The sequence below is a fragment of the Amblyomma mixtum genome, chromosome 2 (genome assembly GCF_055824585.1).
Source record: "Amblyomma mixtum isolate Tamu chromosome 2, ASM5582458v1, whole genome shotgun sequence".
Taxonomy (NCBI): Eukaryota; Metazoa; Arthropoda; class Arachnida; order Ixodida; family Ixodidae; genus Amblyomma; species Amblyomma mixtum.
The window spans coordinates 206,924,124-206,996,212 of record NC_143013.1 but is presented as its reverse complement, the minus strand read 5'-3'; the positions used below and the strand labels follow the sequence as shown (position 1 = coordinate 206,996,212).

Below are 72,089 nucleotides of genomic sequence, written 5' to 3'. Positions count from 1 at the left end.
ATGTGTTCTTGGTCGGCTGACCTTAGCCATTTCTTGTATTTGGCTCCTGCTGATCTGTGCTGGGGACATTGAGACAAATCCTGGCCCTGACAAATGTGATCAAATTCTCGCTGCTATCAGAGAAATGACATTATCCAGTGAAAAGTTCCAAAAAGAAATTCTTGGAAAGGTCAAAGACTTGCAGTTGGGCGTCACAGAGATCAAACGGCGCCTATCTAAACTTGAAGATAACTCGGATGTAGTTAGCGACGTCTCTAAGGAAGACAACAACTTGGGCTCGATGATCAAAGAATCCCAAGACAGGCTGCAAAGCATAGAAACAGCACAAACGCGTCAGTCTAGCACAGTTGTTGACGACCTCAATAACAGAATGCGTAGAAATAACTTGATCTTCAAAGGTATTAAAGAGGAAACAACGGAAACATGGAAAGATACGGAAGAAGTTGTGACTAAGTTTGTAACCAAAAACTTAGGCATTTCAGTTGGCGAAATTGAACGTGCCCACAGAATAGGAGAGCAAAGGCAGGACAGCATCCGCCCAATAATTGTGAAGTTCTTAAATTTCAAAGACAAAACAAACATTCTCAAAAATGCATCCAAATTAAAAGATCTCGACTCCGCTTCCGTTTGGATAGAGGAAGATTTCTCGCCTAGGATGCAGTTTATTCGCAAACAGCTCAGAGACTTCGCCCGAAATACTAGAAATCCTGGGGAAAAGTATAAGCTCTTATTTGATAAGCTCCTTCTCAATAACACACTGTATTCATTTAACTCCGCCACTAAAGAAGTGATTGCCCTCCCCAAGCGCGACTCTAAAGATGTGGCTGCTGTCCCCAAAAGCGGCACTAGTGAAATGACCACTCCTGAACATGACGCAACCACTGAGGACCACTGACTACAAAATAAACCCATAAATTCAGCATTGTCGATTTTAGTGTCAAACTTCCGCAGCCTCCTTCCAAAACAAGATAATGTGTGTTCTTATGTTGAAGCATGCTCAGCCGACCTTGTGCTGGGCACAGAGACCTGGTTATCTCCCGATATTGCTGATTCTGAACTATCTTTGTCCAGCCATTTTTCATTATTTAGAAAAGATCGCATTACCTCGCGCGGTGGCGGGGTGTTGATCGCCGTAAGGAAAAGCCTGCAAGCCTGTGTTGTTGATACAGGATCGTGTCTGGAAATTTTATGGGTTGCATTGCGTCTATCACCATCAGTAACTTGTGCCGTTGGGGTCTGCTATCGCCCACCTGATTCGCACGAGGAATTCCCTGAAAACCTAAATGAATCTCTAACTTACGTGCAGAACAAATTTCCACGCTCGCCAATATTCCTGGCAGGTGATTTCAATTATCCGCATATTGATTGGCAGACATGCAGCCCCCTTCACGGCATAAGAAAGCGTGAATGCCAGAATTTTCTGGATGTGCTCTCACTTTTTGATCTGCATCAACTAGTTTCCATACCTACGCGTGGTGATTCACTTTTAGATCTTGTTCTGACAACGGAACCCGACAAGACAACTGTAAGCGTGCTCGATGGTGTCAGTGACCACAGTATTTTGCAGTGCGATTTCACAGTAGCCAGGAATAAACCAGAAAAGGCAAAGAAAGTTATATTTGACTATACCAGGGCAAATGTTGATATGCTGCTCAATGAACTATCATCATTTTCTGCCGATGTTTTTCATTCTTTCAGTTCACGGGATGCTAATGAGAACTGGTCTCTTATTCGTTATAAACTAACGTTGTTAAAAGATAAGTACGTGCCCAAAGTCACCATCACCACATCTACAGAAAGCACATGGTTCACAAGGGGCGTCAAAAGATGTATAAACAAAAAGAAAAGGTTGTTCTCGAAATATAAAGTGTCAGGATCTGCGCGCGATTGGAGTCAATACCGCACACATGCGCAACTGTGCAAAACTGAAATTGAAGACGCGAAAGACAAGTTTTATAACCATGACATTTCGCATCTGTTAAAAAACAATCCTAAAAAGTTTTGGCGAGTTGTTAATCCAAATTACAGTTCCAACTCCTCAGTGTCAATAACTAAAGAAGGCAAGCTCCTTACCTCCCCTGAGGTAGCAGAGGAATTTAACCAATTTTTTTGCTCAGTGTTCACAGATGAGAGCCCTTTACCTTCTGACCTGACATTTACAAAGCTGCATTCAACTATGCCCGACATAACTGTCACGCCAGAGGGCGTATCCTCTGCCATAGACCGTCTACCCGCAAACTCCGCACCCGGCCTCGATGGGATATGTCCCAAATTACTCAAAATAGCAAAACCTGCAATATGCCCCATCTTAGCTGCTATCTTTCAGCAATCCATTGACACAGGTTGTGTTCCAAAGGACTGGAAAATTGCACGTGTCATTCCCGTTTTTAAATCTGGCGATGCTTCTAACCCTTCAAATTACAGGCCCATTTCGTTAACTAACATCAGCTGCAAGTTGCTCGAGCACATACTCTCATCTGCCATCATGGGTTATCTGGTACAGCATAACTTCTTTTTTGTCAATCAGCACGGCTTCTTGCACGGTCGATCTTGCGAAACACAGCTGTTTGAACTGATCACTGACCTTCATCACGCTGTTCATGCTCACTCTATAATAGACGCCGTATTCGTAGATTTCGCCAAAGCATTCGATAAAGTCCCACACATACGTCTAATAAATAAACTTGAGAATCTGAACTTAAATCCTAAAATTATTTCTTGGATCAAGAGTTTTTTGGCCAGTCGGTATCAAACAGTCTTTGTTAATGGGCATTCATCGTCCCTCTCCCCCGTTAAATCTGGAGTACCGCAAGGGTCTGTACTCGGACCTATCTTGTTCTTAGTTTATATTAATGATATAAGTAATAACCTAAATTCCACGGTCAGATTATTTGCAGATGATTGCGTGATATACAGACAGATTACTGATCCTTCCGACTCTACTCGTCTACAATCAGACCTTAACAAAATTAATGACTGGTGCACACAATGGCAAATGGAGATTAACACCTCAAAAACAAAAGTTGTTAGATTTACCACAATATCTAGCGCCGAACCTTGTCGTTACACTTTGAACAATGTGCGAGTAGAATCGGCACCCATCATAAAATATTTAGGCTTGCATTTAGCAGCAGACCTCTCATGGAACAGGCACATCGATACAGTTATTAACAAAGCTTCCAAAACACTCGGCTTCCTCAGACGTAACCTGCGTTTAGCTAATCCAGGCACAAAGCTATTAGCATACACTACATTAGTTCGCTCGAAATTGGATTACGCCTCTTTGATCTGGAACCCCCATCAAGCATACCTAGTAACAAAATTGGAGTCCCTGCAAAATAAAGCCGCCCGGTTCATATCGAAGAACTACTCTCGATCAGCGAGTGTAACTGAAATAAAAAAAGCTCTAAATTTACCTCTTCTCGACAAACGGAGAATGGTTTCCATACTGTCATTTTTCTACAAATTATATCACAGTCATTCTTCCTTTGCTTCGTACCATATCAAGCCGGCTCATCGGATATTCCCACGCATTGATCACCAACTGAAAGTAGAACCCATTTTTGCTAGAACTAATCTCTTCTTTCATTCGCCTCTCCTCATCGCCATCCGTCAATGGAATCTACTCCCTGGCACCATTGCGTCTGCCAATGATTACGAAGCGTTTGTAACCGCTCTAAAACGTCACTTCGAGCTGTAATCTTCATATTTTTGCATTCTTGTTGAAGCACTGCTTTTGAAGGAAACCTGAGTGTTCTTTGTCATGTGCCTTTATATTTTGAGTGTTTGATGCTCTTCAACAATGTGTTCCCGGCCAACGAATTTTGTACTCATCGGAAATTTCTTCTGTTGTTCCCCCCTATGTAATGCCCGCTCGGGCCTTTAGGGTATTTGAATAAAAATGATAGGTGTAACGTTAAGAGATCCGAAGGGGGCGGAGTGGGTGAGAGAACAACCGCGCGTTAATGATATCCTAGTTGAAATCAAGAGGAAGAAGTGGGCTTGGGCAGGGCATGTAATGCGAAGGCAAGACAACCACTGATCCTTAAGGGTAACGGAGTGGATTCCAAGAGAAGGCAAACGTAGCAGGGGGCGGCAGAAAATTAGGCGGGCGGATGAGATTAAGAAATTTGCGGGAATATAATGGCCGCCGCTGGCGAAGGACAGGGTTAATTGGAGAGACATGGGAGAGACCATTGCCCTGCAGTGGGCGTAGTCAGGCTAATGATGATGATGATGATGCTGCGCGTTGGCAACACGTTTACGTAACAAATGTGTTTATTGGCACATGATTTAATTTATGCAGTAATGTAGCCCATTCTATACCCCTCTCAAACGAAAATTCCAGATCTTTTATCAACACAGATTTGCGAGAGAGGATGTGATCGGCGGACAGCCATTCGAGCATGATGAAAAAATAGGGCGGTTTTTTCTACAGCGTGTATGCGCCATCAACAGGTTGAAAGTGTTGATAGCGACGAAGAAGGTAGGTTTCTCGCCCACAAGATGAGCGCGTATCTGTGCCAACACCACTGTGCCGCTACAATAATCTCTAAAGAAAGGGCATAACTCCTACGGTGAAGGATAAGAACTGAATGCTGCCCATTGCCATTCATATGATTCAAAGGATTTTCAGGGAGGCTGCTAAGTATCTTTCGTCGCTGTTGATGGTGTAGTTATGTTTTTTTTTGTATGAATGCTCAAAAGCACATAAAATGAAAGCATCATGTGAATTTTGTATAAAATGAAGAGCCTTTATGAGAAGTACAGATCCCTAGGTATTCCGTTCCCGCCATGTTGCATGGCTCGTTATGCATGTCAGCCTTCCAAATCTTTTGCAGCTGAAAGAAATGTTGTTCCGCAAAATTCCAACAGCTCTTATTCATGCGAAAGCATTGCTTGGCTCATGCGTGCCGTCCATGAAAAAGGTCCACGCGAAGTGTCCAAACTTCCTGCCGACTCCGGTAACTCGGTTAAACGGTTTTAATTCGATGGTTCGGTTTCTGGTTTAAGGGGGTGTAACGCCCCAAAGCATATCAGGTTATGAGGGACGCCATAGTGCAGGGGTGCGGAAATTTCGACCATATGGGGTTCATTAACGTGCACTGACATCGCACAGTACATGGGCCTCTAGAATTTCGATGAAGGCGAAATTCTGTCACCGCGGCCGAGATCGAACCCGGGTCGTTTGAGTCAGCCGCCGAGCGCCATAGCCACTGAGCTACCGCGGGAGCTGCAGCGAATGGTAGGAAAGTCGGGTAAGTTCACAGGAGCGTCGCGCTAGCAACGCGTCAAGTTGCAGGGGGAGACCAACATGGGCCGCACAATCCCTACCGGTGGCTGTGACAAGAACAGCCACCTTCTAGTGTAGTGATGCATGTTCTAACTGCTGCGCCAGTTAGAACATGACCAGTAGTATGACTAGCCGCCAGCTATGAGTGCTAAATGGAAAATGAACAAATCCGCACATAATGGTACGAACCGATGGAGGTTTCGTATTCATAGCATGCAAGGGAGTTTAAGGAAGCTTAACCCGCCGCGGTGGCTCAGTGGTTACGGTGCTCGGCTGCTGACCCGAAAGAAGCGGGTTCGATCATGGCCGCGGTGGTCGAATTTCGATTGAGGCGAAATTCTAGAGGCCGGTGTACATAACGATGTCAGTGCGCGTTAAAGAACCCCAGGTGGTCGGAATTTCCGGAGCCCTTCACTACGGCGTCCCTTATAGCCTGAGTCGCTTTTGGACGTTAAACCCCATTAAACCCAACCAAACCAAAGCTTAAGTGCCCCTGGGTAGTATTTTTCCATGGTTGCGAGTGAAGCACAGTAGATGGCTTAGGAGTTAATGCCTAGGGTGGTTTACCTCTGACGAAGGTGTAATTTGAATTCAAGCTCTGTTCCGAATGCTTTGAGAGCAAGCCAGTGATGAACAGCTAGAATATTGGCTGGAGGGAGTTCATGGACTTACACAAAATGCAAGGCACGATGGAAACTGGTGCATTTAATAACACAATTTAGAAGGAAAAAACAAAAAGCGCCGCACTAAACGGCGGCAAAGCGAAAGTTCAACCAAAAACATTTGGTAACTCTACTACCAGTTGTGTTTTGTTTTTTAGCCTTTGTTGTCCTATCAACTATGACACATATATTTCGAAGTTTTTTCGGGGCTGAGAACAACACTTGAACACCATATCTGATGCTTACTTTCTTTAACCTATGGGACATCTGATGACCGTATAGGATAACCGCATGCCTTTTCTTACCGGACATCTCTGATGAATGGCAAGTCTTGCAAGAATTAACCTTCTTCAAGATTTTTGTGCACGGAAGCAAGAATACATCTTCCGGAAAAGCCCGCGATTTTATTCTGTCAAGCTGCTGACGCAAACTATTTTGCATTTCATGCCCACAGGATTTTGAAGGTGCTGACCTCAAACATGCTACGGCTATTCCACATTTAACTAATTTTGAAAGGGCTGAGTGATAACTAACCGAAGGCTTTTCCGAGCGCTGCTGGAAAGACAGCAGACCTCATCACGGCTCAAAACCAATCTTATGTCCACGAACGGAAGCTCTATGTTTTCTGGGACTTCAAAAAAAATTTTGAAACTTGCCCACAACTATCAAACGGGCAAAATATCCTTCACATGCCCCATCAAATCGGTAACCTCAACATCAACTATATAATCAGCAACGTGCCCAATGACTTGTTTGACGCATTCAACTATATTAGATTTTATCACCCTCTTTACACGATACAGAACGATATTACTTAGCGCCGATGCTACTTTCGATCCTATGAACCCCCTCCCCCCCCCCCTTTTTGAGCATAGTTTTCCTTCGCACACAACAAAACTTGATTGCAGGTAAAATGAAACACAACTGTTAATAGAGAATGGAAGTTAAATCACCACATCAAGTTCATGGCATTTGCTGAAAGGGTAGAGTACAGCACTGCATTCTTTCGGTAAGAGAGATGTAGGGCACAGCGGAAGTTGTGTAAACACCCGTCTATGCCAGCATAATGCGTCCTTAGAACGTTCCGCGTCGTCTAATCTTGCCTTACTTTACAGGGATTGCCCCTTGAAAAATATCACGGATTCCTCCGATAAGAGAGTGTGCTTGCAAGGGTGGAAGAGCGGGCTAGTTGGTAGTTCATCTTGAGGAAAAACACAGCGCACTCCTAAGACACGGACAAAGAAAGGCAAGACGATACAGCGCTGACTTCAATTGATTATTTTATTGTGGAGCAACATATATTCAAAGGCCGCGTGTCACTGAGTTTTATACTGCTGTCCAGCCAGGCAGGCACGGGCCCAGACGCGGGCGTCCTTGTAGATGCCGGGCCAGGCATAACGTTTTGTGCGAAGATGCTGCGTGGCGCGAATTCGGGGTTGGGACAGGCCGTGGAGGGCGTCGAAGACAAGACGACGAGAGGCACAGGAGACCAAAGTGCGCGGGGTGCCGGCCGAAGTGTCTCTTCATTTGAAATCCTCACTCTCTCTCTATCTCTCCCTTTCTTGGAACCTTCTGTTGGAATCTAGTCTGTTATCCTTTGGGACCAGCGGTTATCATGACTTCGCTGAAAAAAGCCATCATCTCAGTCAAGGGTACAACATGGCCTCCGGATGGATGCCTATGCGCGCTGTACAGCACTGGAGCGAGCCACTCACGATCGCCTGCCGCACCGCGCGGCGCAGGTCCGAGTTGCTCCACAGGGAAACCGCCAGCTCGCATGCCGGCAAAGGACCCCAGCCGCCTCCGCCGCCGCCCCTGCCGCTGCAGTTTCTGCTGCTGCTGCTGTCCGTCTGGTTGGCTGTTTTTAACAGTTCGCATTTTTTTGTCTTGTCTGGTTTTGTGTGACCAGAACGTTGTACCTCAGAGATGCCAAGGGAATTAAATAAGCTGTTAGGACTTATTGCAGGAAGAGCGTGATGTCCCTCATGACCATGAAGTCAGTCTTGTTCAGAATGAATTGTGCTTCAGGTCCTTCCAAGTTGAATGGAATGGCGACCCGGAAACTCAAAGTGAAAATGCACTGGAAGCAGCTAAAGAAACTTCCACAATCATTGGATTGCCTGTCGAGGACATTGACATCAAGGTTTGTTACCATATTCCAACCAGAGATAAAGACAGTTCACCAAACATTGTTATTCCGTTCGCACAAAGGGCAAAAGGTGACTGCTTCCTTGAACAAGCAAAGAAATATAACATACAGTCTGACGAACATGGGATTGAGGGGAACGCAACTGTTTACATAAAGGAACATCTGTGTCCCTCCATGAAGCACCTTTTTGGTAAATGCTAACAAGAAGCAATCTGGTTGGAGATACATTTGGGCAAGGAATGTAAAGATCTTGCTGCGTAAATCAGAAACAAAAAATGTCCTTCGCGTTACACACTCTGAAGACTTAGATAAAACAGTATAGACACACATGTTTGGTTTGCCTGCTAGGAACACGAAAGGAAAAACTAAACAATGGCCATAACCGATGTGACGCTAACAAACTAATTACAAAAAAGGCTAGTTTGTCGTTTTTTCATGGTAATGTTCGCTCCTACATTAACAAAGACAATAAGGCAACACTTCTTCAAACTATGATTGTCCCTTTTGATGTAATTATGCTCAAAGAAACGTGGTGCACACAATAATAACGCTTGTTCTCTGCCTCTGGCTATCTGTTATTTTTTCAGAAATCGGCATGACGAGCGAAGAAGTGGCGTTGCGCTTCTTATCAAAGGAAACGTCATTTGCTAGAGCACTGAAGAACTCACCACAGTGATATCTGATTATGACATTGTGACTTTGCGCAGTAAAGGATGTATTTTCTCTTTTGTGTATGTACCACTATCGGGAGACATGATGAAGTTGCATTCTTTCTTAAGTACATTTCTCTGCCAGATGACAGAGGCAGCTTTTGACCTAACCTTGTGTGCAGACATTGATGTAAATATGTTGGTGAAAACTTGCATCCAAAAAAGAAATTCAGTCAGTGATTACATCTTAAGGACTACCAATCTGATCACTAAACTGACATGTGTTACTCAAGAGACTTCTTTATCAATTGTATTCATAGCAAATTTCAAACTCGATCAGAGAACTGCAGATACAGTTTGCAGAGGCAAAAGTAATCATGTCAGCACATTCATATTGCTGGAAAAGCATGCAACAACTTTAGAAAGCCTCGGTGAGACAACTTTATTCATGTCATCAGTTTATCATATCTTTCCATAATGCAAACAGGCAACAAACCTTGGCCACAGTCTACAGCACTGCTGCGCAGAAACGGCCTATCACCGTTTCATCAGCAATTTTAATAACACGTATCACTTAGATTTTCCTTTCAAGAATATAAAGAGGCGCCGCGGTGTACGAAAACAGTGAGGGACATACGAGATACTAAAGATGATCCAGCAGAAAAATGGCTTCTACGCACAGGTAATAAAAACGAAGGATAAATTAATACTGACGCAGTTCAAATCATTTCAAAATAACCTAAGAACAATGTTTAAAAAAAATCTAGACATGTAGTACATCACTGTGTTCTGCAAAGACACTACGCGCAAATGTGATATAATACGGAAGAAGCGGAACACTCTTCTGCATCCTAATGAGCAAAAACATTCTCTAGTGTCATTGACCACGGAGGCGAAGACTTTTTGGATAACTTTAATAAACTTTTTTTTGCTAAAGCAACACTACGCGAGTCGCCGAGCCATTTCGCGGAGCTGATGAAAGGCCATACTGCGCAAGCGCGAGGAGCAGTGACGTCACATGGCGAACAACACGCGCGCCGCCGCCGTCGCTGCGCGGGTGACTCAGAGTGAGTGAGTGAGTGAAAAACATTTCATCATCATCATCAGCCTGACTACACCCACTGCAGGGCAAAGGCCTCTCCCATGTCTCTCCAATTAACCCTGTCCTTTGTCAGTTGCCGCCACTGTACCCCCTCCAACTTCTTAATCTCATCCACCCACCTAACTTTCTGCCGTCCCCTGCTACGTTTGCTTTCTCTTGGAATCCACTCCGTTACCCTTAAGGACCAGCGGTTATCTTGCCTTCGCATTACATGCCCTGCCCAAGCCCATTTCTTCCTCTTGATTTCAACTAAGATGTCATTAACCCGCGTTTGTTCCCTCACCCACTCCGCCCGCTTTCGATCTCTTAACGTTACACCTATCATTTTCCTTTCCATAGCTCGCTGCGTTGTTCTTAACTTAAGCTGAACCCTCTTTGTTAGCCTCCACGTTTCTGTCCCATAGGTGAGTACCGGTAGGATACAGCTGTTGTATACTTTTCTCTTCAGGGATATTGGTCAGCTACCATTCATGATCTGAGAGAACCTGCCATATGCGCTCCACCCCATTCTTATTCTTCTAGTTATTTCCCTCTCATGATCCGGATCTGCGGTCACTACCTGCCCTAAGTAGACATATTCTCTTACTACTTCCAGCACCTCCCTACCAATGGCGAACTGCTGTTCCCTTGATAGGCTGTTGAACATTACTTTGGTTTTCTGCATGTTAATTCTTAGCCCCACCGTTCTGCTCTGCCTGTCTAACTGATTGATCATGCTTTGCAGTTCTTGTCCTGAGTGGCTTAGCAAGGCAATGTCATCAGCGAATCGCAAATTCCCATTCCAGTCCCCGGAATACCTCCTGTAAGCAGGCAGTGAAGAGCATTGGCGAGATCGTGTCTCCCTGCCTGACACCTTTCCGTATTGGAGTTTTATTGCTGACTTTATGGAGAACTATAGTAGCTGTGAAATCGTTATAAATATCTTCCAATATTTTCACATAGCACTCTTCTACACCCTGATTCCGCAATGCCTCCATGACAGCTGAGGTTTCCACTGAGTCAAATGCTTTCTCGTAATCAATGAAGGCTATATATAGGGGTTGCTTATATTCTGCGCATTTCTCTATTACCTGATTGATAGTGTGAATGTGATCTATTGTCGAGTATCCTGTACGAAAGCCTGCCTGATCATTTGGTTGACTAAAGTCCAAGGTTGTCCTGACAGGATGTCCCATTGATGTGCTCGACTGCCTCCCTCAGTAACTTGATGATTAGATTCGCTACTGTATAGATTTTTGTAGAACTCTTCGGCTAATTCAACTATCTTATCCATATTGCTGATGACATTGCCCTGTTTGTACTTTAGCGCATACATCTGGTTTTTACCTATGCCTAGTTTTCTCCTCACTGATTTTAGGCTACCTCCGTTCCTTAGAGCATGCTCGATTTTCTTCATGTTACACTTTCTTATGTCGGCTACCTTGCGCTTATTTATTAACTTCGATAGCTCTGCTAGTTCTATCCTGTCTGTGGAGTTAGACTTCCTCATGCTTTGACGTTTCTTAATCAGATCTTTAGTCTCCTGAGATAGCTTGCTGGTATCCTGTCGAACAATCCTACCACCTACTTCTGCGGCGCACTCTGTAACGATAGCTGTAAGATTATCATTCATTGTTTCAACACTATTGTCGTCTTCTTCAGTTAAAGCGGAAAATCTGTTTTGCAGCGACATTCTGAATTCCTCTACCTTCCCTCTTAATGCTAACTCGTTAATAGCCTTTCTCTTCACCAGTTTCCTCCGTTCCCTTTTCAAATCTAAACTAACACGAGACCTCACCATTCTGTGGTCGCTACAACGGACCTTACCGAGGACCTCCACATCCTCTACGATGCCAGGGTGTGCACACAGTATGAAGTCTATTTCATTTTTAGTCTTTTTAGAAAAACATTTATTGCTCGAAAAGTCAGGTTTTAGCGGTGGGCCGATGTCTTCATGTCTTCGGCCTCTTCACAAGGTCGGCGCCCCTATTCCAGGGCACCGCTGAGTCTTGCTGTTTCGCAGGCGTGCTGCACCAGTGCCCTTTGGGTCGTGAGCTCGCTGCTGGTCAGCAGGCCTTCCCATTGTTCCGCACTCGGGTCATTTAGCTTGTGAAATGCCCTCAGAGATGTCCCCGCCACCCTCGCCGCTTGCGCATGCGCAGTAGCGGCGCGAATAGCTAGCGTGCCGGGGCCGCCGTCGCTGCCACGCGCTCTCCATCGCCTCTCTCTTTCTCGTCGTTGCTTTCGCAATCGTCCAGGTTTAACCAGAGCTAAACCACTGCCAATTTTTTCGTACCGCGGGGTATCGAATGTCTTGATCCAGCTACCACCTTAGCACCTGATGCGCAGGCATCTATGTCAAATAATACCAGTTTGAAGTCATTTTTTTTCAGCCCAAAAGACTGTGAAGTAGTATTTTCATCTATTGTTATTAAAAACGGCAAATTGAAAGATTTGAACAGATTTCACATAGCCCTTGTAAAAATGCAAAAAGCGCTGGATCCGTAGTTTAGCTTTCGGCTGATGATCCGAAAGACGCGGGTTTGATCCCGGGAAGAGCGGTCGAATTTTGTTGGAGATGACATTCCAGAGGCCCGCGTACTGTGCGATGCCAGTGCATGTTCAAAAACCCCCGTTGATCGAAATTTCAAGAGCCCCTCGCTACAGCGTCCCTCGTATACTGAGTCGCTTTGGGAAGATGAACCTCATAAACCAAACCAAACCATTGACAGGTTGTTGGAATGCTTCAAGTTCTCTGTTAAAACCAACGATAGCATCTTGGCGTAAATGCGCAGCTGGAAAAGCAAGAACCTTGTCTCGTCATGCTCACACGTGAAGTGTACCCACGCCACGAGTAAACTACTGCAAAGAATCATTATCATACTACTGCCCACTTTGTTAAATAGGTTGCAACAAGTGTCATTTCGTCCTTTTTTAATCCGAATTCCATTACTAAGTAATTTTCGTCATCATTACCTAAGTGAAGTGTGGGCTATGTTTTGGTCGTTCCCACACAACTTTTTGATGACTGTTTCTTCATGTCTACTGACATTCATTTTCGATACTTGCTGTGGCCTCCATAACTCCTCAAAAAGTTGGTAATAATTCTGCGTTCTATCTTTTTCTTTACCTATGAATCACTTGTGCCATAGCCGTATCTATAAGACGCCAATCTGCAAGGGGGCAGGACCCGTGTCATGCCGTTGTCGTGGCTTTATGGCCTCTCTCCTCCACTGAAAAAGTAATTACAACAAATGTATCAAATTGTTCATTTGGTTTTATTTCCTCCTCTTTTACACACCGGAATCTCAATACCCCTTCGTTATACATTGGCCACCAGCAACCGGCTCTCTGCTCTGAGCACCTGTACTGGCGCCAGTGACGAGCTCCATCATAAAAAAAAATAAAATCTGCATGGTCCACTGTACAAACACAAACAAGGCAAGTAATATTTTGGGTGACTCAATATGCGCTGAGACTGCGTTGCTTATTGTCACGGATTACTCCAAAACACATAACGACGCATCTAATATTCCCTCAAAATTTTCTCATTAATGTTCTGCAACAGTCATAAAACACAAACGCATAGAGTAGACAGGGTTTTACGCAGTTAAAAATGCGAAGAAAAACTAAATTCTACAATGAATTAAATGTGGCTAAACAGCACACAGGACTACCGAAGCGTACTTCAGGAGCAATGTAATGACGATTGGGATTGTCTTCAGTAACCGTAAGCGAGAGAGCAGCCACTTCACAAAAATACTGATAGCAAACTTAACGTTGGCCCGCCACTAGTAGTCCTTCTCGACAAGGAGCGGAACACACAAGAAGCGAATCAGAGCGAAAATGTTTAAACACAAAATCTTTGGTGGGTTTTGGTTCTAGCAGCCGACATGTTAGAAAATTCGTAGCAAGTCCACCTGAAATTGTTTCTTGATGAGAACTCAATACGCAAAGAAACAATACGGAACCACAATGTCCTGATGTTCAGTTCAAGCCAGCACCTCAAGCTGTATTGTGTTTTCGCGCCTTCTTACTCTTCGATGCGGCCTTTTGCGGAGCCCGCAAATCTTGCGAAGATGATGCAGACTTCTCCAGAGGTAATCGAACTTCCTGCGAAGGTTGCGCAAACTTCTCAAGGGGAGCTCCGGCATCTTCCGAAGTGGATGGAGCCTTTACCAGAGGTGGTCCAGTGTTCTGTGAACGTGATCCAGCTTTGAGCTGTGTAGAGCCTGCCGAACGACTAGCTTTTGAAGATGATTCGCCCTTTCTCAAAGGCAAAACAAGGTTTTCAGCAGCCGTTCCGGTCCCTTGCGGAGGGCATGTGGCTAACGCAGGGGACGGCGCCACAGATGTCGCTTCGCATTCCGCTGCAGGCGCAACAAGGCTTGCCGGCGCCTGCTTTGACTTCCGGAACCTATCCGGCTTGCCTGACTTTTCCGCTTTCTCAGATGCTCGAAATGGATCGAGGAAAGCCTTCAGGGCCTCCATGCGCTCCCGTGCGTCCAACGTGCCAGGATCCGTGTCTTTCTTTTGATGGTAGAATATCTCGGGAAGCCACTGAACTGCCACCGCGCTGAACAAACTCAGTACCGTCATCAGAATATTCAAAGCTAATACCCGCTGGTGTCCGCCGAAAGCGCCAATCAATGTGGCCAGAAGGACTCCCGCGCGGCCGACGGAATAGGATATGCAGAATCCAACGCTTCTAATAGCAGTGGGGAACACTTCGCCGGCATAGCTATAGTTGAGGCACATAGCCGCAGTAGTGGCGCTTAAGACCATTAATGAGGATAATGGCATCGCGATAGTCAACTTTAATTCGTAGGACACTGTCTGAAACACGCCAGAAAGAGAGAGCAGCGCCAGCACAACGGAGAGCGTGAATCTTTGGCCTCTTTTTTTAAGGCTATAGTAGGTAGCGATGAGGAGTAGAATTTTGAAGAGCTGTGACGATACTGCCCAGTGGGTTGTAAAACTCGTGCGGACCATGCGTGAACCATAGAAGGCAAAGTTCACTCCAAACCAGGACACAATTATAGACGCGGCACGTTGGCGAAAGGAAGCCGGAGGGAAGATGCTTTCCGATCCACCTGTCCCTGCTCCGGAGGATGTCTCCCGCTTCTCAAGCTGTCGCTTGAGCGCTGTGAAGGTGGCTCTGGCCTTGGCTATATCCACTCTGTTGCACTTGGCCGCATGCAGAACGGTGCTCTCAGCCTGGCGAACTCTCCACGTGGCGAGCTGCCAGACGGGGGACTCCTCGAGGGAGTAGCACCAGGCCAGCACAATGGCCGTGGACGCGACGAGGAGCGCGTGCGACAGCCTCCAGCTAGGACGGAGCAGCGACAGCAGGTGGTACAGTGCAGGCGGCACTGAGCTACCGACAATGGTGGCCAGAAGGATGTACAGTGTCCGGTGCTCGTTTCCTGTCACTTCGTAGAGAACGAGAAAGTTCAACACGGTGGTGGTGCTGGCCGTAGCGGAGACGACAATCCTGGCCAAGAGGAAGGCACCCAAGGCCTTAGTCGAACTGGCCGCCATGCTGGCCAGAAGCATGGTAGAGGCACTCCCCAGGATGACCGGCCTGCGCCCCACGCGGTCGGCCATTATACCGGCCACAGGCACGAGGAACAGCGCTCCCATCGTGTACATGGAGCTGGAGGTGGAGTACAGCCAGCTGTGATTGCAGACGAGGTCCCACTTGCTGACGACGCTGTCACTAACATCCGTTGTGTCGTAGTCCCATCGGTCGCAGGGAAGTTCGTGGCGCTCCTCTTGGTTATCGTCCTGAGAAACGAAAAAAGAAAAAGAAAACGAAGCCAGATTAAATTTTGAGGGCTGAGCGATGCCGTGTGATGATACAAGGTCATGTTTAAATAATAACTTAACATGAAGCTTGAGCAAAATTCACGACAAAACAAAAGAGTTTGAAAACATTGGCATAGAATGCGACAGTACAAATAAAGTTATTTGTGGCTGGTATTACAATCCAGGAGCAGTACTGCTGAATTTACGTAATTAGGCTGCTGGCAAAAGTGATATGTAGATATAGATAAAATCAGTTATAAAACCAAAGTTTTACTAAGTGCCATCCTTCTGCTTTAAGCTGGAGGAAGAGAGAAAATACTCGGGGCAGGGACAAAAAGCTACAGGCATAGTAGCTTGGCAGGGCTTCTGCCCTTTTCTTGCCTTAGGTGGCGAACAGACCTGCATGAAACTCAATATTCCCAAAAGGTAACAGGCACACATCTAATATAGGCTGTACAATTTCGACCACATCTACTTATGCAAAGAACACAAAAGTAACAAATGTCGAGAGTACACACACATACACACATTCTGCCCTTTCGCTTAACAAAAACACAAGTAAATTTTAAACATGGAATATAACCATATTTACAAAGCTGTTTCGAAGCATACGCTCACGGGATGCAATTTCTACGTTGGCTCACAAGTCCACATATTAACGATATCAAGCAAACGAAATAAAAAAAAACGAGTACAGAGGATTACAGCGCACTTTTTTTTCTTGACAAATTTTATTGATTACGAAATTCATAATTAAAATCACGGATGTGTTTTCTGCACTAAGGTACTCTGCAGTTTTTGTTGGACATGTTATCTGTGCTGTTATTTCGGTTCCTTAGAAATTTAAGTGGTTCGACATGTGGTGCTGCAACCTGTGTAAGCCTTGATAGGTGCGGGAGAACGGGATTGACCACAGTTCTCTTTTGCTGACAGAATATGGTGTCTCCAAAGTTTTCCTGTCAATACACAGCTTCACAAAAGTGTTGTACCTCAGAGTTTGTTTATATTGTCACCATCAGAGGAGCCGTGAAGGTAGGTGTTGGGAAGAAACCAAAAGTGGGAGACTTGTTTTAATTAGCAAGCCAGGTCTTAGAACACAGAACAGAGCCCATGCTTCTCGACAGCCCACCACCGCTTGGTAGTCGTTTTTCGACTCAGCGCGGAGGCCACGCGCAGCGCTAGGCGCGTGGCATTATTCTTCCCCCCCCCCACCCCGCTCCACGAAAGCAAACATCGTCTCGATGTGGAATGGGATATGTAAAGGGAGAGAAGGAGGAGACGAAAAAAGAATAGGGGTTAGGTGAACTAAACAATTCGCGCTAGTTGAGATGCGGGGAGTGTCAAGTTTGCGCGTGGGGTAAGGGGATAAAGGTACGAAACATAGCGTGAACACAATGCTCAGTCACGCTAAAAGTACGCCTTTAAGCGCACTACATGCACGACTTCGGGCCGTTGTCGCTGAGGGCCGACGACCACAGTTCCATCGGGGACAACTTCGTAGTTGACGCTGTTCAGGCGGTGCACGACTCTGTACGGGCCAAAATACCTATTTATGACCTTTCGCACAACCCCTTGTGCCACACAGGTGTCCACAACCACACGTGGTCACCCGAGCGTAGTGCATGTTCCAGTGTCGAAGGTTATAGTGTCGGGCATCGGCGGATTGCTGGTCCTTGATGTGCAAGCGGGCCAGCTTACGGGACTGCACTGCTTGCTCCACGAAGTGGCCTCCTTCAGGGGGAGCTCGGCGTTGCCGTACGGGAGCATCGCACTGACATCATGCGGACCTGCCTGCCATACACGAGGGGGAACGGGGTAAACTAGGTGGTTTCCTCCGTTACGGTATTATATGAGAAGGTGACGTACGCCAAGGCATTATCCCAGGTTTTGTGTCCACGTACATCGAGATCATGTCCGCCAAAGTTTTGTTCAGCCGTTCCTTTAGACCATTCGTTTGGGGATGATAGGCTGTTGTTGGTAGATGCGAAGTATGGCTAAGTGTTAATATGTCACGCACGAGCAGGGCTGTGAACGCCTTGCCTCGGTCAGTAATGATGGCCGATGTGGCGCCGCGTCTAAGCACGATGTCGTGGATAAAAAAGTGAAGAACTTCGGAGGCAGTACCTCGAGCAAGGGCATTCGCTTATGCGTAACGGGTCAAGTAGTCTGTGGCGACCACGACCCACTTGTGGCCGGTCGACGAGACAGAGAAACGGCCCCAGAAGGTCCGTGCCGACTTTATCAAATGGTATTTGTGGCGGCTCGATGCACTGAAGAAGTCCGGGAGGCTTGAACGCGGGTTTTTTCCGCCGCTGGCATTGCCGGCATGTCCGGACATAATGCTCGGCACTTGAAGGGAGGAGGGGCCAGTAATAGTCCTGCCGGATGCGGGATAAGGTGCGTGTAACACAAAGGTGGCCCGAAGTCGGTTTATCATGGCACGCAAGGAGGACTTCTTCCCGTAGATCAGACGGCATGACGAGCACGCAAGTTGTCGGACTGGAAGCAGAGTTCTTTTTATAAAGCACCCCTCTCCGCAAGCAGACCGATGATAGTCCGCAAGGTGCCGTCGTATTTCAGGGCGCCCACCTTCGAGATGTTCGATGAGCAGACACAGCTCGGCGTCGGCACGCTGTCTGGAAACGAGCTGAGACGTGCTGACCGCTCCCAGGAATCTATCATCGTCGGTGGTGTCTTCTGGAGGAGTTTCGTCGAGAGCGCGTGACAAGCTATCAGCGTCGGTGTTTCCGGCGTGACTTACAGGTGACGGTGAAAACAAATTCCTGCAGGAGTAATGCCCAACATGCTAGGCGGCCGAGAGGGTCCTTTAAATTTTCCAGCCAGCACAGCGAGTGGTGGCCGGTGACGATACAAAACGGTCGGCCATACAGGTATGGGCGGAACTTAGCGGCCTCCCGTACGACCGCCAAATATTCTTTTTCGGTGGTAGAGTAGTTCAACGCAGCGCGTGACAGTGAGCGGCTGGCGTAGGCAATTACTTTGTCGGCACCGTTTTACCGCTGAAATAGAACGGCACCAAGACCGACGTTGCTCCCATCCGTGTGTACCTCCGTGTCGGCAATGACAAGGCTATATTTGAGGAAGTGCCGCACAAGAAGTACATTAAAGAAGGCAAAACATTCCTTTGAATGCACGTTGTAGCTTGTATTTGCTATATGCCGAATAGCTTTTTTCTGTATAAGGTGTAATTTATTGATGTTTCTCTGAGATGTGTATGCCGATATAAGGCTGCTGTAACTAATACGTGGGAGTAATACTGTATTAAAGAGCATAAGCATAAATTTTACAGGAAGCACTTGCATAAACCTACTCAGCAGACCAAAAGCTCTTGATAGCTTTCCTGCTACATGGTCTACAGTTATCCCCTAGGTTTTCGCTTCTTTAACAAGTTTTAGTTGTTCTGTCCCGACATTTATCCTAAAATCTCGAGGAATAATTTTTCGTACAGGTGCAAATAATGGCTTTGGTATTTAGGTATTCATTTCTAAACCAGTTATATCAGTCCACTGTAGCCGTTTGCTTAGCGCAATATTATCGAAATGTATGAGATCGCAAATGTTACTTGACTGGAAGAAAAGACTAGTATCATCTGCATAAATAATGTAACAATGCTTACTAGTATTCATGATGTATTTATACAGATATTGAATAGCACTTGTCCGAATACACTACCCTGTGGTACTCCCGAAACAATATCTAATACAGCAGAACGGCATTCATTATTTACTACACAATACTTGCGATGAACAAAATAAAATTTGAGGAGCTTCCCAGGAATTCCACGGAAACCATAATGTTTAATTTTGTAAATACGATTTCATACCCACTTGATAGCAGGAGCTGGCGGGCGACTGTTGTGTTTAGTTTTCTTTTTTTGGTTTTTGACCAACGATTTTATCGCACTTTCTTCCTTTATAATTCTACGTGTTTTCGAATAAACTTCCAGTTGTTAGTCAGCGCTCGTGTCGTCTACTCTTTCTGTCCGTGTTTTTCGCGCTAAAATTTTGCAAGATGTATGTTAACCAACTAGCCCAATCTGCAGTATTGTTATCGTATCTCATGTTCGTCAAAGAATGAAGTACTCTTTTGCCTATAACTTCTTCTAATCTCTAGAGAAAACAGGTAACACAACAATCGGGCGATAATTTGAAAAATTGTTTTTATCACCAGATTTATGTTCAGGTCACAATCTAGCACACAACATGTTTTCTTGAAAAGCTCCAGTCTGCAAGACAGGGTTAAAGATGAAACAAAGGGGTGATGCCAAAAGCTCGAGACCATGTTTTATGGGTTTAATTTCTAAGTCATCAATATCTCGGGCCATGCTATTTGTCACCCCAACTTCGCGCACTCTTAGCGTTAGTTCCCAGACATCCCTAAGCGTGGGGAGGTGGCGGGATCGGATTCAAAGGAGATGCCTTCGACTCAGCGCGGCAAGCTCAGCGGAGACCAGCTACCAAGTGACAAGAGGTTTTTGGTCGTTTGGTGCCGAGCTTTCGCCGGTCGTAATCAAGAGAATGGGCCGCAGCCAAATGTTCACGCCAGAAAATGGGTCGCAGCCAAAGGTTTGCAAACAAAACAAAGTTTATGCAGCAACAAGATTATAGAGAGGATTTCACAATCACTAGTACAAACGCAAACAAAATGATTAGCAAAACAATGCAACTCGTGCAAAGTTGAACTCGAGAAAGACTACAATAAAAAAGAGATATTATACCTCAAGTGCACTAACACAAGAGAGAGGCAAACAAACAAAACACAGTTTGTTCACCAGGCTCTGCCAGAGGCCGACGACCCGAGGTTCAAGACGATGCCGTCCCGCAGACTGGCGCGCGCTGCCTCGTTGGTCCGTGGCGGGGGCGAGTGGCGTTGTCCCGGGAGTCGAGCGGGCGCGCTTCGATGAAGCTTAAGCGGCGTCTCGGGCTAACCTACGTCAGTGAATGATTTGAAGAGGAAAGAGGGATGGCACTAGCCAATCTACTGGTCGCTAACCAAGACGCCCATTGCTGACGTGCCGATAGGTGTAGAGGGGGGAGGGGGAGAAAGGCTAACCGACGGCGGTCAACGCCCTTCTTATATGGTTTTGCTCACGGCTGTCTGTTCTTCTCGCCAATGGAGGCGCGCGCATACACATAGTATCGGCCGTGCAGTCTCCTTCTCTTTGCCGCGCTGGGCGCGCTTCCCTGATTGGTCAAAAGCCGGGAGTGGCTTCCAGGATCATCTGGAAATTTCTGTCGTGACGCCGCCGCCAACGTACGAATGAAGAGGAGGAGAACATATCTTAGCACACGCAAGACTAAACCCTCTCTGACGGCTTTGAGTAGAAGCAGCTCCGACATTCTACAAAAATCGACGTCATGGCTGACTCATTCTCTTCCCGCGCGTCGTGTCGGCGAGCGGTGGTGGAGGGGGCAGCCACTCACACAAGGCTAGTCGCTCACCGCGGTTGTCTTCTCCCCCGTTTTACGACCCGCGCTGGCGAGATGTGTCCGCGCGGCGCTGTTTGTTTCTTTTCAAAATTCCGCCGAATTTTGTGACTCGACCTCTTCCTTTAAGAATCATGTGCAACAGTATTCACAAATTACAAAATTCGCGCGCACATGCATGGGCTAACAAACTCTTAATGGCATGTGAGAAGATATATAGGTCAATACATTGATGTTTCCACATAAAGAACACAGTGCAGTAGACAGGATGCACTTCAAACATGCCCTAGTTCGGCAGCACATTGACACAAAATTATAAATAGGCAGCACACAAGTACGAGGCATACTTTCGTCTATACTTCCAAGTTTGGCCTATACAGAGGGTTCGGAACAGGAATGTTTCGCTCAAGCTTCCAGTCGCCCTCTCAATTCTCTTTCTTACGCGACTCTGTTTTCTTCCTATCGCCCGTTCTAGTCTTCTTCCGCCTCATTCTGAGGATTCTCTTCCGAACGCTTTTCGGGCCCAGTTTCCTACTCGTAGTGCTGTGTGGTTTTGCGCCCAGACTTCAAGCCCTTCCACTATTCGTGTGGCTACCGCGTCGGTTACGAAGGAATTTAATCCCAGTTCGCACATGATGGCTACACTTCTCGTGTTCTCCTTCCTTTCGGGGTGCACTCTTCTTTAAGCGCTTCCTTCTCCAGACGGAGTCCTTTCTGTATGGCGGGCTCGTTCGTCTCAGCTTCTTCCTCATTTTACTGCGATGCTCCTGCAGCTGGCTTGGACTCGACTCAGCTGTCTTCAGCTTAGTTCTCTTTCTGTCCATTCTCTTCCTGAATTTTCTCCGGGATTTTTGCAGTTCCATTCCACCTGTATCGGCAGTGCTCGATTCGCTTATACTCCTCTTTACTTCCTTCCACATTCTCCTTCGGGTCAAGCCCCGTTCACCGTCAATTGCGTCATCCGAGCTCTTCTCTCGCGATGAAGCCACTGGTCCGGCTTTTTTTTGTTCTTCGAGGGCTGCGCTTTCACCTCCAAGTCCTTTTTTTTTTCTTCTTTCTGACTACTCTTCGAGCGCAATGCTCAGAGCTTGGCTAAGGAGTCTTTGGAGAATCTTTCTCCCCACTTATGAATTCTTCTTTGCCAATTCCTTGCTTCAGTTGGTCACTTTCAGTGCAGTCGCAAAAAGGCTTTCCTTCTACTGCACCTACTCCTTCCTCAGAGGCAAAAGTTTCTTCGCCTTCGTCATGGGCACCAATTTCCTCGCCTTCCTCTTAGGAAAAGCCCTCCTCGCTGCCCGAGAGTTCACGCGAAACAGACTCCTGCGTTTCACATGAAGTGCTCTCCGCATCTACAGCGAGGTCGGAGTTTTCGCACTCTTTGAAATTGGACCGCTCTTCCTCAATGTTCCTGCTGCAACTCTCAGGCATGCAGCAGTGTGATTTCTCGCTGGAGCTCCAACTTTTTTCCTCATTTTCAGGCCACTGCCCTAAGGTGCCCTCTGACGGAAGCGTCAGGCTGGCCTTCTCCTCATTGCCTACTACCTCGGTAGTAGCTGCACTTTCACGGCTCACCAGGGTTTCCTTCTCCCCCGTTTCACGACCCGCGCAGGCGATGTGCGTCCGCGCGGCGCTGTTTGTTCCTATTTTAAAAATTGTGCCAAATATTGTGACACTATTTTTCAGCGACATAAAAACAGAGTAGAATTCTACGCAAGCTGTTGGTTCAAAAAGATTGTTTTAGAATTACGTGCGCCTGTGTATTGTTCAAATTCACCCTTATCGACTGGGGATGCTCCGGTGTTGAGAGTCACATAGTGTTCATTAAGCTTCTCTGCTAATTCCTTTTCATCGAGTGTTTTTCCACGTACTGTTACATAAAGTTCCTCTTTGTGGAGAGTGCTATTTTTCGCTAATTTGTTATGTTCGCGCCAGTGAAATATGTATTTTTGCGGAAAGTTTGTACACGGTTTCTCTATTTTCTAAAAGCAGGAAGGCCACAGATATTCTTTGTTTGGATAAACTTAGCGTACAACTGTCCCTTGCTCTTAATAATCCTAAGCTATTCATTTGTCATAAATGGTTTGCGTTGCTTTTTCGATTTCCGTGTCCCTTTTAGTTTAAAACAGTCATAATAATTTTCCTATACTGGGTGTTTCAACGAGCACTTATATATATTCCTAAAATTTGGGGAGTTCGATTTGAAATCCAATCTTTTCAGGAAGAAGATGGCTTCTTTGGTGGACGCTAGTTGCTCTAGATTTAATCTTAATTAGGTAATAAGCCACTAAACATTACTAATTACCTTTCAAACTACTCATTGTGAGGCTTAGTGCCAATTTGTCAGATTTTACAAAAGTCAATACCTACAGAACATAAGAAGCGAGAGGTCAACGACTTGAAACATTAAAGACCCATGAGCTTACTGACCGTTACCTACAAGATATTTACTAAAGTAATCCCAAACAGAAGCAGGAAAACCTTACACTTCAGTCAGCCAAATGACTAGGCAGGCTTTCGTAAAGGATACTAGGCAAGAGACTCTATTCACACTATCAATCAGTTGGTACAGAAATGCGCAGAATATATTGCGTTTGTCAACTACGAGAAAGCATTTGACTCAGTGCAAACCTCAGCAGTCATACAGGCACTGCAGAAGTCAGGGTGTAGAAGAGTCTTATGTGAAAATACTGGAAGATATCTACAACGACTGTGCAGCTCCCATAGTCCTCCATAAAGTGAACAATAAAATTCCCATAAAGAAAGTATCAGGCAGGGATGCTTTATATCGCCAATGCTATTCACGAGAGGTTCACAGAAGGTCTTCTGATGCCTGGATTGGGAATATTTGGTGATAAGAGTTAATGCAGACTACCTAAATAATTTGCAATTCACTGATGACATTCCTTGCTATGTCACCCCTTAGATGAGCTACAAAGCATGATCAGAGAGCTACACAAGCGGAGCAGAACGGTGGTTCTAAAAATCAACATCTAGGAAACCGAAGTAATTCTGAAAAGTCTAGCAAGGGAACAGCAGTTGCCAATAGGTAGTAAGGTGCTGGAAGTAGAAAGAAAATATACCTACTTAGAGCAGGTAGTGACCGCGGATCTGGATCATGAGAGAGAAATAACTGGAAGAATAGGAATTATGTGGAGCTCATAAGGTAGGTTCTCTCAGATGATGAATAGATTTTTACCAATATCTCTCAATGAAAAAGCATACAAAAGCTGTATCTTAACGGTACTCACCTATGGGGCACAAACCTGGAGGCTAACAAGGGCAACGCTGTCAGCAATGAAAAGAAAAATGATAGGTGCAACGTGAAGAGACTAGAAGCGGGCAGAGTGGGTGAGGGAACAAACGCATATTAATGACATCCTAGTCGCCCTCAAAAGAAAAAAAAATGGCCTTGGGCAGGGAATGTATTCCGAAGGCACGATAACCGCTGGTCCTTAAGGGAAACGGAGTGGACTCCACGAGAAGGCAAGCGTAGCAAGGGGCGCAAGAAAGTTTGGGTGGCTCATGACATTAAGAAGTTTGCGGGGGTACGGTGGCCGCAGTTGGCAAAAAACAGCATTAATTGGGGAGACATGGAAGCGGCCTTTGTCCTCCAGTGGGCGTAGTCAGGCTGATGGTGACAGAGCCTATATTGAACTACCTGTGCATTCTTACCGCATCGTGCAGTTTCTATCCATTATCCGGCTGCCGAAAGGAAACGGAAGTCATGTCTAACTGAGTACTGCGACATCTGCTGTTGGCGGTTAGCCAAAGGATTTTGTGCACAACTTGCCGTCATAATTACGTGTAATGACGCGAGCCCAGCGAGGTAATATATATATTCGCGAATTTTTCATCTATCAAATACTCTGACTGCTGAGCCAAATGTGAAGCGCTTTAGTGTTTCACATACAGACAACACCTACGCCATGTAGATGCTCACCTATAGGGTAGGAATGTTGAGGCTTACGAAACGCGTTCAGCTTAAGATAAAGACGACGCGCAACAAAAGGACGAGGACGAAGATCAGAAAAGACACAGAGAAGTGCTTGAGTGTATTTGAGTCTACCCTCGTCTTCGTCCTCGTCATTTTGTGGGCGCTGTCAAGAAAAAATCGGCTTGGGCGCGACATGTAATGCACAGACAAGATAACCGCCGGTCCTTAAAGGTAACGTAGTGTATTGCTAGAGAGGGCTAACGTAGCACGGGTCGGAAGAACGAGAGCTGGCTTGATAAGAATAATAAGTCTGCGGGGATAGAACTGCCGCAGATATCAACGGACAGGGTTATTTAAAGAGGCATGGGAGAGGCCTTTGCTCTGCTGTGCGCATAGTGTCTGACGATGATGATCACACATACGCTGTAAAAATTAAACCTGCACGTAGATGTTACCGTGAGTAAGATGCTAACATTTCGGAGGTGCCCGCAAGAGAGGCAGAGAGAACAAAATGCAGTCACAGGATAGTTGCTGTGCGACAAAAGTACCTTGACAGACAGGCTTAAAAAGCGGCAAAGGAGGAAACCTCGCTCGCACAACTAACATATAGCTGGTAGAAATATTGAGAGAAATAGAATAATCCATCTGGCTTACCGGAACTGGCGGGCTGTATACTGTGCACTTGCTGAAGCTTCCGTCGGCCAGCACAGGAATCGCCACGTTCTTCCACTGCCGGACTGGCCAGTCGCGGAACTCCGAAGGCGGCTGGCACCAGTGGTCCACGGGGCGGCCGATGAGGCGGTAGGCGAACGCGTGCATCAGGACCACGATTACGGAGAGGGTGGTGCACAGCAACACCGACTGCTGGAACCATCCGTGGCCCAAGATGACGTACACATTTTCCTGAATCAGGGCTCGCGAATCAGTGCCCACGAAGCCCTCGAGGAGGCAAGCAGTTGGTAATTTGGGGCCCACGTCCGAACTCGCATCCTCTTTTGGGGGCATTGTCTTATCGGGATGGACGTCGATTCCCTGCAAGTAGATGAAATCCTACCTGTTATGCCTCTGGGGACAAGCACCGGCACAGTTTGCGTGTCAGCCCTCGCCGAAGCTCCCACTAGTGAGGATACAATACCTAGAGACCGTACTGACCTGTGGAACACCGAAGTGGACGACCACGAACGTGGAGGATAACGATTACAGTTGCGCCTATGGCTTGGGTTCAGGAGAGACTCTGCTGTAACCTCCAGCCGCTGAAGAGCTGCTAAGCGGGAGATTTTTTCTACGTCGTCTGCGTCTTCTTTGGTGGTTTGGTTGTTTCGCATGGGACGTGGGACGCATGCGTTGAAGGTCGGAAAAATTTTTTTTATTTGTCGGCGTTCATGACAATTGTATGTTGATGGCAGGTGTTTCAGTATGCATTCTTATATAAATTTAGCAGAAAATCTGTTTTAAGTGGACACGTAATTTTTCAAACAATTAGATGCAATGTAACAACCGCAGCGCGCCGCCACCATTTGCTGGCTGCTTTGTAAATAACCTTTTCCTAGGCCGTCCGTGTGCATAAACGCGTGCAACAAATTCGATGTCACAAAAAAAAATTGGTGCCTACTGGTTTGGGCATCCGCCTCCAATGCGGGAGGTGAGGGTATTGATTACCGCCCGGTCATACAGTAGGCATAGGCTCCTTCTGTCCAGGGCGGCGGAGTAAAGGAGGCCGAGGCCCAGTGGGGACGTGAACTTCATCAGAAAACCAGGTGTTGGCATTGTGAGCGAAAAATTACGGAAAGGATCTTGCAGGGTGTCCCCAGAGGACAACCTGGGATGCAAGTGGGACACGTAGGTCACCTGACCCTTTGGCATCATCGCAGCCTGCCACCGCACAACTGTTAACCTTGGTAGGGGGCAGTTAAATTAATGATTGATCACTCGGGAAAAGCAACCTGGGCCGCGCAAGCCCCACCGCTGGGAGCTCCTGCTGTCGCAGGAAAGTGGTGTAGCGCTTAACCGCTGGACCACTGCGCCACACAGCTATGAGGGCTGCCAGGGATCTATGTATATAGTGAACGAGAGTCTCGATATACGATCGCTATCGCGTCATATCCTTATGATAGAGCGTAAGTGTCCCCTCAATTTTTTTCAAGGACCATAGTATACGTAGATTGATTTTCAGTGAATTAGCAGTTGTAACCGGCATTCCCCGCATTTCTCCGTTATGTCTGTTATTTGGTCTCACTGAAGCCTGTTTTGTTTTAAGCTGATCAACAGAATGCGGGATGGAGCCGGTTGTGTGTGCGTGTGTGTGTACTGCTTACTCTGAAACTGCCCACCTCCACAGGTGGTCGTTCAGTTAGTGATGACAGCACCAGCCATTGCAGCGCAGTGGCCCGTCGCTCAGCCACTGCGCCAGGGCGCCAGGTGCGGTATGAGGACTCCCAGGCAACTATGATTGCGACGCAGAGAATGATCACATCCGCATATATCGACATTCACTTATTATGGACATTCAAAGAATATCCATTCATGACCAAAGGATCGGAAAGCCAGAACGCCGCGTATCTCTCATATTTTAAGGCGGAAGCCTTTAATGCCTCATCGTTGTAAGCCCAAGTTGTCGACAGAAATGTCACGCTTTTCAATTGGTCGAATTGGTCGTGACGTCACAGTGGCCGAATTTCAAACGGGACCAATTGTACTTTGGCGAGTACCAAGCAACCAATTAAAGGGATCTTATAGTGATGTTCCAAGTTGGAATGAGTTTAGTTAATTGCTTAATTAACAAATTAGCCTAATTAACCTTCCTAGTCAGACCAGATAAATAAATAAAACCGAGTAGGACATTGGTCGTGTTGGGGAATTGAACCAGGGTCTCTGCAGTGCGAGGCGAGCACGCTAACCCCTCCATCATGCCAGCGCGATGGTTTCGAATGAACGAAGGCACGTCTAGTGAATGGATGGATGGAAACAACTTTATTACAAAAAAAGATCTTCCAGGGTGGTCTCCTACTGGTCCAGGAGTCCATGGGCTTGCGCTTCACGTAAAGCCCGATCCACCAGCCATTTCTGGCCGACGGGCTGAGCGGTCCGTAAAGCAGCCTCCCAGGAAGAATGAGTGGGATTGGGGATGGGGGGTATTGCCTTTGGGAACGGACATACCCAAAGGTAGTGGAAAAGTGTAGATCTTGGCACGCCACAGGTGGTACTATCAGGAGGAAAGGTGGGGTAAAAGCATGAGAGACGGTGGGGGGGAATAAAACAGCCTGTCTGTAATTGTCGCCATGTGGCGCTGGATGAGGGCGACAAGGTACTGTGCGGTGGTGGCAGTGTCATGCGGCTGAGTTTGTAGTGTTGTAATTTGATGATATGTATACAGGACCGATGTAGCCTCTTTCGCAGGGTTGGGTGCCTGATCATCCGGGGTCCGGGAGGAGAGTTCTCGGGCCAGCGCATGAACGCGCTCATTACCGGGGATCGAGGCATGCCCAGGGACCCACGACAGAGTAACCGTTTGGTCGAGAAAGGTGACTGTGGAAAGAATACGATGTGTTGCCGGCGTCGCCACGCCCTTTAGGTAGTGGCGGTACGCGGCCTGGGAATCTGCAAATTTCGGCTACGTTTTTGTCAATGTCGGAGTGGGCCAGAGAAAGTGCAATGGCGGCTCCTTCCGCTTCTGCGGGCGAATTAGTCCGGATAGTGGCGGCGGCCCCCAAGGCTGCGACTGCCGTGAAATATCCTGGTTTCGAATTTTGTACCGCGTCGACATGAAGGATATCGGAGCGGTTGCTGTATGTTTTCGTGTAATAGCTCGCTCGTGCCTGCCGCCTATCATGATGGAGACTAGCGCTCATATTGCGCGGTAGGGGCTTCTGATATATGTGATCCTGAGTGCGCAGAGAGATCATGTAAGGTGTAGGACTTGTTGGGGTGGGAATGGGTGGATTGAGACGTAGCTGTCGCAGTAGGCGTTGTCCTGTTTCTGTCTGACTCAGGCGGACTAATTGGTTGGTGCGTTGAGCCTCTATTAATTCGGTCACTGTATTGTGGGTACCAGTGGCCAGGAGAGACGTTTCGCGCTAACCGTCCGTGGAAGACGTAGGGCGGAGGTGACAGCCGTGCGTATTACACTCCATTTCATACATCATGTGCAACGCTGTGAAGGGTACGGAAGTAGTCCGCAGAAAAAAATAAAGAGAGGTGTATCACTCCGCGCTGTTTTGTGGCCGTGCGGTCTAACGCGTCGCTCCGGAGAGTCGACATGCAGTGGGGGTGCGTGGGTTCAAATCCCGGATGGTGAAACTTTTTTTTGCGCACATTTTTTTTCATCGCAAGTTGAATTTCGCCTGACTTTAATGAGAAAACACTTTTTGTTCAGAATCGCTTGAATATTATGGCGTGTTCTGAAAAGAACTGCATGCATCTGTTCATTCGATGCGGTGAGCTCTCCGACATTCGTTGTCAATGAGCTCGCACCGGCTTTTGGTCACCAGTAGCGGTTTTCTTCCCGATTCTGCAGCATTGTGACTATAGTTTTTAGATGCAAGCGAGAGGTTTGTGCGAAAGATGACGTTCATTCGTCGGGTTTAATTAACACAGAGGTGAGTGCTCCGGCGTGGCCTGATTAACAAGTGGCCGTCTGCAACTTTCGGGTCAAATTATTTTTACACACACCACCTCGATATGGCCTGTTTTCCCGTGTTAAGTGTTAAATTTAGAGCATAGTGTTGATTCACACAGCGAGAGAAAATAGTACTGCCTCAAGAGTTAGATTTGTTATCGTGCGCAAATGTATATAAAGGCAATACAGAGGCAAGTCAGCTTATTTCGATTTCCCTGCTCTCCTAGAAGAGCAGAAGCTCCTCAGGCAGGATTTTCATGCAGCCAGGTAAAAAGAGTTCCGAGCTGTCGGAGCGTCAAGTAAGAATGCAGAAAAAGTTGTACAACGCTAGGCAAAAATATTTCAAAAGAGCTAACAATAAACGAGACAGGACAATAAAAAATGCTGACCCCGCAGTGTGTGAGAAATGGTTTATTCTGGAAACAGCCAGTGGTGCTTTTTCAAGAGCCACACTATGATATGGAGCGTTGTCCATGACGACAATGCTATTGGCCGGAATGTTTGCGAAAAACTTGTCGGTGAAGCACTTCTCAAAGTAGTTGCCATCCATCTCAGAGTGGTACTCAGCGTGGTTTCCCTTTTTTGCTCTGAAGAAGTCAGCAGTGTCTTCCACGAATCCTGTTGCACTGCTCCCACCATGTACAAGGATCAAAAGGGCCCATTTGCCCGAAGGCGCAGCCATTCTCGTTTTTAAACCTTTCAGGAAAGCCTCCTGAGATTACTTTACAGTCTTGTCCTGCCAGACGTATTCTTTTGTGTGCCGTGCGTTGACCCAGGTTTCATCTAGGTAGACGATGCACCTGTAAATGCAAAACAACCGAGTACACGAGTCAATGCTTGCAAGTAAACAAACACGCTACAGCATGTAAGTAGGCAATGCACTGCAACAAACGCACTGCTCACCCCTGTCTCACAAACAGCCGCTCAAAGACACTCGAGCAAAAGAATTATCTCAGCTTCATTGTTCCCTTGTTCGGGCTTATATTTCACGCCCAGGCGGCATTTGGTAGCCAGTTTATATTCACTGTATGTTTGCATGGAGTATTTGACTAATTCGGCAACGTTTGAAATCTCTTCACTCGCGGCGACTGCGAACAAAAATTGCGAACGTTCGCAGTAGTACCGCCAGTAACTCGCACCACCGGAGCAACGGGTAGTGTACAGTGGGTGTCCATTCGTTCCTAACGGTGACGACGAGATGGCACTACCCATTGCAGTGCTACATTTTTGGCAGTTTTGCTGTTTTTGCTTGCCGCACCAATTGGGATTTAGCGATTTAATCTGACCCATGCAGACACGTGCCCCACCGAAACGTAGCGCAAAACTGGTCGTGAAACATCACCACTACGCAAAAAGTCGCAACAGCAACGTTGTTAAGACGATATCTTCTAAATGTGTTATCCTGAAGCAACGCTCACTGTTCCGACTACGAGATTGCAAAGCTAACATAAAGCTCTATGTGAAGCCAGTCTAAACGTGCTGCGTAAGAAAAATAAGCAAGGAACGACCCGTACCTGCCCTGTCCTCGGAATTCCTTGATCGCCAGGCACCTGCGACGCCAGGCAATGATGCCACTTCGCTCGATCAGTGCGATATTCCATTTTCTTTTATGAAAGGTGAATCCGATGTCCTTCATCAAGCTCCACAATGTGGTTTTCTTGAAGTTCGGCAGGTCGTCGCCTCATTGTCAGCCTTTAGCACACTGTTCAGTGTTGTGACTTCCCCCTTCGCGTACATACTGTGCACTTTCAGACGGATAGCATGGACTCTAAAGCTGTCATTCTTGACTATTCGCGAGCTTGAAATCTTCACGTCGCGAGGTGTTTTCTTCGGAGACGCCACAGGCCCGCACAGACGCTCCGCCTTGATTTTGGCAACGCTACGGGAAGATACTCCGGTGTCCTCGCTCACAGCACTCAGTACTTCCCGAACAGACTTCTCCGGAAAACGGATCCTGGTGTGGCAGAACACATTCGCAATTACTTGCTTGGCGTGCACGAACCTTCGGGAAAATACGTACAGGAGAGCTGGCCGCGGCCGCTGAGCTGGACGCCATTTTCTCAAAAGTAAAAGGGAGGCGGACGGAAAGAGTAAACAAGGCGGCCAGCGGGGACAGCGAAAACGTGAAATGGAAAAAGACGACAAACACAAAATACAAAATCACAGATCTCGACCTATTCGCTCGCAATAACATCGACTTTGTCACGCTGATGACAAATGTATTACCCACGAAGCCTGTCGGCAAAGCATTTGTTATTTTAGAGCGCAGCTCTTTGGCGTCCGTTCCTGGGTTTCACGTCGTCGTCGGCGTCGGCGTTGTCGTCGGCCTCGTAACCAGCTCCGCCCCCCTTTCATCCCCCCAGCGCTATCGGCGTCAGCGGCATCAGTCAGTCGCTGCTATCTCTTCCCTCCTCCCTTTATCGTGTTGTCCGCTTGCTGCGCGCGCTTCTGCCCCCATCGTTTGCCGCTGGGTGTACACGCCACCCCCCTCCCCCCTCTTCCTGCGAGTCTCCGGTTGTCAAAGCGCCGGCTCGAACTTAATTCCTTTCTTCGCTTCTCCTCCAATGCAACCCCTGTGCGGTGGCAATCAGAGAGCCAGATCGGTGGCGGCGGATCTGTATATGTGCACCGCCCGAGCCGAAATTGCGAATACGTGTGAAAAATAAAAAAAAAATCTGTGATAGCGCATACATGTGTTGCTCGATTTCTTTGCCTCAATCTATCGAAAAGGTGAAACAGCTTATTTGCTGCGCTCAAATTTCGCATTAGGAAGTAACGTAATCGTCGGTAATTTTTTCGCTCACCACAAGCAACGCACTATTTTCGGCCACGGATGCAGGCTGCGCAAAAAAGAGCGCTAGTTTTGACAGCGTTGCACCTGGTGTATGAAACGGAGTATGGGAAAACGGTGTCCTCGTAAACTCCCATCTTCCTTCCTTCCCGTTACACCGAGTTTCAGGTGTCCACCGAGATATGCGAGACATGCATTTCCTTTCCTCAAAAACCAAGTTATCGACGAGCAAGGCGTAGGGCCGCACGGGCGATGGCGTTCTGTGGACAACTTGGCAGCGTTTCAAGACGCTGTCGCGTTGGATGAATCAGGTATGCTATCTACGCGGATGATATCACAATCTGGGTGACAAGGGGATCCTTAGGAGAAAAACAAGAGCTTCATCAGCGAGCAGCAGACACGGTCAACGCATACGCCCAACACTGTAGACTTGCATGCTACCCTGAAAAATCCGAGGTGCTCAGAGTCTACAGAAAAGGGTATGATCTGCGAAACTCCATAGATATCTACACAAGGGAAACGAAGGTTCCGGAAGTATCGAAAGTTAGGATCCTCGGCATGTGGATCCAAAGCAACCGTCGCATTGATCACACGATCAGAGAGCTAGCAAATACCAGAGCACAGATCACCAGGATGATTGCAAGAATTTCCAACAGAAGAATAGGTATGAAGGAGGAAGACACACGTACAGGCTCTCGTGGTCAGTAGGATCTTATACGGTGTCCCCTACCAAACACCGCTAGAGCAAGAAAAGGAGCAGTTAGAGGCAATTCTTAGAAAAGCATACAAATGCGCTCTCGGACTGCCGGTCAACACATCGACGGAGAAATTCCTTAAACTTGGCATAACCAACACAGTACGAGAACATATCGAGGCCCACCTTCTCTCGAAGAAAACAAGACTGATGCTATTCGAAACAGGCAGAAACACGCTGCGGTTGCTGGGCATGAGGGACGCTTTGAAAGAAATCAATAACACAGCGAGCGTTCCAAATGAAATCTGGAGAATCATTCCAGATATACATAAGGCGAGAAGAAAGGAAAGATCCGAATTCCATGAAAGAAGCTTCGCCGGGGTAAAAGACGTATTATACGTTGGCGCAACAACATACAGACAGCTACACGGCTCGGTAGCCAGCGTGGTGGATCACCAGCTCAGGGAAATCAACTGCGCTTCGATAAAAACCAACAACATCCTCGAGGCTGAGGAAGCAGCAGTTGCACTCGCCATCACCCAGCAGAGTGACGAGCCCCATGCACACATCATTACAAACTCGCAAGAGGCGTGCAGAAGGTACAGCAGTGGACGCATATCCACTGCAGCCATTCACATACTCAAGGCGAGGACAATCACCTTTACGAGATGCTTCATCACGTGGACACCAGGCCATGAGGCTGTCAAAGGGAAACAATGTCCGGACGCCAACGCCCGAGCATACGCCAACCAGGAGGCGCGCACAGAAGGGGAACTGGACGCAGTCATTAGACGGTATGGAGCCATCTTTGTACACCAACGAGGCCACCGGAGGACCTACCCTCCTGCCCACAAAGACCTTAGTAGAGAGCAGTCGGTTGCCTGGAGACAACTTCAGACTAATACATGGTCTGTTCTGAAAGTAGTAGGACTCATTTTTTAAACAAAATTTATCCAGGAGAATAGTACAAACGATTACAATTTTTCAAGGTAGCAAGCACCCTTCCGCACCTACACGCTGCTGCCAATGAGTTTTACAGTTTTCGTACGCCTCCAGGAACGCCTGGACCGAAATGCTGTTTAGCTCCCTCGTCACGGCCGGTTGAACCACCTCTACCGATCTGTGATGTTTCCCTTCGAGCGTCGATTTTATTCTCGGGAATAGAAAAAAGTCTGGCGGGGCCAAGTCGAGGCTGTAGGGGGCCTCAGGCAGCGCTGCCGCCTTCTACTGGGCAAAAAATCGGGGTCCTCATTCACATGATGAAGAAGATCCTACCGGATGGCCATTTCCTCCTCTGACAACACTCCCGGCACCAACTTCGCGCACGCTTTCCTCATGGATAAGTTTTCTGTCATGATCTCAAAAACTTGGGTTTGAGGAATGCTCAAGTCATCAGCAATCATTCTGATACTCATTGTACGATCAATGTTAAGTAAATGTTTCCCTCGCTACACATTTTCGTTGGTCTTGCTGGTCGAAGGGCGTCTGAAGTGTTCATCTTCCTCCACATTTTCCTTACCTTCTTGGAAAAGCTTGTGCCGCTCAAAAAACACCTGATCTACCCATGGAAACGTCACCGTAGGCCTCCTTAATCATGCTGTGAGTACCTTTGCCCGTTTTACCAAGATTTACTCAAAATTTGATCGCGTATCGCTGATCCAGTAAACGCTAGACTATTCTGCGTGACGAGACGTTTCGACAGGGGTTCACAGTACAAGCGACCTCCTCTCTTCAACGGCCGAGAGCCGACTGCCGATTTTCCCCAGCATTCCCAATATCCCCCTTCAACGACCCTGCACGCGCAGACCACCTCTCGTCCGGCCGTTCGCCCAGGAAAAAAACCAGTCCTACTACTTTCAGAACAGACCCTGTACATACCCCAATCTCAGTTTACTCAGCAAAATCTATCCTTCCACATATGACAACAAATGCGCGCTATGCGGTGAACACCCGACGCTTTACCACGTTACATTGGCCTGTCCGAAAATGCAGGCAGCGCCGATAAAAAACACGCCAACCAGAGCAGTGGGAGGATGCGCTGTCCAGCTCGAAGCCTGAAGAGCAGCTCAAGCTGTTCGACAAGGCTCGCAAGACAGCAAAGGCCGCTGGGGTCCTGGACTGAGGGCTCCACCTACGCTGCGAGAAAGAACCCTTGTAGTACAATAAAGTTTTTCATTCATTCATTCATTCATTCATTCATTCATTCATTCATTCATTCATTCATTCATTCATTCATTCATTCATTCATTCATTCATTCATTCATTCATTCATACTCCTCTTAGAGGCGAAGCTTAACATCTTAACCACACATCAGTGACACAAGCAGCAACACCGCGCTAAAGGCTTTCGCCTTACTGCAATTTAGGTCAACAAAGTGCCCCCTGAATTCTTAAAAATTATGAGAGATTCGCCGACGCGGTACATTAAGATGGATTGTGCAGCAGTACGGAGGTTTTGTGCCGGAAGTAGGTTAACAGTTAGACGAATAATTTAGGTTGTCTAAAACCACATTTTATATTTGATTTCGTGGTTCGGGGTTAGATTCCCAAATTCATGGCCGTACAACGAAGGTCAGCCTGGTTTCTAAATTTTCGTAATTGGCAATGCGTTTTGAAGAAGACCTCGCTGAGTAGGCTTTTCGCATTGTTTTTTTTTGTAAAATTTCGTCCCTCTCATCTCTTAGGTATCAAAAACAGGCGAGGTTCCTGATTTTTATGATGTCGAAGAATTTAAGATGATTTGGACGATGATTCCACAAGTGACGCCATTTTTTACGTATATAATGCGGATTTTATATACGTTTTATATAGTGAGTTTTCTGGCCCCTTACGCTTCCCCAGGGGGTTGTTCGTGTCGTCATCTTTGGATAAATCCAAAGAAAACTGATTCCGGTACATTTGTCGTACGGAAAACGCACTTCCGAGCCGCTTATTATACGCCCAAGCACAAATACATTGGAAATAGTCGATTCTGCAAAGGTGCTTGGTCTCGTCTTTTCAATGCCCTGAACATGGACTAAGCACATAAAACATGTCTGTTATAATGTAGCCTCGCAGTAGAGGTCTTATGAAGATTAAAAGTCATACTTCTCGAAAATTTTAAAATCATGCTCCACAGTTCCCTGGTTCTTTCTTTACTCCAATATGCAAACCTCATATCGGGCACAAATGGTGCCACAAACTTGAGTGATTGCAATAACTAAAAAAAAACCCTTAAAATGTGTACTAAATATTCCTTACGTTATCCTTTCGATGATCTCTTTTTGCGATATGATATTGCTACCATTTTCTGAATGCATAATTGCAGATTGCTGATACCGCGGCGGTGGCTGAGCAGTTATCGCTTTCGGCTGCTGATCCGAAAGAGGCAGGTTCCATCCCGGGCACAGCGGTCGAATTTTTAGGGATGTGACATTCGAGAGGCCCGCGTACTGTGCGATGCCAGTGCATGTTCAGGAACCCGAGGTGATCAAAATTTCCGGAGCCCTTCCGTGCAGCTTCTCTCATAGCCTGTGTCGCTTTCGGATGTTAAAATTTATAATCCAAACCAGACCAGTCACAGGTAGTTTGTATGTTTCATGTTTTCCGTTAAAACCATCAATAACGTCTTAGGAGAAATCGCGCTTCTAGAAAAGCAGGTCCATATGTATCAGCAGGGCGAACACCACACAGGAAGAAGGAGAAGAAGGTAAAGAGCGCTCTTTACCTTCTTCTCCTTCTTCTTCCTGTGTGGTGTTCGCGCTGCTGATACATATGGATCGCAACCAACTAGCCCGACAGATGGTGTTAGAAAAGCAGGAATCTTGTCTCTGTCCTCATGTTGAAACGTGGAATGTGCCCAAGCCAACTCATCTTCATCATCATCAGCCTGACTACGCCCACTGCAGGGCAAAGGCCTCTCCAAGTCCCTCTAATTAATCGTGTCCATCGCCAGTTGTGGCCAGCGTATTCCCGCAAATTTCTTAATCTCATCCACCCGTCTAACTTTCTAACGCCCCCTGCTATGCTTGCTGTCTCTTGGAATCCAAACATGTACTTTTAAGGACCAGCGGTTACCTTGCCTTCGCATTACAAGCCCACTTCTTCCTCTTGATTTCAACTAGGATTTCATTAAACAGCGTTTGTTCACTAACCCACTCTGCCCGCATCCGATCTCTTAACTTTACGCTTATCATTTTCCTTTCCATAGCTCGCTGCGTTGTTCTTAACTCAAGCTGAACCCTCTTTGTTAGCCTCCACGTTTCTGCCCCATAGGTGAGTACCGGTAAGATGCAGATGTTGTATATTTCTCCCGTGAAGGAAATTGGTAAACTGCCATTCACGATCTGAGACAACCTGCCATATGCGCTCCACCCCACTCTTATTCTTCTAGTCACTTCCCTCTCATGACCCGGATCAACTGTCACTACCTGCCCTAAATAGAAATATTCTCTTACTACTTCCAGTACCGCGCCGTCAATTGCAAACTAATGCAAGGAATACTTATCATACACACTCTCCTCTTTGTTAAATCGGTTTCAGCAACTGCCGTTTGGTCGTTTTTGTAACCCGAATTCCATTACGAAGTCATTTTCGTTGTCTTAACCTAAGTGAAAGGGGTGGCATGTTTTACTTGTTCCCATATAATTTGTTTTCGAAGACGCCTGTTTATTCATGTCTACTAGCATTCATTTTCGATACTTGCTGTGTCCCCAATAACTCCTTAAAATGTTGATAATACTTATGCGTTTTAACTTTTTTCTTTACCTGTGAATAACTTGCGCCATAGCCATATCTAAAAGAATGCCAATTTGTAAGGTGGCAGGACTCGCGTTATGCTGTTGTCACGAATTCTGTCTTGTCTCCTCCTCTAAAATAGTAAATAAAAGAAATGAAATGAATTTTTCATTAGCCTTTATCTCCACTTTTTTAAATGCCGGAATCTGAACGCCCCCTTGTAACACATTGGCCAGCAGCGGTGGGCTCTCTGCTCTGAACATCTATACTGACGCCAATGACCAGCTCCATAAAAAAACAAATTACTATCTGTATGGGCCACATTAGTCACACAAACAATGCAATTAATATTTTGGGCGATTAAATATGCGCAGAGACGCCGTTGCTTTTTGTTACATAAAACACCAAAACACATATTTTGCTACAGAAAACACCAAAACACATAAAGACGCAACTAAAATATTCCCTCGAATTTTGTCATGCCCGTTCTGCCACTCTCATAAAACACTAACGCATACAGTAAGAAAGGCATTTATGCAGTTCCAAATGCGAAGAAAAACGAAATCCTCCAATGAATTACATACGGCGAAACTCCGTACAGGACTAGCCCAGCGTACATTAAGAGCAACGAAATCATGCGCATATAGTCTTCAGCAATCATAAGCGCAAGAGCAGCCAGCTTCACATAAATACTGACAGCAAACTCTAAACGCGGGTCCACCATTGGTACTCCTTCCCGCCCCGCGACGAGGGCGACACATTCATGGAGCGAATCATAGCGAAGATATCGTGACAAAAAATCGTTGATAATTTTTGTTCCAGTAGCCGACAGATGAAAAAATTTATAGCAAGTCTCCCTGAAATTGTTCCGTGATGAGAACACAATAAACGAACAAGAAAGAATACGAAAGCACATTGCGCCGATGTTCAGTTCAAGCCACCTCCAGCGGTGTTGTGTTTTCGCGCTTTCTTACTCTTCGAAGCGGCCTTTTGCGGGGACCGCAAATCATCTTGCGAAGGGGATGCAGCCTTCTCCAAAGGTGATCGAACATCCTGCGAAGATGGCGAAACCTTGTTAAGTGGAGATCCAACATCTTGCGAAAGGGATGTAGCCTTCACCCCAGGTAGTCCAATGTTCTGTGAAGGCGATGCAATTTTGTGCTGTGCAGAGCCTGGCGAACTAGATTTTGAAGGTGATACGCTTTTTCTCATAAGCGAAACAAAGTTTTCAACAGCTGATCCAGTCTCTTGCGGCGGGGAAGGGGCTAACGCAGGGGACGCCGCCCCAGATGTCACTGCGCTTTCCGCTGCTGACGCAGCACGGCTTGCAGGCGTTCGCTTTGACTTCCGCTGCCTAACTGGCTTGCTTGACTGTGCCGTCTTCGCAGATGCTCGAAATGGATCGAGGAAAGCCTTCAGGGCCTCCATGCGCTGCCGTGCGTCCATCGTTCCTGGATCAGTGTATTTCTTTTGATGGGAGAATATCTCAGGAAGCCATTGAACCGCCATCGCGCTGAGCAAACTCAGTACCGTCATGAGAATATTCATAGCTAATAGCCGCTGGTGTCCGCCCAACGTGCCAATCAATGTGGCCACAAGGACTCCCCCGCGGCCGATGGAATAGGATATGCAGAATCCAACGCTTCTTATTGCAGTAGGGAACACTTCGCCTGCATAACAATAGTTGACGCACATAGCCGCAGTAGTGGCGCTTAAGACCATTAATGAGGATAATGGCATCGCGATACTCAGCTTCAGTTCGTAGGACACTGTCTTAAACACGGCAGAAAGAGACAGCAGCGCCAGCACAACGGAGAGCGTGAATCTTTGGCCTCTTTTTTTAAGGCTGTAGTGGAGTGCGATGAGGAGTAGAATTTTGAACAGGTGTGCCGATAGTTCCCAGTGGGTTTCCAAACTGGTGTGGCCTATGCGTGAAGCATAGTAGGCAAAGTTCACACCAAACCAGGACAAAATTATAGACACGGCTCGACGGCGAAAGGAAGCCGCAAGGAAGATGCTTTCCGATCCACCTGTCCCAACTCCGGAGGATGTCTACCGCTTCTCAAGCTGTCGCCTGAGTGCTCTGAAGGAGGCTCTGGCCTTGGCTATATCTACTCCGTTGCACTTGGCCGCATGCACCACGGTGTTCTCAGCATGGTGAACTCTCCACGTGGCGAGCTACCAGACGGGGGACTCCTCGAGGGAGTAGCACCAGGCCAGCACAATGGCCGTGGCAGCGACGAGGAGCGCGTGCGACAGCCTCCAGCTTAGACGGAGCGGCGACAGCAAGGAATAGAGCGCAGGCGGCACTGAGGTACCGACAATGTTGGCGAGAAGGATGTACAGCGCCCGGTGCTCGTTTCCCGTCACTTCGTAGAGGACGATAAAGTTCAACACGTTGGTCGAGCTGGCGGTAGCGGAGACGACAATCCTGGCCAACAGGAAGGCACCCAGGGAATTTGTCGAACTGGCCGCCATGCTGGCCAACAGCATGGTGGCGGCACTCTCCAGGATGACCGGCCTGCGCCCCACGCGGTCTGCCATTATACCTGCAACAGGCACGAGGGACAGCGGACCCATGAAGTACACGAAGGTGGAGATGGAGTACAGGCAGCTGTGTTCGCAAACGAGGTCCCACATGCTGACGACGCTGTCACTAACTTCCTTTGTGTCGTAGTCCCATCGGTCGCAGACAACTTCGTGGCGCTCCTCTTGGCTGTCGTCCTTAATAAAAAAGAAAAAAAGAATTGAGTCACAATAAATGGTAAGGGCAGAGCGGTACTGAGGGAGAATATAAAGTTATATTTAAATGATCACTTAACCTTAAACGTGAGCCACGATTGCGGTAAATCGAAAAGAAAGAGTTTGAAAATATAAGTATAGAATGTGACAGTACATTAAAAATATTTCTGGATGACATTAGAAGCGTGGAGCAGTACTGCGGAATTCAAGTATTTAGGTAACTAGTAAAAATGATATGTCGATGTAAATAATATCAGTCATTTACCCGATATACCAGACGTTTTAATGAGCACTTTCAAAATTCCTAAAACTGACGGAGTTCGGATTTGAAATGCTTTCTTTTCAGGAAGGAGATGTCAGCATGAGTGGACTTCCGATTGTGTATAACTTATACTAATTAGGTAATTAAGCCACTATGCATTAATAATCAGATTTAAGCTATTCCCTCTGCTAATTAGTGCCAATTTTGTGTGTTTAAAAAGTTAAATATCACAGGGCCTAACCAAGGAGGCTTCAAGGAGTGTAGAAATTATAGACGGATCAGCTTTCTCTCCTTTCCCTACAGGATATTTACTAAGGTAGTCGCGACGAGAATAAGGATAACCATAGACCTCAATACAGCAAATGATCAGGCAGGCTTTTGTAAAGGATGCTCGAGAAGAGACCATAATCACAATCAATTAGGCGACTGAGAAATGCACAGAATGTTACGAACCCCTACATATAGCGTTCACTGAGCACAAGAAAGCCTTTGACTCAGTGGAAACCTCAGAAGGCATTGCGGAATCAGAGTATAGAATAGTCATGTGAAAATACGGGAAGATCTGTATAGGTACTGCACAGCTATCGTAGTCTTTCATACAGTCAGTAATATAATTCCAATAAGGAAGGGTGTCAGGCAGTGTGGAGCGATCTCGCCAATGCTATTCACCACCTGTTTACAGATTGAGTTCCGAGGCCTGGATTGGAAGCAGCTGGGGATAGGAATTTTACGGAGAGTGGTTCATAGTTCATGGGGGTTTAACGTCCGAAAGCAACTTTGGCTACGAGGGACGCCGTAGTGAAAGGCTCCGGAAATTTCGACCACCTGGGGTCCTTCAACGTGCACTGACATCGCAGAGTACACGGGCCTCTGGAAATCCGCCTCCATCTAAAATCAGCCGCTGCGGCCGTGATCGAAGCCGCGTCCTTCGAGCCAGCAGCCATGCTCCGTAATCACTGAGCCATCGCGGCGGGTTACTTAATGGAGAATACGTAAGTAAATTACGAATCGCTTATGACGTTGCTTTCCTAAGTCAGTCAAGAGATGAGATACAAAGCATGATAATGAGTTACACAGGCAAAGCAAAACGGTCCGTACTAAAATTTACATGCAGACTACCAAAGTAATGTTCAACAGTCTCGCAAGGGAACACCAGTTCACAATTGGTAGCGAGGTGCTGGAAGTGGTAAGTGGTAAGTGGTAAGAGAACTGATGGAAAGGGGAGCATTTATAGAGGAAAGGGAATACTAATAGGGTATAGGCTGACAGACTGAACGACGCAACGACAGGGGATCTGTTAGCTGGGTGATCGAAGACGGAACGTTGGCTTTTTGTGCAAATTCGAATGCAATGCATGTAATGGTTCAATTTTGCACTGATTGAAAGACAGCGAAAAAATAATGAAATAAATTTTTGAAAGTCAAGAAAATAAAAATGAATAGAAATAATAATAATCATATTAAAGAAATTATCATGGGAGTCGCTGCATTTCTAGAAGAAAATTTTCAACCCCACACCGCACACTCCTGTTGCTTCGCCCAAGCGATGAAGCGCCAAAGGAAAGAACAACCGCAGTGGACACAGGCAGACCCAGGTGGTGAAACAGAATTTCTAATTGACGGATTGACTGTGCCGTTCTCTGGCTTGCTCCATTCTGCCGAGCCCTGCCCCACAAGCCCATTGTTGGCTTGGGCAGGCTCGTGTTTGTACAATGTCATTTTTCAAATAAATAATAATAATAATTATTATTATTATTAGGCACCTCCTCAAAGAAGAGAAGCGGCGGCAGAACAGCAGGTAGTGATCCATTGTCTCAGGCTCGGCACAAAATGGGCACAGTCGAGAAACCGCCAGAGCAGATCTGGGAAGGTAGAAATTTAGCAGAGGTACTCGGCATCGAAAACGCGTGAAAGAGACATCCAGTCTTCGCAAGCGCCAGTCTTTGTTACTCCAAGGATGCAGAAGATGCTGATATTCGGGAGATGAAGCAAGTGCCGAGCTTGAAAATTCCTGAAATAATGTGTAACTGCGGAAGCTCACGGCAGCTGTATATGCGCAGGTTGGCAGGATCGCAATTACTGGGCCGCAGAGAGCAGCCCTTGTTCAGGAATCGGCAACCTCACCGCGTCTTGATCATGCCTTTAAAATTAAAGATATCAGGTGTAAAACGAACTTCTTCAAGATGTCCTCCTTCCCCCAAACAATTCGAGAATGGAATAATCTCCCCCATGATATTGCTACCATTACCTCCACTGATGTTTTTTTTTCCTCACTGCGAAATATGCATTATAATTAAGCCCTTGTTTCTTCAATGATTGTAAAATTGTTACCTGTCTGCTTGTTTGATTGTAAATTCAGTTGCTTGCCTAGCTTCTTTTTATCTGCATTTCCTGCTTTTTCGACTGTGCTTGAGTCGTCTTCCCCCCCACTGTAATGCATCACGGCGCTGTGGGTACTGTAATAAATAATAAATAAATAAATAAACTGAATGCACATGTGCCCCTGTACCGAAAGCAACCCCACCGAAGTTAGATGGAGCGGGATCAGCTGCTTAAGGCGCAATACCCGAGACTCAGTGGGCGATGATAATGTACAGCAAATAGATAGAGAGTCCGGCAATACCACTACTTTTGAAACGGTTGGGTTTAATTTTCGTTAGGCTCAAATTACTGCTAATAATTCGGCCAGATTTATTGGAGTGAAGTCAGCAAGACGGAGAAAAAAGGCCCATCCCAATGTAGGTGAAAAAATGCCCACACCTGCCTTTTCACGATCCAGAGAGGCATCAATGAGAATATGAGAAGGAAAGGACCTTAGGTGGTCCTGCAACAAACCGTGGAGGAAAGGAAAGGGCTGCAGCTTTGCATTCGATGGGAAAATGTCATCAAATGCAATCTTGACTGAAGGACAGTAGTTATACATTGGATGGAGATCTGTCAAATGAATGTTTAAGGGATCAAGGATAGACTGCACGTAACATATCTACGGAGTATGCAGACTGGACCAGGTGGCACATGGCACCTCCTTTCGTTTTCTAAAAGCACGATTTGTTGTGAAGAAAAAACTGGCTTCAGCACGGCATGTCACGTGAAGGCAATTTAACCGCTGGTGCTTAAATGCAACAGAAAGGATTCCAAGAGAAGGCAAGCGTAGTAGGGGGCGGCAGAAAATAGTTGGCCGGATACTACACCTAATATTTACCCAATCTTTAGACACCGGAATCATTCCTGACGATTGGAAGATAGCCCAAATTGTTCCCATTTTCAAAACAGGTGATCGCGCATGCCCAGCTAACTATCGTCCAATATCCCTTACTAGCATATCTTCAAAACTTCTAGAGCACATTATATCATCAAGCTTAATGTCCCACCTTGATTCAATTAATTTCTTTTATCCCTATCAGCATGGCTTCAGGAAATCATTTTCATGTGCAACCCAGCTGGCAGAGTTCACCCAAGACATCCTTAAGGCCATAAACGATAACCTCCAAATAGATGCAATCTTCTTAGACTTCTCGCGTACCTCACAACCATCTGCTTGCGAAACTTTCGTTCCTGGGAATTCCTGCTAATCTGATATGCTGGCTCGAACATTTTCTAAAAGGACGCTCGCAGTTCACATCCGCCAATAACATCCAGTCACCCTTAACAGATGTAACATGTGGTGTCCCCCAAGGGGCCGGGTTATCACCATTACTCTTCTTAATATACATCAATGACCTGCCCTCTAATATTCAATGCAAATTGCGACTCTTTGCGGATGATTGTGTCATCTATAATGCATTAAGTAGCCCAACCGATAACCTCACTTTGCAACAGGACCTTGACATTATTGCATCATGGTGTGAAAAATGGCAGATGCCTTTAAATCTTACTAAGTGCAAATCGTTGTCCTTCACTCACAAACACACCTTGACGAATCACACTTACAGCATTTCATCAGTTCCTATAACCGTTGCAAAATCTTATAAATATCTAGGTGTAAATCTCACATCAACACTTTCTTGGGTCACCCACATTAGAACCATTTGCTCCGACACTTCACGCACACTTGGCTACCTGAGAAGAAATCTGAAATCTGCATCACCTAACATAAAACAACTCGCGTATGAAACATTTGTGCGGTCAAAATTAGAGTATGCATCATCGATCTGGCACCCATGGCAATCGTATCTCACCATCGAATTGGAATCAATCCAAAATCGTGCAGCTCGGTTCATAACTTCATGTTACTCAAGAGAACCCAGTGTCACCGCCCTCAAGCAGTCCCTCCGTCTCTCAACACTAGAATCACGCCGCGTCGTTTCCCGCCTATGCTTACTTCATACATTTTATCATAACACAAGATCACGGCACGCTCTATTAACCGCCCCACTACGAACGTCCTCCCGGCTTAGTCACGGTAACCCGATAGCACGCATCAGTGGCCACACGTCTGCTTACAACAACTCATTTTTCCCCAACGCAATAGCACTATGGAATTCACTGCCTAACGACATCGCTGCATGCACTGATCACAAAACATTCCGCGAGAAAATAAAAATTCACCTCACATAGATCTTGATCACTTCTGCGCTCTTTGTAGCGAGTATTGCTTGACATATCTTTAATAAATGATGTATAACCTGCTGGGAAACCCTGATATGACTACAACCCCTTTTATGTTTGTTTGTATGTTTGTTCTTTTATTGTTATGCATGTTTCCATCATCGCCGTTGTAAACAAATATGCCCCCCCCCCCTTATGTAATGCCTTCGGGCCTTTAAGGGATCAATAAGTGAAATGAAATAAGGTCAAGAACTTTGCGGGGCTACTATTGCTGCAGCTGGCAAAGGAGAGGGGTATTGAAGATACATGGGAGAGGCGTTTGGCGTGCAGCGCACATACTTAGGCTGATGATGATGATGATACATACGGCTCTAAAAATGAAAACTGCACGTAGATATTACGTGCCATAGGAGATAAGTTTCTAACAATTCGGTGTGCACAAGGAGGGGTGGGGGGGGCAGAAGGCAAAAATACAGTGCCAGGACGGTTCCTCTGCGAAGGAAGTATCGAGCCAGACAGTAAGTACGGGCAAAGGAGGAAACCTCACTCACACAACTGATGTAGAGGAGGTAGAAATATTGAGACAAATGAAATGATCCATTCGGCTCACCGGGACTGGCGGGCTGTATACTGTGCACTTGCTGAAACTTCCGTCGGCCAGCACAGGAATCGCCACGTTTTTCCCCTGTTGGATGGGCCAGTCGCTGAACTCCAACGGCGGCTGGCACCAGTGGTCCACGGGGCGGCCGATGAGCCGGTAGGCGAACGCGTGCATCAGAAGCACGATAACGGTGAGGGTGGTGCACAGCAACACTGACTGCTGAAACCATCCGTGTCCCAAGATGACGTAGACGTTCTACTGAATGAGGGCTCGTGAATCATAGCCGACGAAGCCCTCGAGAAGGCTAGAAGTTGGTAATTTGGGGCCCACGTCCGAACTTGCATCCTCTTTTGGGGGCATTGTCTTCTCTGGATGGATGCAGATGCCTTGGAAGTAGAAAAAGGCCTACCGATTCTGCCTCCGGGGTCAAGCTCCAGCGCAGCTTGCGTGTTATCACGAGCAGAAGCTTCCAGTAGCGAGGATTCAATACTTTGAAACCGCACTGACCAGTGGAACACCGCAGTGGACGACAACGAACGTCGAGGACTGTCAGCAGTGTGGCGCCTATGATTGCGTTCAGAGACTCTGCTAGAAAACCCAGCCGCTCAAGAGCTGCGAAGGGGCCGAGCGTATCAATGTTATCATCTTCTTCTACGGTGGTTTGGCTGTTTCGAATTTCCGCATGCATTGAAGGTCGGATAACGCTTTTATTTCTCGGCATTCATGACAAGTGTATGTTGATGGCAGATGTATCAGCATACTTCATATCAGAAATTTAGACAGCAAATCTCTGTTGTAAGTGGAAACGTATTTTTCATAGGATTAGAGGCAGTATAAGAACCGCAGCACACCGCACCCAGTAGCTGGCTGCTTTGTAAGTAATCTGTACATAGCTCGTTCTTCTACGTAAGAGCGTGTAACGAATTTAATGTTACAAAAAAAAAAGCGGTGCCTATTGGTTTGAGCATCCGCCTCCGTTGCGGGAGATTCGGGGATAGATTGCCAGCCGGTGATGCAGTAGGTGGAAGGCTTCCCCTGCTTAGGGGGGCCGAGTTAATGAAGCCGAGCCTCAGGGGTGACATGAAATTCACCAGAAAACCTGGTGTCGCCGTTATGAGCGAAAATCCCGAACATGGCAATTGCAGTTCAGTTCATGATTACAGCTGAGAGGTTGCTCGCGAAAAGCAACGTGAGTCGCACAAGCCGCACCGATGACAGCACCAGCCATTGCCGCGCATGGCGGGTTGGTTAGCAACTGCAACAGTGCACCAGGAGTTCTGTGAGGACTGCCCGGGATATATGATTATAATGCAGGGATATATGAATGTAAGGCTGAATACGTATATATTGGCATTCACTCGTTATGGATAGTCAAACAACATCCTCCGTGACCAATGTATCGGAACAAAGGAACCTAATTTGTGTCTGGTCTAACAACGCATATCCACCGTGAATTTTTTTCAACGATAGAATATTTTTATTTTTTTAAAATCGTGGGAGATACCTCCTTGCGGTCTGTTGAGCTGGATGGTACCGCAACACAGACATTTTGTGCCTGAAATAGGTTAATAATTAGCCAAACATTTCAAATAACAAATAATTATTGTATTTTTCATTTCAGAGGACACGGTTATATTGCAAAATTGATTTCCTTCAAGAAACAAGCACAGCCTTGTTTTAAAACTTTCTTCATCGGCAATATGCATCGAAATATTTGCCGTCAAAAGCGGGAATTTGAAAGCTGGCTGAGTTGGCTTTTCCGCTTTGATGTTTGGAACGTGGCCTCTCTCTCATTTCATAGGTACCAAAAACAGGCGCAGTTGCTGATTTTTGTGATTTCAAAGAATTTAACTTTATTTCGATGGCTACTCCACAAGAAACGACGCCATTTTGTAATTAGGAAATCGGGATGCGAGAAGCGACATTTCGCATATTTTTTGCAAAGTACATTCTATTTTTGCTCTGTCATTTCTTTCCGGTGTAAACTGTGTTATATCTAGACAGCTCTTTGACCCCTTAGGCTTCCCCAAGAGATGTTCTTGGCGACCGCAGAGCATCAGCTACGTGCCGACAGTCAGAATTAAAAAGTACGAGGGAAATTCATGGTAACATCAATGACACTAAATTAAATGACAAAAGGCAAAATCTGTCAGTTGGCCTTCTACTAGTTTATGTCTGAACCGGAAAAAAAAATCATGAAAACTGTAATTCAAATATAGCTCAAGTAGGGACAACAAAAAAAGACACCACTGCTTGCAGACACAGTCCTTGAGACCAATTGGCGGAGGCAGTTATTCGTCATAGTTTGTGCGGTTAGGGCTGTGGTGCTGAACTGGGTAGCACAGAACGCTAAAGGGTGATGTTTAATTTCGGGAATCTCTTCAATGACTGGTGAATCGGCCTGGATTCTGTGCATAAGTAGTAGAGTGCCTTGAAATGCAAGTCGAAAAAACGTTTTTAACACTTCAGGTTTCAGCGTTGGTTGCACTCAGTTTGGAATTTCGCGATTCGTCTATACTGAAAACATTATTTCCCTGGCGCTGTGCACGTTACCGCGGACTTTGTGTGATGGTTCGAATCGCAGCTCTACCAGTGCATGGACCTTACTGCGGACGTACTTGCGGACGCGCCTATCAGGTTTTTTTCTTGCACTGGTTGTAGAGTAGCAATCAATCCTTGAACGTCTCTAGTTTTTCCTCATCCTCTAAAGCGATTCTTACACCGCTCTAAACGGGAGATTTGTACCTTCTAGTAAAAGGGCTTCACGGACACATTTCGATAAGACGACGGTAAAAAAATAAGGAGTGCAATTAAGACTGCTCACATACTGCGAAAGCGAAAGTATGATTGTCTCATGCTGAGTTTATATGTCCTCGGTTAGAATCCTTGTGGCGAGCTTGCGGTTAACTTGACTAGCAGGTGTATGCTATGTGTAACGAGAAATCGTATATCACCCGGAACGCTGCACGACGAATGTTTGCGTCAGAACATTGATATTAGAGTCAGTAAAACTCGCCACATTCAGGTACTGCAGTATTGATGCTGTAAAAGAAAAGGTCAATCGGAGGCAATGGGGGGTAAGGAGGTGGTTACCCTAGTACTTGCTGTTGAGCATGCCATCGTTGCACTTGCCGCCTCGGTGGCCAGAGGATTGCTGTTGCGGCACCATTTTTTTAGACCATCTCCCGCTCTCAACGGCGACAGTCGCCGACACACTTTTGCCTAATGGAGCTCATAAGGTTTTTGCGTTAATCCCGACCTCTCATTGCTTCTTCCCAGGACCAGAAATTCCATACCTTCGCCATTTCTCGGAGTGCGGTTAGGTATTCTGAAGCTGAATCACAGGCTCCTGATGGCGATTCTAAACCCCATGTCGTTCTGCAATCAAATTCTTATGCCGCTGATGCTAGGACTGTCCAATAGGCGTCTGGCGCCGTATGCCCTGTCGTACTAGTCGATGTTGTCAATGGCGATTCAGCCCCTCTCCGCGTCATATTTGCCGATTTTCATGAACAATAGGCGTCGTGGCGGCCGAGACAAGATGGCAGCGGTAAACAGGACTCAGGCCGTGATGATCCTAGGCGCATTAGCAAGTTTCCTTCATTTTACAATTGAGCAGTTTTTTCTTTGAAAGTGAACGCCTAGCTTTACCTAAACACTTTGCATAGTCGGTGTAATACACAAAACAGGTGGCGAACTGCAGATCGTCGGCATCTGTCTGCAAACTTCTGCCGTGCAAGGGGAACGCACGCGATCGCCACCCTCCTCCAGGACGTTGTTAGCAACGTCAAGGTCGGCACCGCTGACTGTTCCTGCCCGGCTGAAAGGCGGAAATATGCAAGAAAGTCTCGCTTTTCCTGGTGCATTGTTAAGGTGAACAGGGCTTTGCGAAAACATTGGATAAAGTTGAAAGCGAAAATGGTCCGCGATGTTTTCACCTTCAACCATCGAGTGCTTAAATTTCAATTCAGCAGGCTCAAACCTTGTAGCATTTGCTCTCGCCATCACTTCAGTCTAACAAGAATCCGTATTTTTGTTTACATTCGTGAGAACACATGACGAGAGTACTAAAGTGGCGTGTTGCGGAACAAATCTTAGCGCTCAAGTGCTATGTTAATGGCAATGTGTTCGTTTGTTGCTTCTATTTCTGTCCAGCTTAGCTTCAGCGCTTGCACTCGCCCGGAAACGCAGTAACTGCTGCAAAATTTCACTCCGTTAGCTGTGCAAAGGACCGCTTGAGCGCACGTCTACAAGCCAGCTCACGTCTGCAGGTGGCGGCATTAACTCAATGCCATCGAGTCCAGGCGCGCCCTCTGAGACGCGAAGGGGCGGATACCGTAGTTATCTTTGCTATGAGGTTTTAAGGCGAAAGCCTTTAATGCCTCCTGCTGTCGTGACCAAGGAATGTTAGCAAGTGTGTCCGGGTTTCGGCGTCACTACTTAAAAAAGAATTGTGTCGAGGCTGAGAATCGAACTTGTGCCTTTGGCACCTGAAGCAGACACGCTGCCACGCCGCCATGAAGGCTCAGGGTTTGAGCATGAATAAAGGCGCATCTAGTGAATGCATGGGTTTCATAAATGAAATAAAATAAATAAATAAAAATAAAACATGAAAAATAAAAAATACAAACCGTGCACCAGGAAACGCTTTCGCCTTGCAGCACTTTAGAGAGCCAAAGTGCTCCCCCCCTGAATTTTATTTTGCTGACCGTGACACACGAGTGTTTGGGTGAAGGGCACCAATACGAAAATTTAAAGTGCAGAGCGGAAAAAGTAAAATGCCGGCGCGTTAATTGCAGCTTCGGTTACGGCGACGTAGAATTTGGCAAGCATTACGGTTTCATCAGGGCAGCAGTTACAGTCAGCAGACTCGACTTACACCTAAGTCATTCACTTCAAAGCAAAGAAAGCTAAAATGCACCGAATCCTTACCTGGAAGAAAGAAGTCGTCTCTTTCAAAATGCTGCGAAAGCACGACCATCATCAAAGAGACTGGTTGCCAATCCGCACTTTCTCTCCGCAAAGCTGCATTCTCTTCGGTCCACTAGCAATAGAATTATACCTCCATGCTTTTCCATCTCGTTAACGTAGAAAAATTGGGGCAGCACTGCTGCCGCGCTTGCTGCTGAGGAAAGGAAATAGCGCCGTAATTGTCTCACATCTTGGTGGACGCCATAATCATGTCATAAGGGAAGGGAGGAAGGTGGGACTGAAAGAGACGAAAGAGATGAGGAAGAGTTGCCGTAGTCGAGGGCTCAAGGTAATATCGACCACCTCGCAACCTTTAACGTACCCTGACATCGCACAGCATACGGCCGGCACAAGGGGAGAGAACACACACCAACAACACAGGCGCTACAGCGCCTATGTTGTTGGTGTGTGTTCTCTCCCCTTGTGTCCGTCGTCCTGGTTTTGCGCTACTCTTACGTTATGGATCAATACCGACTTGCCCAAATTTCCACCCTGGTGAATCATACGGCCGGCATTGCTTTTCAATTCCAACGGGAACACCGAGAACCCGGGAACACCGGTTCAGTAGCCGGGCGCCGTATGCACTGAACATCCGCGTTCTATTTCCATTTTTGCACTATTTGAAATTTGGCTTTGTGTTGCTTCTCCTTATAAGTTCTCATAATATCTGTTGTTGCGTATTGCTTAGCAACCTTTAGACCGGCTCAAACTGAGACGCGTTAAAATGCGACCTCGCTCATTTTCATAATGACCCTCTTCAGGCGTGAAGAAATTCCGGTTATCAATAACCTTGTTTCTTGCCTTGAGTTCCGTGTGTGAGTGCTGCTTCTCCGGCGGCGTCCACTTCATAATCGGCTATCGACAGCGACGCATTTCCTCCAGCTGCGTCCTCTTTATAGCGAAAAAAATTTGGCTACATCTACTAGTTACATGCTCTGGAGGTGTTGCTTTCTCTGCATACGGTTCGAAACAGCAAGTATTTCTGGGACGATGCAGCCAAAATTAGTTGAGCCATAGCGGAGAAGGTAATTGTGTTTTGAGAAATATAAAAACTTATTTGGCTATTACTTACTGCTGGCTGCGCCTTTATTTGTAATCAAGGACCTATCGGTAATACTTAAAAAGTTAACTTTAAGAAATTAGTTAATCACGCTACTAGTTGGCATGATTCGCATTTTTTTTATATCCGCCAGCGCAGGTAGTACTATTCCGGAAAAAAACTGCTGTTTACTTCAAAAACCCTATTTTTCAAAATTACGAGCGGCTTCTCTGAAACACCTGATATATGCTTTTTGACAAGGTTTACTTCTTCCAGCAAAGCAGCTAGTTTTCGGTATCAACACGGATTTGTTCACAAAGTTTTCCCGCTTGTTGTCCTGAACGGCATTCAGTCCTTCAAACGGCCTATGGTAAACCGGGTCCCTGCATAATATCATGCCGAAACCAAATGCAATATTTCAACTTTTCACGCTCAGCAGTAAAGAGCGATTAATGTACGGTTCGTTATTCTTAGCGTACGGTTCGTACGAAGTCATCGCTTTGCAGCCGTGTCTACCGCAGTTCCACATCGATTTCGAGCAACAGACTAGGAAGTTATAGCGCATATGAGGGCTCGTTTAAACCGGCATGAAGCATATGCACGGAAACACACGGGCAGCTAAATGTAACGCATTTCTGGGCATATGGGAGTTGTTCTAAACAATCTAACTTTGTCGTTACAAATTAGGCACAGCAGTACAACCAAAACTTGCAAGCAGCTCAGAAGAAATGAAGACGTTGTGTGGCGTAAACTACAAGCCGGAGTATTCCAAAAGCCCCCAGTTTTATAGCAAATGGCACAAGTAGGTTTTCACTCACAGGTATTGCGAGGGCATAGTGGACATGATGCATATAATGTGGACATGCACTAGCTTTGGAGAACCTGACATAACAAATCAGCCCTGGGAGGTACTGCTTCTCAAACAAGGAGAAAAAGGGACAGCGTGAACTCATCCGTCTTGCCGTGGCCGATGCTGAGATCCAGGAAATGCCGCTAGACGGCTCAGGAGGGGTACATGGCTGGGACCGAGCCTCGTCCACCTTTTGACGGGTGCTAAAAAATGTTATTTCTCTCTCTCTCTCTGCATTTGTCCTAATGCACGCGAACACGCGCACAGGCCACGCTACACTGAAAATGTTTTGTTTAGTTTTGATTACAGGGTTTTGCTTTCCACAGCGAATCAGGCTATGACGAGCGCCGTAGTGGAGGGCTCTGATCACCTACGGTTCCTTAACGTGCGCTGGCGTCGCAAAGCAGATGAGCAGCTTGCGTATCGCCTGCAGCGAAGCGCGGCAACCGCGCCCGGAATCGAACCTGCTTCCCACGTCTCAATAGTCGAGCACCCTAACCCTTCATTGAGCCTCCGCGGAGGGGCTAGCCCAGAAAAGATATGATATGCTAATGTAATCACTGTTTGGTGGTGTGCTCGATGATTAGTGAAGTAGGCCCAACTCTCCGAGTCCATTTGCGATTTCTAATTAATTTTAAGAGGGTGAGTAAAGGACCCCACTTGGTGGAAAAAAATGAAATTCAGCTATTATAGTCTCATATGCTGGTTACCATCCACTAACAACAACTGAAATTTTTATTTTTATTGAAAATGACTATTCTCGCTGTACACTTCGAAGGCGGAGATTGCTGTGGCAAAGCGCTAAGGGCGATAAGGACAACGGGAAGCATGTTTTTTTCACAAATGATAAATTGCGAATCGACAATGATACGTTTGTGTGGGACGATGTTAAAAATGCGCGAGTAAAAATTTCGTCCACATCTTCTTCACCGGTGAGCGCATGACAAAGCCCGAGGTCTGCACCACAGTACCTGAGACTGCTTAACATTAACGCAAGAAGTATTGTTAACAAGACTGCTGAACTTGAAAGTATACTGTTATTTCACGATCCCCATGTGACTGTAGTGACTGAAACGTGGCTTCACGAAGAGATAAGTGACCAGGATTTGGTTCCAAATTCTTATAGTATTTATAGGCGAGACAGGCCTTCCCGTGGTGGCGGCGTTGCCGTCGTTCTAAGTTCCGGTGTTCAAGCGTCTCTGCTGGAACAAGTCGTTGACCATGAAAGTCTTTGCCTACGAATAAACTACAATGGACACTCATTTATATTATTTGCAGTATACCGTCCGCCCTCTGCGTCCATAGATTTCCTGAACAAAATGCATGACCACCTTATTAAATATTGCAAAAGTAAAAGTTGCATAATAATAGCCGGAGACTTCAACCTACCTGACATTCTTTGGCCCGACATATCATCAAATTCTCTCCATGAAAGTATCCTCTCTGATATCATGCTGGCTTGTGACCTTACCCAAGCGGTTAATGTTCCAACCAGAGTGCAGGGAACATCATCATCTGTTTTAGACCTTACCTTTCATACCAGATCTCTCGATGATGTTAATGTTGCAGTTGAAGACGGAATATCAGATCATAAGCTTGTAGTTTTCACATACAGAATACACGCATCTAATAACTCGCCTACTCGAAACAGAAGCACAGTTAAAGATTTTAGTAGGGCTATCAATGAGTCAGTTCTTGATTACCTCGAAATGGCCTTAGAAAAATTCACGGGAAATGATGTCAATAATCTAAGGAATAAATTCAAATCTGCTTGCCATTTCTGTATTCAACACTTCATTCCGAGCAAAACTAAGAATGTGCGTCGTAAAAACCCATGGATCAGCCGCGAAATAATTTATTTATTACTCAGAATAAAAAGGCTCAGAAAGCTGACGAAGAACAACCCTGCGCTTCTAAACCTAAGACCTTTACTTGCAGAAAAACTTCGCTCTAGTAAGGAGTTTTATTATTCTTCCACATTACCGCAGTTCATCAAGAGCGATCCTGCCAAATTTTGGCGCCACCTTACCTCTGATACACGCAAATCCATCGATCACATCAAGACCGTCAAAAAGCTGTTCGCGACAAGCCGCAGATAGCCACAGAATTTAATCTTTTCTTTCAGTCAGTTATTTCAGATTCCCGCCCCCGACCCTCTTGTTTTCACGGCACGAGCAGTGTCAGCCCGGAATTTATATCCTATGAGGGCATCTTTTCTATGCTCTTAAATCTGAATCCTAAATCATCGAGCGGCGCTGATGGTATTCCAAACGCCTTCTTGCGCCGTTACGCTAAATCGCTTGCCCGGTTTCTTGTTGTCATTTTTCGTTTGTCTTTTTCTTGTGCCGATGTCCCGTCGGACTAAAGGCTCGCACGTGTCGTGCCTGTATTAAGCATGAAATGCTTTTAGCCCCCGTTGTCGGCAGTGTGGTGACGTCACGCCGAGACCGAGATCCACTCATCCGGGCATTGAAATCCACTCATCCGGGCACTGAATTCCAGTCATCCGGGCACTGAAACGAGAACATCCGGGCACCGTACGAGACAACGAGAATTAACGAGACTCTGTAAGCCCTCCTACGCGACCGGCATGCAAGCGCCGGTTGGTCTCCAAAGCAGTCACAAAAAATAACTACTGCCAGTGCCTTCTCAATGTTTATCAAGATATCAGTCGCTGTGCGTTTGAGAATGCACGGAATTATAATTTCCGATTTCTAATAACGCGTGCAAAAAGCACATAAATGCTACGATACACTTGGTTGTCGTACGTGATCTCTTAGGGGCTTCGCGCATCGAAGCAAAGCCGCGCAGGCGGACAGGGGCCCGGGGGAGAAGCGCTGCGTTCAAAGGGCAAGGCATCGCGCCGAACGGGTGGTGGCGTTCCTCCCTTCCTTTACGGTGCGGTTCGGGTGTCCACCGAGATGGCAGAGAATTACTCCACCATTTCCTTTCCTCAAAAAACCTTGCGTTCAAATGGCAAGGCATCGCGCTGAACGGGTGGTGGCGTTCGTCCCTTCCTGTACGGTGCGGTTCGGGTGTCCACCGAGATGACGTTAGGCCCGTAAACATTTCATGCTTACTCTACTCTCGGTTACGGGAGAGGCAGAGAATTTTTAAGAAAGGTGACCGCTCTCAGTTAACCACCTACCGACCGATATCTCTCATCAGCACTTCATGCAATCTCATGGAACATATCACTTCCAACTACATCACTGATTTCCTCGATAGTAAAAACATACTCTCTCCTTTCCAGCACGGTTTCCGCAAAGGCCTGTCGACAACCACACAACTAGTTTCCACAATTCATTCGTTTTCCTCCGTTCTCGATAGTTCCGGTCAGATTGACGTTATATTCCTGGACTTCAGGAAGGCATTCGATAAGGTTACTCATTCCGGTCTGCTATTCAAACTTGACAAGCTGGGTTTACCACGAACTGTAGTATACTGGGTATCGTCATATCTGGATAAGCGCCAGCAATTTGTTGATTTCGAAGGGCACCATTCCGACGTCCTCTCTGTCAATTCTGGTGTCCCGCAGGGCAGCGTCCTAGGCCCTTTTCTTTTCTTAATTTATGTAAACGACTTAACCTCCGTCATACATGAAAGCGTCAGTATTCGATTATTTGCGGATGACTGCTTGCTCTTCAAGGCTGTTAAAAATAGCAATGAACAGGTTGTGCTTAATGAAAGTCGTAATGCTGTTTCCAGTTGGTGTGATCGCTGGGATATGAAACTGAATCCTGATAAACCTGTTTTCATGCGTATCACAAACAAAATGTCTCCTCTTGCTCAAGCGCGGGCTCGGGCTCTTGAGAGACAACACGGCTCCCGACCCGGTGTAGACGTAGCAGGGCCATCGCCCACGGGATTTTACTCGGCCGCTGTCGTTCACCAGGAAATGCACGTTGATGGACTCTCCTTTCGAGCCCCGAATTCAATGCGGGCCGAGGAAGTAGCGATAGCGCTTGCTGCCGCCCACGCCAATTCGAGAATAATCATCACGGACTCCCGAAAAGCATGTGAACATTACTTGGCAGGGGAGATCTCCCACTTAGCTGCTTGTATTCTACGACGGACTGCCACTGATCCAACACCCAAACGAATCATTTGGGCTCCTGGCCACCAGGGCTTACGAGGTAATGAGGCCGCTGACGCGGCTGCCCGAGCGCTTACTCACCGGGCTCCTCATCCCAGCTCTTCTGGCTCGGAGACTAACCAGCCGCTGCTGCGATTCAGGGAAATATTAACACATTATAGCGACAACCACCGCCTTTTCCCGGCCCCTGCAAAAGGGCTGAGTAAGACGGAGGAGCGAACTTTAAGGCGCCTGCAGACAGGCACTCTACTCTGTCCTGCAATAATAAAACATTACGATCCTAACACGGATGGGCGATGCCCACACTGTGGGGAGACCTGTGATATCTTCCACATGGTGTGGGCATGTACTCAAAATCCCCACCTCCCCCCTTCCCCTACCCCTTCCAGAGAGGCATGGGAGACTGCCCTCCTCAACTGCTCCTCGCTTGAGTCCCAAAGGGCTCTGGTGAAACGGGCGAGAGACGGGGCCTCGTCGTGCGGTGTCCCGGACTAGGGACGCCGACCATGTAGCGGGGCCACTCTGTGGCTCCCAAACTCTTTTTTTTTTTTACAATATAAAAGTTTTCACCACCACCACCACCAGTACACCATCAAGCAGATCCCCATAATACAAACTGAGTGTTTTAAATATTTGGGCGTAACGATTACAGAGCATTTAGGCTGGTCCGCTCATGCTGACAATATCTGCTCCTCGGCGCGCCGCAAACTCGGCCAGTTAACGCACAGACTCAAATACTGCCCCTACCATGTAAAGCTTCTGGCCTACAACACACTGATCAAATCTAGATTGCACTACGCATGCGAGGTTTGGGATCCTTTCACTTAAAAAGAGATTAGAAAACTTGAACAGATTCAAAGATCAGCAGTTCGCTTCATATATAACCGGTACCGTCGACATGACTCCCCATATGAATTAATGAGAATCAACAACATCAAACCTTTAGACTACTGGAGAAAGCTAGCAAGAATTAAATTCCTCTTTAAACTCTACCATTCTCATTTCCGTCTTGACCCTTCATCTATCCCGTCTATAACGAAGCCACTTATAACGAAATCGCGGTTATAACGAAGGGATTTCAATTTCCCATTCCCATTTTTGCATTTTCAATACATTTTGGGTCCGGTTTTAACGAAGTAAATAAGAGCGCGTCAGCGGATATAACGAAGAGATTTAATACCAACCGAAAAATAATCTGCCAATCAACACATTTTTGCGTCCTTGAGGCGATTTTTTCCGCTAAAATAAGAGCAAAATTCGGCTGACAACGTCCTTTCGTGGCGTCGTCTGCTCTCCTACGGAGCGAAAGGTTGCTTCACTGCATCGCATGGCACGCCGGTCTCGTGTTGCGCCGTCCTTGAACGGCGTCACGGCGTAGAGCGGTAGAGCATGCCGTGCAGGGGAAAAATGTAAAAAGAACAGAGACGATTTTTTATGCGAAGCATATTGCTAGAGCTACCACTCACGCCGTCGCCGTGGGTACAGTGTACTAGAATAGGGGCAGTGTGTTCAGGCGGCGGAGCGCGCCACGCACCGTCGTGAAGCCGGCAGCGTAGACAGGTCCCGGATGTATGTGGTGGCGCTGCAGTCGCACCGGCTGTACGGACGCGTTCTCCGTGTGTTGCGGCGGGTTGCAGCGTGCTTCTTGAGCTCCACCTTGCTTGTGAAGAAACGGGGTGTTTCGGCCGCACGGGCACTTCATGTTGAGCAACAGAAAACCGTAGCCAATGAACCACTGTGGTGGGTGAGCGCTGTTCAGAATTACCGCCTTCAGGAACGTGCATATCAACTGTGTTCCTAGTTTCCCTTACAAGCGTTGCAGATAAATGATAACTTTAGCCTATTTATGAACTTCGCACTGTTTCAGGGCTATCAACAAGCTGATCAAGATCATGACTTCTCGGTTCCCAGCCAAAGCCCTTCGTCCAGGATCCGAAAATGTGAAGACTCTGAAGGAATTCCTCGAGTTTTTGTCTCGCTGGGAATCACATGCAAAAGGAGTTGGCGGCTTCTTGAGCCAGTCGACGGCAGATGGGCTCCGTGTGACACTGTGCAGCACTTTGGCCTTGTTAGAGTATTTGGGGGGAGAGGGTTTTAAATACCTATTAACATCTCGACTAAGTCAAGATAAGTTGGAGAACTTCTTTGGTATTGTGAGGCAGTCGTGCGGATCCAACGACCACCCAACGCCATCTCAATTCTTGATTGTCGTCAACTGCCTGTCTTTCTATAACTTGGCAAAAGCAATGCAAACAGGCAACACTGAGGCCAATGAAGATTTGGTCTCGCTACTTCACTCACCTGATAAATCTGATATGGAAGGGAACGTTGCATCTCTTGATGAGTTAGTTGAAGCTGGAAATCTGACGGTGGTAGAACAAAGGCTAAACAGTACTCCAGCTGAGCACCGGGCTTACGTGGAGGAAAAGAGCGATGACCGCCTCGTTCATTACATGGCAGGGTATGTTGCGCGGAAATTTCTTACTCGCAACAAATGTGAGCACTGCCGCTCTCTTCTTTTGCAGAACTCAAATGTCAGCAGCAGAGTCTCAAAATTCACAGAAATCTGTGATAGGGGAGGCTTGCTGTATCCCTCCAAGTTGCTTTTTGAAGCAGTAAAGAAACTTGAGGGGATATTTACAATCTTCTTCAGCCAAGAGGAGCTCTGCAGCGACAGCATAGTCGATGTCATGATTCTAGTCAAAGCCAAGTTTGGCTATGCCATAGGGTGCAAATCGCATGCTGATGATTTCACATCAGCAGTTGTGCGCTTTTATGTCTTAACAAGGCTGCACTTTTACGTTAAAGGTCTTAATCAGTCAAGAGAAGCACGACGAAAAAGGAAATTGCACTTGAAAGTTAGCCGTTGTTCTTAGCAGGCTTGTGCAACACATATGCTGACGCTCCTTTGCGTTTTTTTTATCTAAATACACGGCTTTTTTTTGTGCATTCCAAAGCCAATTTTGTAAATATAATTCAAAAATGAATTAAGGAATTCATTTAAGCACATTAATTCCGCTGTAGGTCTCCGTTGTTTGGATTGGAATGTACTCGCTCTTTTTCTGTGTTTAATCCCTTTTACTTGGCCTCTTTCCTACCTGTTTTATTCCTTTCATTCAAATGTGTGATGTTGGTGTGTCTCAGACTCGTACATGAGCCTGACGTTGGGGAGCTCTTCATGACGTAAATAAAAGTCACGAATAAACTGTGCAAATCCAGTCATTGCGGGTAATTCGCGAAACCGGAGGATAGAACGAGGGACAAATGTTTACCATGTTTACCGCGAAAGAAGGTAAATACCAAGCAGGGAAGGCCTTAGGCTTTGGGCCGTGTACAGTTTTGTGTTTTCTACAACAGCGGCTGCATTTTTATGAGTGCGAACTGCGCAAGAAAATGCACCTGGAATCCGAGTTGCTTCAACTCAATCGAAGCCCTTTACTACGGTGCTACTTGAAGCGCAAGTGTTGCTTGCGGATATTAAACCCATTAATCAATGTTTTTTTTACGTTCGAATAACTTCTGGTTACGTTGTAGCGTGGCTCAACAGATTTAACGGCTTTACCCCACTATTTCGGTGTCTCCAAACCCTTTGCTGTCAGGTTTGTTAATAAATCCGTCTAATGAGCGTTGTGATGCGCTAAAGTACACATATAATTAATCTCTTATGTGAACGTCAGTTCCAAGCATGCATCTCCACATCCTCCGAGCATTTGCACGTCTGTTCGAGGCGGAGGATGATTACAACACTTCTAAAAACGCGCAGCGCCAGCGCTGCGCCGTTGGTTCCGTACAGCCCATGCTCCTGTAGCGCCATCTCGTGCTTTCTGCATGAAGCGCCTCAGCGGCAAGCGCTCCTGAACACACTGCCCCTATTCTAGTACACTGTACCGTGGGACCCCTAGCCGTGAAACCACGTTACACCGTGACGTCACACCACGTGACACCGTGACGTCACACCACGTGACACTGTGACGTCACACCACGTGACATCGGATGAGAGAGCCGGCCTCCACCTCGCGCCGTCGCCGTAGGACCCCTAGCCGTCACGCCACGTGACACCGTGACGTCACACCACGTGACATCGGATGAGAGAGCCGGCCTCCACCTTGCGCCGTCGCCGTGGGACCCCTAGCCGTCACACCTCGTGACACCGTGACGTTACACCACGTGACACCGTGACGTCACACCACGTGACATCGGATGAGAGAGCCGGCCTCCACCTCGCGCCGTCGCCGTGGGATGTTCGCATTCCCAAGGCTTAGCCAAGCTGAGCCTCAGCAATTTTTTTTTTCGATGACGTCGCAGAGAGCGGCCGTCTTGGCCAATCGCGGTTCTCTATTTCTCCCAGGCAGTCGGCGCCACGGCTGGACTGCAGTCTGCAGGAGGTGTGGCAGCGCGCGCTTTGTTTTATGTCGGTGCCGCTGTGCGCACGGCAGGGAGAAAGCGCGGCAGCATTGTGCATGTTGGAAGCGTGGCTCATTTTTATCGTTATCGCGGATCCTGAAGTCCGCACTCGCCGCAATCCTGAAGTCCGCACTCGCGAAACGTGTTCAGGGGACGCTGGACGATTTCTTTCAGCGGCAATAAAGCGGTATGCCGATGTTTGCATTTTTTTTCGTAGTCCGCATATTACGAAATAGCGGATATAGCGAAGTGATTGCCGATTCCCGCCGACTTCGTTATAACCGGGCTAGACTGTATATGAAACCTTCAACAACTAGAGTAACAAGGCATTGTCATCCGCATAAATTATCTCCTTTGTTTGCCCGCACCAATAAATTTAAATATTCTTTCTTTCCTCGAACTATAGAAGATTGGAACAACCTACCCCCTCATGTGTTTGTATCCGAAAATGTGCTTTCGGCCATTGAACAAGTACTTGACCGTTAAATATTGTCTGTTGTTTGTTGCGGCTGGTTTTATTTTCATGCTCCGTATTTACTACATCCCTTCCACTGAATTCTGCTGTTGGCGTCGTCTTCTGCTGGTCGTCGGAGTTCTCTGTATGTTTATCCCACTCCTGCTTGGGCCTTAACAGCCTGCAGTATTGTATAAATAAATAATAAATAAATAAACTCACCTCCGTGGTAACCGAAGACTCGTTCTCAGTAAGCTTAGTTTCTCTAAATCCGTAAGCAATCTGAAAATATGCCGCATTTTATCGCAAAATCTTGCGGCGAAGACATTTTTAAACAAAGGAAAAAACTTCGTGCGCCTTTCATTTCTCGCTAACGTGAGACACTATGGAGCGGGAAAGACGAAAGGTGCTAAAGCGATAGGCCTCGCTTCGACCTCCGCGGCCATGTTGCCCGAAAGTGCAATGGCTTTGAGGAGCACGATATTTTGGCAAAATAGCGTTAGCCGTTAACGTTAACCTAAGCCGCAAGGCGTGCCTTTTTTTTCTGCGCATGTGCATTCTGACATCCCACACTTCTTTAAGGCCACAAGGCTGGGTTACCCTTTCCTAAAACTGTAGTGTTTTCAAGCTTTATTCGCGCAGAACAGATTAAGCAATCAGTATATGGTATAGACGGGGCTGATAGACTGGTTTCTTACAAGATAAAGTGATCTAGGGAAGGGGAGTCTGCGGGAGCTCAGTAAACGTTTCGCAAGAGGTGTCCCGATGAAGGCGAAGGCAAATCCTTTTGTCGAAACGTTGATGAACCCCTTCGAAGCTCGTCCCTCTTTTGTTCATATTTTATTGTAAATACGGAGTTTGTTGTTTAAAATGTGCTATAAAGAGGCCTTTGCAATGTGCAGTCCTGCTGGCTATTGTACACGTTCTCAAAGTCATGCCAGCGGTAATCTGGGGCTTGATAACTTCATTGATTCAATTCTACTCTCCCACTGCATCTCTGTCCTGTTCGCCCCGGTTTTGTCGTAAGCAGTGACTCTATAATATGCCTGTTAAGCCTGACGACATAAGGGCTCGTAAAATATCGATGCATACGACAAGACGCGGCACCTGTCATCATGCCCTCTCCTATGGCACGTTCACACTTGTGCATTCCGCGTCGTGATCGAGCGAAATCCGCAGCCAAGGCCGAGATTACGCTAAAGAAAACAAGCCGAAGGTGGGTTCGGTCTGCAACCAATATCTGCTATCAGAAATAAAAAATGTTTTTCATGAAACGAAAGGCACAGTGACTGTCTCCCTCCTCTTTGGACAACTCAAACACACCTTCAGAGGAGGAAAGAAGGTGGTAGTGAAAGAAAGAAAGAAAGAAAGAAGGGAAGAAAGGAAGAAATAACGTAGGAAAGAAATAAAGAAAGAGAGAGAAAGAAAGGAAGAGAGATAGAAAGCAACAGAGAAACAAATAAAGAAAGCAAGGAAAAGAGAAGAAGGAAAGAGAGAGAGAGAAAGGAAAGGAAAGAAAGAGACAGAGAGAGAGGGGAAGAAAGAAAGAAAGACAGAAAGAAAGGGGAAAGAAAGAGACAGAGAAAATATGAAAGAGGAAGTGGGAAAGAAAGGGAAAGAAAGAAGGAATGGAAGAAAGAAAAAGAAAGAAAGAAAGGAAGAGAGAAAGAAAGGAAGAAAATAAGATAGAAAGAACTAGAAGAGCGAGAGAAAGAAGGAAAGAATGAAAGGAATAAAGAAAGAAGGAAAGAAAATAAACAACAAAGAAAGAAAAAAGGGAAGAAAGGAAAAAAAGACAGACACAGAAAGGAAGAAAGAAATTAGGAAAGAAAGAAACAAAGGAAGAAAGAAAGAGAGAAGGAAAGAGAGAAATAAATAAATAAATAAAGAAAGGAAGAAAGAGAGAGAGAGAAAGAAAGAAAGGAAGGAAGGAAAGAAGAAAGAGAGAAGGAAAGAAAGGAAAGAGAAAGAAACACACAAAGAAAGAAATGGAGGAAGAGGTGCCGTAGTGGAGGACTCCGGAATAATTTCCAACACATGTGCCTAGTAGGCGCATTCTTCAGATGGGAGCTGCGTCTCGGGTCGGTAGGTAGGGTCGGCCAGGGCTACGCTTCCTCTTCATTGTGCCGTGTGGTCAGGGCGGGGGACAGGGCGGGAGAGCAACAGCGGGGTCGGTTCGAGCCTGAAAGGCGTGGGCAAGCCGGGCGACGTAGGCCAGGAACTCACGACTGACGACCACGGTTGACACAGGACACCGAAGCTGCAGGATCAGGATGCCGATGATTCTCCAGCACATCACACCATGACGGCAAGCCGAAGAATAAGACGAGTTGACTGTTGGCAATAACATGATTTAATGCCAAGCGCTCCATCTTTGTTCTTTTTATTGTCTTAGTGACATGGCACATACCCACGGCGTGGAATAGGCCAGGAGTAATTTCTTGATGGTCCCATGGGCGTCCGGAGGGGGGGGGGGGGCAAGGGGGGGCGGCTGCACCCCCCTGGAAAATCACTCCCTCGAACCGTGAGTGATGGCCGCACGCCAGGGGCCGTGGTGGGCTCAGCCAAAAGGGTAAAAGCAGCTCCGCTTCCACGCTTTGGGTCACATCTGCGAAATGCCGCGTCCGGGCACGCGTCTTTATGCCGTTTTCAAACCACGCCATCGTTAGCTCTGTTGAAGGCCGACCTGTTGCAGACATACAGCGGAATCGGCGAGCATGTGTTTCAAGCCGTCTTGAAATGGGTGCCTGTTTCTTTGATCTCTAGACAGATAGCGACACGGAGGCAGACAGTGCACAGTGCATCTTGTTTTCGCCTTCGTTATGCCGGCCACCGATGAATTCTTCAGGAGGGAAAGACAAATCAGCCGTGTCCACCCCCGCTTTGTCGGGCTGCTCATGGGCAAGCGGGCGATCAGTTGGCGCCGCCGCCGCTCGCTGTGCCTCCGATCCACGGGAGAGCGCAGTGCGGTAGAAGCGCCGCTATCAGAATCTTCGGCAAAGGAGATTAGCATCTTTTGTTCACGGCGACGCAGTCTCCAGAGGCGCCCCCACACCAGCGTCCCTTGCGTCTTCTCCGAAAACCAGCGCCTTTGGTCAATGCAGCCCGATGGCGCCTGCCTGGCTCGCCTGTCACCTCTGGCTGGGCCTCAAATGACAACAGCGCCCGTGTACTGTGCGAGGTCAGTGCCCGGTAAAGAGACCCAGGCGGTCGACATTATCCGGAGCTCTGTACTACTCCGTTCCTGATAACCTGAGTCGTTTTGGGGCTCTGAACCCCATAAAAACACACAAAATAAATTTTCCTACCGGAGTGGCGAGTGTCCCTTCCCCTTGGAAGTCGCACGGAAGTAAGCCCTTGCACGTGTGCGCGCCTCTGTATTTGTGCTTCGGTGTTTTTAGTGGCCGTTTGTCAACGAAGCTGACAACAACCAAGATGGACGAGAAAACTACGAGCGGCGAGCAGTGTGCGTGCGGTTGCTCGACTGTGCGGATGCGCGAGCAAGATGGAGCGAGGTGTATGAAGCTGCGAGCGTGCATTTATCTTGTAAATAAGTTTTCGTTGTATGTATAGACATCTTTTGTTTTCAACGTGCGCGTTCAGCCGTTTTTCCAATCAATGTGTGTGACGAGTGTGCACCGAGAGCGTGTAATGAAGCACAGAAATGAATTTATCACCCGTGTAATCACGCAATTCGCCCAGAAAAATCCGTGGAGTCTACAGTTGCTGTTCAAGGAAGACTGACTGAGTGACTGTAGTTGCGTGTTTGTGACCATATTGTGCTGTGTGCTGGTCATCAATCCGGGTGAGTCGAGAACCCGTATGCAGCAATACTGAGCACTCTTCTCCACGAAGTGACAGTATATTTTTGGATTTTTTATTAATTTTAATTGTTTCTTCGTTGATAAACTGCAATGTATCTCTCCTAGCCACACTTTAATTTGCTGTTTGTAATTTTTATTTCATGTGTGTATTTCACTTATTTTTTATTTATATATAAATAAATAAATTCATACCGCAAATAGTGCCTTTTTGCTACGAACATGCCCCCCCCCCCTCCGGCGCCAACAACCAATGGGGCCCCCCCCTGCAAAAAATTCTGCGGACGCCCTTGGATGGTCCGTTGAGTTCTTCGGTAGGGCTCGGACCATTCCAATCGTTGATGATTCGGCGATCAATAAGCAAGATGGTCACTTGCAGGTCAAAGGAAGATTTATATTTACACGTATGTACAAGGCCAAACTGAGTTACAGAAGCAAAGTTACAATCGCGCTACAACTTAATGGGAAATCCTCACACAGAGAAAGCTCTCTACCTGACCTTACTTATCGACCGGAGGGTTCCCGTTAAAGCCTAGATACTTCTAGAAGCACGTGCCAAGCACGAAATTCTTCCCCACAGTGCCGTCCAGTGCTGCTGCTTGCATATTTATAGGCTTCACAATAAAGAAGTTAGGGCGGTCATGTTACAAGGCCAGCCCTAGACTTCGCCAACCAATGAAATTGGAGCCGATCGTGGTGGTGAAACAGGAAGACAACTCCCGGAGCTGAAGTTACAGGACACAGAGGGCTACGAGAAATAGGGCCTCGGCTTTATCCGCCCAGGAGGCCTTGACGCCGTTCTCGGACGGGATGGCGGTTACGGGCGCTCAGTGAGGCAGCTGGAGGACGCCCCAGCCGCTGCAAAGGAGGAGCAAGGTCGGGGTGGTCTCACTCGGGCTGTAAGTGTGATGCCGTAACAAAAATGATGACGGATGGGATGCGGGAGCAAGGGAAGAGGACTACAAGGAAGTAGCAGAATAAACCAATGCGTTCGAACGAACGGCCACGTCTCCTTGTTCTCTTTCAATGTGGCGCAGTAGGCGAACGTCGGACCCGAACCGGACCTCGCCGATCCGCTCCTTCTCCGTAGCGGCTAGGAAGTTCTTCGGCCGGCCCGCTCACCGCTCGCGGCTACTACCCCGTCCGACAACGGCGTCCCCGCCTCCTTGGCGGGTTAGGCCCAAGCCCTCCTACCCGAGGCCCTCTCCACCCTCAGGGAATTGACCTCTGCGCTTGGTCGTACCTCTAGGTCCTCCGGCGGGCGAGCATCGCCAGTCCTGCTTCCAGAGTTTAATGGCTTTTGCGACGATCCCACAGCATTGGTGCAAGCTGTCGATGCTGTCGCCCGCCGGCGTTCCGCATGGTCCTCTGCCATCATGCTCACCTTCGCGGAAGACCATCACCGCGGTGCAGCCGGCGCCTGGCACCAGCATGCAGGTCGCCACTACCATACTTGGCCGGCCTGGACCGCTGCCCTTCCGGCCGCCTTTACCCCCTGGCCAGTGCGTACGACATGAAATTCTCGAAGATGCGCTCGCGAAACGAGGCTCCTCATGAAGTCGTCGCCATGTATATTTACGAGAAGTTGCGTCTTCTTGAGCCCGTAATATGGAGTGGCCCGCGCTCGCCGCGAAGCAGTATATCGTTGACGGACTCTACTGTGCCACCCACGCTTCGATTATGACCACTGTGCATACTGACAGCCTCTCCACATTTATCCAGCGGCTGCCGCCTTGCATGACACCGCGAGTCGTCGCGGGCTCTTCGCTGCCGCCGGGACGTCTGCCGCGCCACCCCCGCAGCGCTGAGGTTGGTTTTCGTGCTGTCGACATGGCCACATTTCCAAGGAATGTCATCACGCCGCCCGCCCGCCCGCGCATGCATTTCCAGAACCATCCCCTTCCGTTCCTGCCGGTGCATGTCGAGGGCATCGGAGAGTGGACCACCCTCGCCGACACTGGTGCTGAGCGTACAGCCTTGCTTCAATGTCATCCACCTTTCCCTCTAAACTCTTGGTCCTCGTCTCGACATCAAGGCTTGGGTGGCAGCGCCGTTCCGGTTCGTGCAGTGGATCTATGCATCCGCACTGAGGCTGGCTGCAAGGTCCTGACGGCTGTCTCGGTGTTTGCGGATTTCCCTGGTGACCTCATCTTCGGTGCAGACAACCACATGTCCGGGGACATGGCCCTCACCATGGCCCTCACGTGGCCCTTACCACCCCTAGCCATCCGGTGGACGAGCATTCGAAATGTGACCTTCTTGGCGGTGAGACCTTGCCTGCCCTGCTGCACGGCACTGTGCCATTACCGCTTAGAGTAGTGCCCAGCTTCCTGCAACTTCATTGGTTATCCACCACTTACCAACCGACAGTCACCTGCCCATCACTGTCGCGCTGCGGCGCTAGCCGAACGCGAGCGAAGGGTTATCGCTAAACACGTACGCGATATGTTGGCTGCTGGCTTCGTAAGACCCTCTGTAAAGACGAAGACGAACATTCTGTTTAGCGGCGGCATTGCGATCGCTGCGCGTGGTGTGTGTTCGCCTTGGCCGACCACAGACTGTTGCGGCCTTGCTCCTGAGGTCCCAGTGCCTTCTAAACCCCAATCTTACATTTGGTGGAGGTGCGGGTAACGATAACGGCTGTGGAGCTCCGTAACCGCAATCTTCCGACGCCTGTGATGCCTGTGGACACCCAAAATCAAGCCGTGCAAGCAGGTCCACCGACTGTCATCTGTGCCTGCTCCCTTCGCCAGCGGGACCCGGCTATCTTCAGCGGAACAGATGAACATGACGTGGGTGATTGGCTCGCATCTTACTAACGGATGAGCCTGTATAAGAAATGGGATGACGAGACCAAGCTGGACAATGTCATTTTTTATCTTACCGGCGTCGCCAACTTATCGTATCGCAACCATGAAGGGCACGTTGGAACTTGGTCGGCCTTCATGACGAAGTTCTCTGAAGTCTTTGGTCACCCGGCTGTCAGACAACTCCGCACCGAACAGGGCTTGCGTGAACGGTCGCTGCAGGTCGGCGAAAGCTTCACTAGCTATATAGAAGACGTAATCGCCCTCTGCAACAGAGTGAAGGTCGCCATGCCGGAAGCTGACAAGATAAAACAGATCTGGAAAGGCATTGATGATGACGCCTTTCAAATGCAGCTGGCGCGGGACTTGCGCACCGTTTCGGAAGTCACCACGCTGTGCCAGAGCTTCGAAGAGCTGCGTAAGCAGAGGTTCCTGACTCGTCAGCACTCAGCTCAGGCAGAATCACTTGCCGGACTGACACCCGCAGCTGATAACTCCTCCCTGTTAGAGCAAGTTAAAGATTTTGTGTGTGAGGAGGTGGCGCGTCAGCTTTCGCTTTTGTCTAGTCGTCCAGGGTCGCCACCTTATTTGGCGCCGGCTCTCCAACATGCTATTCGAGAGCAGGTTGCTGAGGCGCTTCCGTCCACCTATTCGCCATCACCTGTCGCTGCTCCGCTGACGTACGCTGACACCACCCCCAGACCTGTCACCACCCCTCTGAATTATGCCAACGTCGTCCCAAGACCTGCCCCCTGTCCACTGACTTACGCCGAAGTCGTCGCACAAACTCGACCGCCCATGCACTGGGATCTTGTCCTTCCGTATATAAACTATGCGTACTATACCGAAACGCAGCTTGCTACTGGCTTCTCTCCTTTCTTCCTCCTTTACTGCCGCCACCCTACTGCTACCATCGACACCATTCGGCCGTACCAACCTGACACTCACGAGTATACACCTGTCTGAAGCCGCCCGGCACGCCGAAGACTGTCGCCGCATCGCCCGTGCTCTGACGATTGACACCCAGTGCAGAGAGCATTCCCACCGCGACCTCTGTCAAACAACGCCACACTTCCCCAATGGCTTCCTTGTGTGACTCTGAATTCTGACAAATACTCCGTGCCTGTCATCAAAATTTCTTGTCAAGTACCAAGGCCCATACCTTGTCCTGGAGCACACATCTCCTGTTAATTACACTGTAGAACCTTTCAACCCGTCTTCTGATCGCCGCCGCCGTGGACGCGAGACTGTTGACGTCCGGCGTCTCAAGCCATTCTACGAACCAGCCATGCTGCCGGCGGCCTAAATCGCCATAATTGTCTCCGTTTCTTCTCGGGGGCAATTGTAAAGACTGAGACGAACATTCTCTTTAGCGGCGGCATTGCGGTCGCTGCGCGTGCTGTGTGTTCATCTTGGCCCACCACGGACTGCTGCCGCCCTGCTCCTGAGGTCCCAGTGACTGCTATAAACCCCTGGGCAGCCCATGTTGTTCTCGCACGCCAGAAAAACGGCACTCTACTGTTTTGCGTCCACTACAGGGATCTTAGTAAGGAGACGATCCCATACTACTACCCCCTTCCCCGCATCTACGACGCAATTGACGCCGTCCAACGCGCCAAGTACTTTTCATCTCTCGACCTACTCTCAGGACACTGGCAGATAAATGTTGCCGAGGAGGATAAGCACAACACAGCCTTTCGAGCCCCTTCCGGGCTGTACGATTTTACTCGGATGCCTTTCGGGCTGCGTACTGCTCCTAGCACTTTCCAGCGGGCCATGAGCATGGTACTCGGACATCTCAAAGACCTCGCCAGTGTGGTCTACCTCGATAATATTTTGGTCGTCAGTGGGAGCAACGATGAGCATCACCGGAATCTCGATAACATTCTTGAAAGATTATACAAAGCTGGCATCCGGCTAAACCGCGAGGAATTTCGATTTGGCCTTGTGGAAATCTCTTACCTCGGTTACAGGATTTTTGCGGAGGGCGCTCACCCGCTTCCAGAACCTATAGCAGCTGTCAAGAATTATCCCATGCCTGCCAGTCTAATGCAACTACTGACGTTCCTGCAAATGGCTTCCTATTCACGAAAATTTGTCGCCAAATTTGCCACCACAGCAGCTCCCTTCACAAATTTGTCGAAGACGAGAATTTTATATGAGGTGAGCGGCAGCAACGAGCCTTTCAAGCGCTCAAAGATCAACTGACTCAGTGGCCGGTTCTGAGTCATTTCCGCGAAGACTGGCATAGTGAAGTGTACACCGACGCTAGCCAGGCCGGCCTCGGAGCGGTTGTGCTCCAGCGCGACCCTCACGGTGCTGAGCACGTCGTCCCATACGCTGGCCGCAAACTGTCCGCTGGCAAAATATATTATCACTCCAACGGGTTGGAATGTCTGGCAGTAGTCTGGAGTGTCGGCGGCAAGTTTCGGTACTACCTCTTCAGGCGAAAATTTAGATACCCGGCGGACCGTGCGGCCGACCTTGTCTCCAATCATGCGGAGCTTCTGCAGGGTTGTGTCGATCTTGCGGTTGCGGTGACTAAAGAGTTCCAACTCTCTTACCTCATCGTTTTCAGGGATAGGGCCGCTAGCAAGGGAGAGGCCAATTTTGGTGATGCACTTCGGGTTGGCCCCAAGGTGCAAGAATTCTGTTTTGGTCCGGGAGCATTCCAGGCCACAGTGGCGAGCGTATCTGTACACGATAGTCGCCGCTTGTTGCAGGTCCCTATTGAAAAACCTCTGCGTGAGTTTGCACGAGAACAGTGATTTTTGTACGATCACGTTCATTTTGCACACGACTGCGCAGACATTGTGCGTTACCTGTACGCATTCTGTGCGTCCTGTGTGTACATATGCGCGTACTGTGAGCTGATAGACGTCCACGCACACTCTTTGCGTGTAAAAAATCGTGGACTCTCGTGGACAACTCTCTGTACGTGGACATCTGCGTGCTGAGAGGGGGCTTGCCGAAGCTGTGCGTGCTTATGTGCATACTGAGCAAGCTCCGTGAGGCTGCGTATGGCCATGTGTGCGTTTGCTTGCTTAGTAGCAACTTGTCGAGACTGTAAAGGCCCATTTAGGGTGAAAGCAAACAAAGTTCGAGCATTCAGTTAATGATTACTTCTCAATAATGAGCAATAAGCTCACGTTTTGCTGTTTTATAATTTTCGTCTTGGCGTAAGTACCCATTAATCATTTTCAACTTCAGCAAACAAATAACCAAAAAATTATCTTTTAGTGCAAAATGGTTCCCTTCGATACTGCAGGGAACTGTACATGACAACATGCACACTGAGCAAGAACTTGTCAACATTGCAAGTTCATTGTAAAATAATGTAAAAAACAAGCTGCTAATGACTCTTACAGCATCCTTCAGATCTTCCTTTAACCAATTCTGAAAGTTACAGATATCTTATAGATGCATGATGAAGGCCATCCAGAGCACTTACGTTGTTGCCCGTCATGCAGACAGCCATATTTCGAAATCAGAAGCAACACAACCATTTGTTGCTTGCACTCGAAAGGAGTCAATCAATGGAATAACTCTGAAAGGGCAACAGTGTTTGTTAGGTGCAACAAACAAGCTTGGGGATATAATCAGGTTCAATCAAACATGACGTGCAGAAAGCGAATTGTGAGCTGTAACAGGAATG

At 47.4% G+C, this 72,089-nt stretch overlaps 2 protein-coding genes and 1 pseudogene across 2 annotated transcripts; 1 reads left to right on the top strand and 2 right to left on the bottom strand.

The window, feature by feature from the left end:
• Positions 1-13,184: 13,184 nt before the first annotated feature.
• LOC149362365 (solute carrier family 22 member 7-like) lies at positions 13,185-35,257 on the bottom strand. Its single transcript, XM_089569706.1, has 3 exons — positions 35,143-35,257; positions 25,679-26,056; positions 13,185-15,622 (listed from the first exon to the last, which is right to left on the bottom strand). The coding sequence occupies exons 2-3, from the start codon at positions 26,027-26,029 to the stop codon at positions 13,841-13,843; spliced, it is 2,133 nt and encodes a 710-aa protein (XP_089425832.1). The 5' UTR covers positions 26,030-26,056; positions 35,143-35,257; the 3' UTR covers positions 13,185-13,840.
• A 4,761-nt stretch (positions 35,258-40,018) lies between these two features.
• LOC149362364 (beta-alanine transporter-like) lies at positions 40,019-46,166 on the bottom strand. The gene is made up of 2 exons (XM_089568276.1): positions 46,002-46,166; positions 40,019-40,564 (listed from the first exon to the last, which is right to left on the bottom strand). Exons 1-2 carry the CDS (start codon positions 46,164-46,166, stop codon positions 40,019-40,021), a joined length of 711 nt encoding a protein of 236 aa, XP_089424402.1.
• Positions 46,167-67,235: 21,069 nt separating this feature from the next.
• On the top strand, positions 67,236-67,946 carry LOC149362363 (uncharacterized; annotated as a pseudogene).
• Positions 67,947-72,089: the final 4,143 nt, after the last annotated feature.

Bases quoted from the DNA above. Each gene is read 5' to 3' on its own strand.
- LOC149362365 (XM_089569706.1), bottom strand. From the start codon at position 26,029: ATGCCCCCAAAAGAGGATGCGAGTTCGGACGTGGGCCCCAAATTACCA. The intron at 15,623-25,678 runs GTAAGCCAGATG...TTCGTTTCTCAG, and splicing joins TATACAGCCCGCCAGTTCCG to GACGATAACCAAGAGGAGCG.
- LOC149362364 (XM_089568276.1), bottom strand. From the start codon at position 46,166: ATGCACGCGTTCGCCTACCGGCTCATCGGCCGCCCCGTGGACCACTGG. The intron at 40,565-46,001 runs GTGAGCCGAATG...TTTTTTATTAAG, and splicing joins TATACAGCCCGCCAGTCCCG to GACGACAGCCAAGAGGAGCG.